Source organism: Glycine soja, chromosome 3, assembly GCF_004193775.1.
Source record: "Glycine soja cultivar W05 chromosome 3, ASM419377v2, whole genome shotgun sequence".
In the NCBI taxonomy this organism is placed as follows: Eukaryota; Viridiplantae; Streptophyta; class Magnoliopsida; order Fabales; family Fabaceae; genus Glycine; species Glycine soja.
In genome coordinates, this window is record NC_041004.1 from 5,202,592 (window position 1) to 5,274,680 (window position 72,089).

Below are 72,089 nucleotides of genomic sequence, written 5' to 3' on the forward strand. Positions count from 1 at the left end.
TACGTCCTTTGCCTCTTACCTAGGCCCAAGACTCATTGTTAGCAATACGAGTATTGCTGATAACACCAACAACTCAGAAGCCCAGGAGAATTGTAGCAAAGTCAACAGTAGGCCCATCAGGATAAAAAGCAGACCCACTTACCTGACTGACTATGCATAGAAGGTCCTGGAACTCAACACGTGCGATAATTTCCCCTCTGCACAATAGGACAAAGTTTGTTAGGAGATATTTCTATTTTTGTTAATTGCATGGTGTAATTGGTTATCCAATTCTGTTATGACATTATATCAGATAACCTATAAATATCAAAGGAAATATATGAATAAAGCAGAGGAAAATTTTAGTCCATTTTATTATCTTAGGAGTTCTCCCTTGTTCTCGAATACAAGGATTCCCTGCTACCTAATTCGAACCATAACAGCTAGTCTGACCTACCATGGCTGAGCATGGTACTCGCAAGACCACCACCGATCGTTTAGAAGAAGCTTTAGCCTGCCTCACCCTCCACCACGAGTCCTTGGCTGCCCAGCACTCCGACCTTGCTTCCAAAGTCGCCATCTTCCTCGACAAATTCAGTCACCCATAACCCACCCCCGCGCTACCTCCACCTGCATCACCTAAACCACATATCAAATTAGAAGTACCCAGATTTGATGGTCGATACCCACTGGGATGGATCTTTAAGATCTCTCAGTTTTTTGATTATCAGTCAACCCCAGAAGAAGAGCGAATTACCTTGGCTTCGTTTTACCTCGATGGTCCAGCACTCAATTGGTTCCAGTGGTCTTACCGCAATGGCTTCATCACCTCTTGGTCTGCCTTTCTGCAGGCTCTCGAGACCATATTCGCTCCCACGCACTACGAGGATCCTAAGGGAGCCTTATTCAAGCTCACCCAGTGCGGCACCGTCAATGATTACTTGACGGAATTTGAGCGCCTTGCGAATCGCATCATCGGGTTGCCCCCTCCTTTTTTGCTCAGCTGTTTTAATTCCAGGTTATCGCCGGAAATCCGCCGAGAGGTACTCGCACTCCAACCTATCTCCCTCCCTCAGGCCACTACCCTGGCTAAGCTACAGGAGGACAAAATCCTCGACCGCCGCCGCCCTTACCGACCCAACCCACCCTCTCCCTCGATCACTCTTTCCCTTTCCCAACCCCCACAAACCCCTCCCCTTCCACCCCGTCAACCCTTAATCCATTGCTCTCCAGAAGACATGGCCCTCTGACGAGAGAAGGGTTTGTGCTATAACTGCGACGACAAGTGGAGCCCATCCAACAAGTGTCGCGGTCGAATCCTCCTTCTCATCGTGGAACCTGACGACCCACCCGACCTTACCCTACCCCCAACCCTCGACTCTCACTCTCTTACCACAGACACCCCTGAACCTCCCCCTGATGACCCCACCCCCCACATTAGCTTCAACGCCCTTTCTGGGTTGACAGCCCCGACGACATTCCACCTCTTTGGCTCCCTCAACCATGCTCGCGTCACTGTCCTCATCGACAGTGGCAGCACTCACAGTTTTATACAACCTCGGGTAGCAAAATTCCTTTCCCTCACTCCCCTCGACACCCCATTGTTATAGGTAATGGTCGGCAACAACACCATTTTAGAGTGCCGCCAGCAATGTGCCGCCACCCCTTTGATACTCTAAGGTCACAAGTTCCAGGTTAACCTCTACCTCTTACCTATAAGCGGAGCCGACATTGTATTGGGTATAGATTGGCTTAAGCAATTTGGGCTCGTCATTACTGACCACACCACCCTCCATATGAAGTTCACCTACAATGGCACACCCGTAGAATTAACTGTTGATGTTCCCTTTGGACCCTCTACTTCCTCTGCCAAACAGCTCCGCCGTATGATCCAAACCAATTCCACCTCTTCCTTCTTTCACATCTCACTCCACCCAACTTCTCAGCCTCTGGAACCCATCACCACCCACACCATTCTCGAAATTACACACATCCTCTCCAAATACCAAGCTATCTTCCTCAACACCTCTTCCCCCCCCCCCCTCCCGCGACATAGCCCACCATATCACTCTCTAACCTTCCACCGACCTAGTTAACGTCCGCCCATACCGCTACCCCTTCTTTCAAAAAGCTGAGATTGAGAAACAAGTTGCAGACCTTCTTTGTGATGGCTTGATAAGGGTCAGCCATAGCCCCTTTTCTTCCCCTGTTTTATTGGTCAAGAAAAAGGATGGCAGCTGGCGTATGTGCGTGGATTATTGCGCCTTAAATTCTGTCACCGTCCGTGACCGATTTCCTTTACTAACCATTGATGAACTCCTGGACGACCTCGGCAAAGCTTCATGGTTCAGTAAATTGGACCTTAAACAGGGCTTCCACCATATACTAATGGCAGAGGAAGATATCCCGAAAACTGCTTTCCGGACACATCACGACCACTATGAGTACCGTGTCATGCCTTTCGGGTTGTGCAATGCTCCCTCCACGTTCCAGTCTGCTATGAATTCGGTCTTACAACCATTCCTGCGCAAGTTTACGGCGGTCTTCTTCAACGATATCCTCATCTATAGCGATTCCCTGCAATCCCACCTCCTTCACCTGGAACAAGTTCTGGAAACTCTTCTTCATCATCAGTTCTTCCTCAAGCGCTCCAAGTGTTTCTTCGGTGAACGCCGCTTGGAGTATTTGGGTCATGTTATCTCCGGTGAAGGCATTGAACCAAAGCCTTCGAAGATTGTTGCCATGACACAGTGGCCCGTTCCTTCTTCCATGAAGGACCTTCGTGCATTTTTGGGACTCACTGGCTTCTACCGCCAATTCATCCACAATTATGCTGCTATTGCTTAACCGTTGACATCTCTCCTATGTCGCGACAACTTTGCCTGGTCTCCTTCTGCTCAATTTGCTTTTGATCATCTCAAACAGGCCATGACTTCTGCCCCCGTGATAACGCCTCCAGACTTCACCATTCTGTTTATCATTGAAATGGGCGCCGTACTAATGCAGAATAACAAGCCAATTGCTTACTTCAGTAAACAATTCACCCCAAGCTTCAACGAGCTTCAACTTACACTCGCGAGCTCCATGCCCTGATTGCCGCAGTTAGTAAATGGCACCAATATCTCCTTGGTCACAAATTTTTTATCCTTACCGACCACCAGAGTTTGTAGGATCTAATGACCCAAGTAATTCAGACCCCAGAACAACATTATTACTTGGCGAAGCTCTTGGGGTACGATTACCAGATCAAGTTCAAGCGCGGACATTCAAATGTTGTCGCTGATGCTCTTTCCCGTGTCCAACCACCCCTAGAGGCCACGTGTTTGATCCTCCACGTCCCTCAGCTCGATTTTAGGCACCAATTGCGCCAATCATTGAGGGCCAGCACAAAATTTCAGGAGAAGCTTCGTGCCATACAAACTAGCCCCACTGACTACCCTGATTTTCTTATCCATAATGAATTAATCTTCTATAAAGGGAGCATTTGGATTACTGATGACAACCCCTTTATACCCTCTCTGCTCAATGAATTCCCCTCAACCCCATTGGGTGGTCATTTTGGTGTTCTGAAAACCACCCACCGCTTACAAGCCAATTTCACTTGGCCCAACATCCGTCGTGATGTTCGTAACTACATCAAGCACTATCAGATTTGTCAACAAACCTAGCCCATCCCTGGCAAACCGGCCGGCTTATTACAACCATTACCGCTTCCCTCTGGCGTTTGGGAGGACCTTTTGATGGATTTCATCACCCATCTACCCAACACCCAGAATCACACAATAGTCATGGTGTTCGTAGACCGTTTCTCTAAGGGAGTCCACTTTGGCGCTTTACACTCTAACTTCACGGCTTACAAGGTAGCCAATCTCTTCCTCGACATCATCTGCAAACTTCATAGGTTCCCTAAAAGTATTGTTTCAGATTGCAATCCCATCTTCGTCAGCCAATTCTGGCGTGAATTATTTCGCTTAAGTGGCACCACTCTGCGCCTCAATACAGCATATCATCCTCAATCGGATGGTCAAACAAAAGTCATCAACAGAGTCATCGAGCAGTATCTTCGCGCATTCATCCACGATAGGCCTGCTGAATGGGTCAAGTACCTTCCTCTAGCTGAATGGTCATACAACACCTCCCTGCACTCCAGCACCGGGGTCACCCCATTTGAAGTTATATATGGCAAACCACCACCATCTATACCCGACTTCCTGCTACCCTCTTCCAACAACGAAGCTGCAAAGTCCCTTCTACGTGATCGTACTTCAGTGCACCAAAAGCTCCAAAATTGTTTACTCAAGGCGCAAAGTACTATGAAACACTTTGCTGACATGAAGTGCCGGCCAGAATCCTTCGACGTTGGCCATTGGGTCTATGTGAAACTTCGCCCGCATCGCCAGACTTCCCTTTCCGGCGGCTCGCAGTCCAAACTTACCAAGCGCTTCTTTGGACCATTCGAAATCACAGAGCGAATTGGTCCAGTTGCTTATCGTCTGAATTTACCAGCGACCTCAAAGATACACCCTGTCTTTCATTGTTTGTTACTCCGACGATACTATGGACCCATTCCCCCGGCCACTCATAACCTTCCCCCTGCAACTCATGGCAATCTACCCATCCTCGAACCACTGGCTATTTTGGCACATAAGGATGACAACACCACCTCCCCATCAACTCCTTTGGTTCTGGTGCAGTGGAAGGGTTTGCTACCAGAGGAGACATCATGGGAGCCATTGTCAGCTATCTCGGACAAGTTACACCTTGAGGACAATGTGCCTTTGCCAGCAGGAGGTATTGTTAGCAATACGAGTATTGCTGATATTGCTGATAACACCAACAACTCAGAAGTCCAGGAGAATTGTAGCAAAGTCAACAGCAGGCCCATCAGGATAAAGAGCAGACCCACTTACCTGACTGACTATGCATAGAAGGTTCAGGAACTCAACACGTGCGATAATTTCCCCTCTGCACAATAGGACAAAGTTTGTTTGGAGATATTTCTATTTTTGTTAAATTGCGTGGTGTAATTGGTTATCCAATTCTGTTATGACATTATATCAGATAACCTATAAATATCAAAGGAAATATATGAATAAAGCATAGGAAAATTTCAGTCCATTTTATTATCTTAGGAGTTCTTCCTTGTTCTCGAATACAAGGATTTCCTGCTACCCAATTCGAACCATAACACTCATCCTGAGGCATAAGCTGCTATTTTTTTTATTTTATTTTTATTGACGAATAAGCTAAACAAAAGAACCATTTCTCTTTAATCTTAATGCATATGGGGAAGTGGGGAACATCTTTTCTGTCATAATTTCAGTCAAGTGAGAATTTGAATTGGATTGTGCTTATTTAACATGCATTGTGGAATTGGGTCTTTTTCATGCATGCATGAAACATATCACGGCCAATATTATAAAGGATCCATTAGCATATATAGTCATGCCTTTTATTTGTCTGAGATTTATGCTTATCATTTTTTTAATGAGTTTTACACAGCTAAATGTTGCGAAACGTGTTGCATATTGTTCTGTAATTCTGTTGCCTCCTTTTCCAACTAATTCTCCTAATGTAATTTTTAAACAAAAATAAATTAAGATGTGTGCAATTATGTTAGTTGTAAATTAAGAAAAATTACTATATAGCAGTCCAATCAGACAAAATGAATATTAATCTCAATAGTGTAAAATTTGAAACTCTATCTCGTGACTGCTCTTTTCTCCCAATTATTCATTTTTTATTTATTTTATTTTATTATTTCCCTAGAACAGCTCTAACGTAATGCATTTTGGTACTTAACCTCAAGAGAATGCGGTATGCTACCCAAATACAACAGTTTCTTTTTATCCATTCCATTCTATTAGTGATTGCGACCTGCATGAACTATTCAATATAATGGATATCTTTGCAAAGTGTTTGAGCCTTTGAGGACTTTAAATAGGTTCTTGCATTCATTAAAGAGTGAGGAGCTTAGAAAAGATAATATTACCTTGGTACTTGTAACATACGTAGGATTGAGCTCATACAAACAAGAGTAAAAGTTATAATTTTTAGTTAGGTCAAATCTTTTTCTTGAGTCAATAAAAAAAAGACTATGATTTCAACTTGACTCCGAGACAACAAAAAAATTTCCTCCTTGCTCAGACCTGTAAGAGTTCCGCGTCTTTTTGGAAATGGAACACTTGGCTCTAATACAACTAAATCCACACTCACCCTACATTTGTTTAGATGAAAAGAAAATAGTTAAGTAAAAGAGAGAAAAAATTGAATTCAACAAAAAAAAACGAAAGAGAGAAAATATTGAAATTTTGTTTCTTATGTTAATTAATTTTCTCTTCAATTAAATAAAAGAAAATGTGTTTTTTTTTTTTTTTACTTTCTCTCTTTTTCTCTTTAACTATAGACATTTGAGTTTGGGTATATGTATTAGTTGCCACGTTATTTTATGAAATGAACTGAATAGATGAGCATGATATTTTCTCACAAGCTACGTTTTTTGTGAAAATTAATTACGAGTTTGGGAATTAACTTGTGTGTTTGACTGTGTTTATGGGATTATATTTAAGCTCAACGGGTAATTGTGTTAAATTACAGCAAATAGGTGGAAATAGCTGTACATAGGGATAAAATTACAACAAGTAATTGACATTCTGCCTTTTAAATTATATTTTTGTTAAAATCATTATTTGTGACATAATTTTCACATTTAGGACCCTTTTGTTTTAAGTTAGATAGATTTAAAAATACTTAATTTACGTATACCCCAAACTAATCTCATCTCAACCATGTGTGTGTGTGTGTATATATATATATATATATATATATATATATTCTGCTGGACAGTGTGTCATGCTGAAAAAAATTATTGGAGACTTTTGTCAATCAGGCATTTGGCTGTTGATCGGGCATAGGGCCATAACTTTTTCTACGTAATATCAAGCATTTATTAGTTTGATTTAACTCAGCTTGTGCCTTGATAAATTGGTAACAACCAAGATTACTTGCCAATAAGTACGGATAAGTTTTATATGCAGAATCATTATATTCTTCAGTGGCTATATTCTGTCTGGGAGTAATTAGATCTCTTCAAAATTCTCTGCACGTGTCTCATAAATTACTACCGTACATTATCACCAATTTTGTGGTTGAACTCAAATTCTCCTTAGGGTAATTTTTATTGTTAACACAATTATTTTTTACTCACCAAAAAAATTATGCTTATGCAGTTGTTAATTAATTTGGAAATAAAAGAGTTAGTCATAATTATATGTTACGTACTTGATTCGACCTGACCACTCTAGCATTTCTCTTAATCATCTACAAGCTAGGCTCTTAGCCTAAATTGAGGTGCTAAAAACTGGCCTTAATTTAGCTTGTGAATTTTCAAAAATAATAATAATAACAATAAATAAGATTTTTCTCGGATAAGTTAGTGCTATAGCTACTGGACAAGACAAAACCCAACATATAAATCTTCTTTATAGGCAGAGTATATATGAAGAGCCATATAGAATTTGTAGAGAGAAGATTGAGAAGCCTTAACAGACAATGTCTACGCAAGCTCGTGAGAGAGAGAATTTCAGAAACTGAGAAACATCTAGCTAGGTGGGTACAAACAGTGTCTGGGGAGAATTTTGTCTATATTTGTGCACTAACTTAGGCATACCATCACATTTAACAACTTATACCTTACTAGTTATTTCTGTCATATATATAATTATTTCGTATCAATTGGCTTAATACCTAGTTGCTTGCAAGTTCTATTTGCATAAAGTGAACACTGTTTGATTGAACATGTTTTAAGTGTTTTTGGCTGCCATCCGTTTTAAGTTAGTATTTCGATCTTGGTGTGTTTTGTTAATGTATATATTGATCATAGGTGACTGTTGGAAAGCTGACTTAATTATGGTCACCACTCTTGTTGTGCATTAATTGTTATATCTTTAAATTGATTTAGTTGCAGCCTCCAACACTTTGTTAGGGGTATTATTTAGTCTCTTATCGATTAATTGTTTCCAATTGGGTGTCGTGATGTATTTATTGTTTTCAGTTTTTTTTAGGATTATTAATTGATTTATGTGCAGGTATGTAATTAAAAATTATTTTGAAGTTAAACAATGTTAGTCATGTGCAAACTTGCACATAAGTAAATCAATTAGTAATAGTAATAAAAACAAAAAAATACATCACAACATTCAACACGGAAACAAACCTAACCATTTGGTGTTGTGTTGTACCAAATTCAATCTCTAATTCCTTTTTCATCTTAGGTAAGACACTAGCTTCCCAAGCAGCTTATGCGTGTGGCTTCGACATTCCTCCACAACATTAGCTTAAGGAAGTGTTTTGTAAAGTTATTGCACAAGTGTCTAGACCAAAAAAAAAAAACCAATGACAGTCGAATGTCCTCAATTATATTTCTTAGATTTTGACATAATATATAACTGTTAGGATCAAAATAAAATCATTTAAAAAAATTTAAATATCAAAATGAAATTATTTGAAAAACAGAAATAACCAAACTAGAATTATTAAAATGATATAATTTCAATAATATATCACACATCATATCAATCAGCGTCAATGAGAGACGTCACATTTTTCTATTAACATATTTAATATTTTGATTAAAATGGACTAAAATAAGATCTTTCAAAGACATAAAAGATCAAAATAAAACTTCTAAAACTTAATGAATCAAAATAAAAGAAATACTAAAATATAAAAGACTAAAAGTGAAATTTAATTTAACCTTTAGATAAATGTTTACTCTTAAGATATTAATTAAAGAAGTTATAGTATAATTTTTATTGACATACACAAAATTATATTATCCTTAATATTTTTTTACGTTCTCTTGTAATTTTTATAATAAATATTTTTCATTTTAGTTCTTTTTAAGTAGTGATCTAATGACACCAATTAGCAAGATCTTATAATGTATATTTATAATAAAGGAATAGCTAGGTATATATCTTCCTGTAATGATGGCCAGACTGTTAGAAGTCATTAGCTAGTTTAAATTAGCCAATTCTAGCGGCCTAATATTGACCAGGTTATTGGCCTATAAGAAAATTGAAATATGTCAGAGAAACTATGAATAATAAACTTATTAAGGGATTTGGTTTCAACTTAGAATATGACTTAGCATGAGGCTCACGTTAGGAGCATGCCATACAGAACCAAAGGAACACATCAGACTCAGGAGATACGATATATATATATAACCTACCAGAATATGCGTATAAAATACACACATGGCATGAACGAGGCTTGCATGCACAAACATGCTTACGCTGCTAGCTACCTAGCTAGCATCTGAAAATCAGGTTTTAATGTCTCGAATATAATTAAAGTCAGCCCTACAAAATGAAATGCTACGATAATTTATATATATATATATATATATATATAGTCTTATTAACGAGTGTTCTAAAAGATATTGATTAAAAAATTAAAATTATTTATCATGTAAATAATAAGAAAGGATAAAAAATCATTAATAACATAATTTGTCACCTTTTAATAAAGATATTTTTATTTTAAGTTTCTTATATTCTTAGAACACCGATTAATATATATATATATATATATATATATATATATATATATTTCTTTCTAACAAGAAGCTAAATTCTCTAGCCATGATTATTATTTTGATACCATAAAATAATATATTATTCGGGGGAAGAAGAATCCTATATTGTGCACGATGTGTTGGGGCCTCTAAGTGGGGCCTGTTTGTGCATATTGACAAGTGATGTTCAAGAAGAGAGTCCAAAAAGGACATGCCACGCCCTCCTTAATCTGTTACTTGACATGAGAGTTGCGAGTGACATTCAGGTTCACGGGCTAGGTTTGTTCCAGTTACGAAACAGAACAAGTAGTGCATTGTAAACTTATTTTGGTGGAAAGAAAATCTGATGGGAAAAAATTCCATGAGCATATCGTACAAAGCGGGTTTGTCTCTTTTCCTCACATGATGGATTTAGCCAGCAATATATGTGCACATAGAAACAAACCAACCAAACTGCATCACAGATGAGAAACAATAAGATCATTTGCACATAGACAACATTTTTTTTTTTTTATTGATACAACATTATGTTTTCCGAGTAAATTGGACTCTGGTTTCTTTCTTAAGTAAACTCTTGAATATCATGGAAGAAAAATATGTGATTGAAACTAAAGGTGGCTGAGATCAGATTCTTCAGCAAACATTAATCATTACCATATAACATCGTTAAAAACAGATAGAAAAAATTGGGTCACGTGAGATTAGTTAATATGAGTGGCAACACCCCCCACAAAATAAGAGCCTCAATATTGGTTGCAAAACAATGAGGCTAGGAAGTTTAATCAGTGTGACAGTGGCGGGTGAATGAAACGATTGGTCACCCACTAAAAAATTGGCTGCATTTCTAAACTTTTCTAGAAAAGCTTTGTTTCTGTTTTTTTCCTGATGGTAACAAGAAGGGTGACTAAGCATATTGTAATTAATGGCTTTGGAAAATAATGATGAAGTTATTGACTAGGATTGAGTAAGTAGATGCATTTCCCCATGAAAGTTGGAGATGAATTATTCTTTAACCATGGTTCATTAGGAATAATATATCAGTTTGGTAGTCATTTTCACAATAAGAAGCCTTTAAGAGCTGACAAATAATTACGTGGACTTTGTTAATTCACTATATAATGTTACATTTTTTTATATTTTTAATGTAAATAAAGTAAATGTGTTGAAATGTATATGTATGTATCCTTTTTGTTGCTCTTTCATTTTATGTACAAAGTGTATAAGTAAAGAAAAGTTAAATATATCATTTTGAATATTTTTAATTATAGTAAAAAAGTAAATATTAAATTGCATGTTTTTGAATTTCTAATATGTAGTAGTTTCTTTTAATAATATCTTTTATTTTTACTTTTTTTTTTCCTAATACGTACTGTTATTGGATATGATAGAAAATCGTTTTTGTTGTTTTGTTATTTTAAAATAATGCAATGAAGATAATATATAAATACAATTGTTGTAATTACATTAGGCCAGGTCGGTTTGACATAAAGCACATTCTGCATGCTGTCTGTCAGAAATAGTTGAGGGTGGGGAAGAGTTGAACATTGATTACTTACATGTTTTTTGGAATTTATTGCACAATCTGGTGGATGGCATTTTCGAATAAACAGTCGTTTTATCAAGTACAGTACCCGTTTACTCCACCACATGTATTTTAATTATAACTTTTTATTATTATTAATATTCTCTATAACTATTTTAATGATTAAGAAAAAAAATTAAAAAGTGGAATAAAATAAATAATGTAATGGATACCGATAAAGATTCACATTAGATAAATAATGTAATTAATATGATGTTTGGATAGTATGTACAAACAAATTTAATTAAAAGTGTGTTTATTGTGTTAAATAGAAATTATTAAAATAGTCGCAAACATGTTATAGAAAATCTATACTTAAAAAAAATGTTAGAACAACAATAACCAAAATTATTCAACCTTTTTTGAACCCTAAGTATGAATATATACATTTTACTTTTTTATAGTTTGTCGAAAGAGATATGAAACTCTTTGGGGGTGACAACTCTACACGAGACTCTTCTTTTCTTCTTCATCCCTTTGTGGGATTCTGAGTTTAAATGTTCTTTTTTTTCTTTGACTTTCTCCATCTCCATGACTATATGCTTGAGTAATCAATCTTGTTTAAAGGATTGGGCCATATAGTCCTTTGATAGTTGTAATGGATATATATTTGTGAACTTTATTTCTATATGTGCAAAGTGTATTTTTCTATCTTTGATTCTTTTCTTATTGTGCTTAATTATGCAAATTGTTTGATCACTTCTTTGCATAACCTTAAGTGTTCTAAAGAAGGATAAAAGATTAACCTAATATTGGAACCATAAAAAAAGAAGAAAGTAGGCTTTAAATCATTAAAGTATGTTTATATTTTTTAAGAACCAAATGAATTAAGAAATAACACAATGAGTCTAACTGAACATATAACTATCACGAAAATAAGGTGACATCTTGTGTATAGTCAACAAGAAGCATCACCATGGTATACTTTTTCTCTAAAATGGGTATTTAGAATCGGTATAAGGGTGGTTACACATAGGGTGTCACTTCTTGTATGAAAAACATGAGATGTTATTCAAAGTGGCATCTCCTAAATTCTAGTTGACAAAAATTATTGCTACATATAAATAGTCTTCTAAAACATCTATATTGATAAATAGTTTTGCAAAATTACTCTTAAAAAAAATCAGACTATAAATAACAAAAGAGTGTTTTGGGGAGAAAAATGATAAATGAGGTGTATTATTAAAATAGAGGGCTATAAATAACAAATAGTCCAATAAAATAAAGCAATGGCCCAAATTGATTCAGAATGGACATAGCCTAGTTTAAGTGGCTAGACCGAAACATCTTAATAGTCAGAGGAAAAGAAAGCAAAAGCCTTGTGGGAATTGCTAGGGGCACCCAGCAACATTGCTGGTGCACCCAACAATTTTTCAAAAATCCCAAAATACCCTTGAACGTTTTTCTTTTATAAAAAGCTACTTTTTATTTTTTTTTCATCGTTGCTTTCTTTGTTGCTCCGTGGTGCTTGTGCTGTGCGATATTTCTCCGTGCTGGTTGTGCTTGTGCTCTGCTTTGGTGTGATATTTGTCAACTAAGGTACATAGCTTTTCTATGTATCATTGTTTATTTTGGTTAGTGGAATGGTGTAAGTGTCTGATTTGAAGCAAATGAAGAACATTTTCCATGAGATTCCACGGAAGAAGTTTTCTTCCACTGTTGACATTACAACTGCGAAAGAAAAAAACTTCTTTCGTGGAAGCTCACAGAAGATGTCTTCCGCGAGATTCCACGGAAGAAGTTGTCTTCCGCAGTTTTAATGTCCACAGCGAAAGACAGCTTCTTTCGTGGATTAATTTGTTTTATGATTTTTAGTTTTAAGATTATTTTGAATGTTATTTTGGTTAATTCTATTTGTAATTTATGTGAAACATAAAAATATATTTCTTGGTTGAAGTGTTGATTTTTTTGCCTAGGTTGAAGTATTTTTTGGTTAAATGAACTTTGTAGGTTATAATTTTGAAATTATGTAATTAAAAGTTGAATTTGGTTGTTGTTAAAATATTGATGTATATGTAGATTAAATATTTGTGTGAGGTTGTCAAATGTTGAATTAGTTCGATATTTATAGTTTGTAAAATTTTTTGGGTTGCTGTATTGTTCAAATTATTTAGTTGAATGTTGAATTAGGTGATAGTTATAGTTTGAATTAAGATGGACGAAGATCAATGGACATATTACAGTACGATGTCCAAAGAAGTTGATATGGATTTTCAAGATGAACAAGATTGTGGGGTGAATGAAGGACATGTTGATTGTTCAGACGCTTTTAATACTTCTCAGGTAATCATGTCGATCAGTTTGAGTTGTTTGGTCTAATGTATGATTTGTGTAAAAATTAATATGTCGTGGTTGTGTCCTAGGTCTTTGCAACCCGAGAAGATGTTTTGCAGTGGGCTTAAACGATTGCCGATGAAAATGGCTTTGTTGCAGTAATTATGAGGTCTGATACATATACTGGTAGCAGAGGAAGAACTTCATTTGTGTTAATTGGGTGTGAAAGGAGCGGTAAGTACAAGTGTAGGAAGAAAGAATTTGTTAAAAGAGACACAGGCACTAGAAAATGTGGTTGTCCCTTTAAGATTCGTGAAAAACCAGTGCATGGAGGTGAAGGTTGGACGGTGAAGCTGATATGTGGGATTCACAACCATGAATTGGAGAAGACCTTAGTTGGACATCCATATGCTGGGAGATTGACAGATGATGAGAAGAATATAATTGCTGATATGACAAAGTCGAATGTGAAACCAAGAAACATTCTGCTAATGTTGAAGGAGCACAACGCCAACAGTTGCACCACAATCAAACAAATCTACAATGCAAGAAGTGCATATCGTTCTTCAATCAGAGGAGATGACACTGAAATGCAACACCTAATGAGGCTCCTTGAACGTGACCAATACATTCATTGGCATAGATTGAAGGATCAAGATGTGGTGCGTGATTTGTTTTGGTGTCACCCAGATGCAGTTAAGTTATGTAACACATGTCATCTTGTTTTTTTGATAGACAGTACTTACAAAACAAATAGGTACATGCTCCCATTGCTTGACTTTGTGGGGGTGACACCAACCGAGATGACTTTCTCTGTTGGGTTTGCATATCTGGAGGGTGAGCGCGTGAACAATCTTGTATGGGCATTGGAACGGTTTCGAGACCTTTTTTAAGAAACGATCGCCTTCTTGTTGTTATTGTCACAAACAAAGACCTAGCCCTGATGAATGCTGTGAAAGTTGTATTTCCGAAGTGTACGAATTTGTTGTGCAGGTTTCACATAGACAATAATGTGAAGGCAAAGTGCAAATCGCTAATTGGTCAAAAGAATGCTTGGGACTACGTAATGGATAGCTGGGGTAATCTGGTAGATTGTCCTTCGGAACAGGAGTTTCCTGAGCACCTTCAAAGGTTTCAAGTAGCGTGTTCCCTGTGGCCAATGTTCATTGACTACGTATGTGAGACATGGATTGTCCCACACAAGGAGAAGTATATCACAGCCTGGACGAATAAGGTGATGCACCTAGGCAAGACAACAACAAATAGGTATTTACATGTTTTATTATTTTTGTCAAGTTTGTTTAAATGATTGTTTTAGTATAAATGATTGTTATTAATTTGTGTTGTTTGTTGTGTATTTTAAATGTAGGGTTGAATCTAGTCATTGATCTCTGAAAAGGGTATTACAGAATAGCGTTGGAGACCTTTGTAGTGTTTGGGATGCAATGAATAACATGATGACACTGTAGCACACTAAAATTAGAGCATCATTCGAAACAAGTACGCATGTCGTTGGTCATGTTTTTAAGAAAACCTTATACAAGAGGCTTCTGGGAATGGTGTCAAGGTACGCTTTAAATGAAATTTCGGTTGAGTTTGAGCGCATACGTCATTTCAAAGACAATCCTTCTTCTTGTGGTTGTGTCTTGAGAACCATGCTAGGTCTTCCTTGTGCATGCGAGCTACAAAGGTATGATGGTGGCAGCATCCCACTGGATGCAGTCCATATGTACTGGAGGAGACTTAGTTTTTTAGACCAGGGGCTATGTGAGGCCGAAGTGAACATCAAGGAAGAGATGGATAGAATATATAAAAGATTCGAGGAACTTGATATTTGCGGGAAAGTTACTTTCAAGAGTAAACTCCGAGAATTCACGTTTCCCGATGAGACCTCTATGTGTCCTCCTCCAACAAAGGTTAAGACGAAAGGTGCCCCAAAGAAAGTAATGAAAAGAAGTGAAAGATCGACAAAGCATGATCCATTTTATTGGGAGTATGTTGATGCTTATCATTCGGTTCAAAACAGCAACACCTCAGTCAGACCCAGTGCATCATCTTTTGAACCACCGAAGCCAGCAAGGATGATCCCGATGTTGGATCAATTTGCGCCATTTATGCATGGTTTCATTGAGGACATTGTTGATGTGAAAGCGGATGATAATTGTGGATATCGGTCAGTTTCCGCTTTGTTAGGTATGGGAGAAGAGTGTTGGGTCGTGATGCGTAATGAATTGATTAAAGAACTTGGCAAATGGTCGCAAGACTACATAAAAATCTTTGGTGGCGCGGAGAGATATGAACAGCTGAGGTTGTCCCTACACGTGGATGGGTTATCCAAGGTATGTGTTTTATGCTTTTTATTTATATAAATAATGTTTACATGAGTGACACGTGTATTTTTTTTGTGATTTAGGTTAGTATGGACAAATGGATGGATATAACGGATATGGGATATGTAATTTCGTCAAGATATAATATAATCCTTGTATCGTTGTCACGACAACAGAGCTTCACATTTTTCCCTCTCAGAAGTCGACCACCAGCCGATTCTTCTACGCACCGCATGATATGCGTCGGTCATATGTTTGACAGTCATTTTGTTCGGGTACATTGAAAATTCGTTTACTCAAATAATTTCAATTATTGAATGAGTTGGTTTGTTCGTTTAAGTTATTATTGTAATTTCACTTAAAACAGGTTTATCTGAAAGATCGTTGTCCCTTACCGCCTATGGCGTTGTTGTGGTCAAGCAATTCATATCTGGAGGCAAAATAGTGGCCAACTGCATATGTAGGTAGAATGCAGCACTACTTAAGCCTAATGACAATTAATACAACGCACGTAGACCTAAGCAGGCACTGAACTTGTAATATTTATGTATCTATATTTACGATTGGATTTTTGTTCATGTAATTAATCAGTATTGAAATACTAATGAATTTTTGCGTGAACAAATTGACTAGCTTGTCCATTTAAAAGCAATTACGTGACAGAACAATTACTAGCGTGAGTCGACATTGATTGACGTGACACGATAATGCTTTACTTGTAAACTTAAAAATGAAAAATGGTCACGGGTCTGTTAAAAGTGAAGCCACGCACCTGCCTGGGCCATGTATATAAATGAGACATGGGCATGTCCATGGTACTCAACAGCAAGTGGTATTCACAGTCTGTCAAAAGAAATTTCGATAAACAATGGCATTCTTAGGAGAAACTTCGTCTCAGACGATGGTCAACTCAAGGTTGGCATTCATTTTTCCAAATGGAGTCGTCATTCACAATGAGTGTGGGGTTTATTTTCAAAGTTCTACTGCAGTGCCCAAGAGAGTACCAAACTTGTGCGATTTTTCAACTCTTAAAAGCATAATATGTAACACCCTTCAGCTAAACAACAATCAAGTTGTGGTTGAAATTCATTACCGACGACCGCTCGAAGATACAGGTAACAACATTCACTTCCAATGTATGCAATTGAAACATGACATGGTGTAATTATCAATTTTCATGTGTTGGACCGATTGAGTTGTTATGCACCGTTGGTAGAACACCAGATGCAATTTTAAACTTACTTGAACGCCCCAACATCCCTACTCATGATGCGGTTCTGTATTACAACGGAAGGTGGAACATGTCACGCCAAAACAACTTTGTGGGTTACGCGTTCACAGGAATAAATCCCCAAAAATTTGATATTCCAAAAGGATGTACCATATATGAACTGAAGGATTTGATCAAGCAAGTAGCACCTAAAGGGAATCCTCCTCATGGGATTCATGAATCCCAACTTGTAAGGCGTTTGTTTTATCGACAACCTGCTCATTTGGAGTATTCTAACAAAGTTTTAAAATTTGAAATTATTGAGCTGAAATCTGACGATGACGTGCTGAAGGTGTTGGTAGAGTCCAATTACTGGAAACAATTTGTGCCAATAGAAATTTTGGCTCTGTTTAGTAAAGTGGTTTTGGAAAATGATGACGAGGTGGTTACGTCCTTGCATGTTTGAATGCTAGTTATATGTTATGGTGTTTCGTGCAAATTATATTTGTGTCCATCATGTTCAACTGAATGTAATGTGTTAGTGTGTCAAATTGTTATGTTTGTGACCCATTTGTTATGTGTATTATGTATGAAACAGGGGTACTTAGGCATGTTTCTAAAAGACCCAAAACCAACTTTTTTTATTTTTGGTGTCTCAATTTGAGGTGTGATTCGATGGAACGGGGCGCTGCTTTTATTTTCTTTGGGTTCCTTGACGTGCAAACATGACAAATAGGAGCCCTCGACAATCTCAAGCGGCTCCCACATAATTTTTTTAAAAAAGTCCGAACAGGGGTACTTAGACATGTTTCTAACAGGCCCAAAACCAACTTTTTTTATTTTTGGTGTCTCGGTTTGAGGTGCGATTCGATGGAACAGGGAACTGCTTTTATTTTTTTTGGGTTCCTTGACGTGCAAACATGACGAATAGGGGCCCTCAACAGTCTCAAGCGGCTCCCAAATAATTTTAAAAAAAGCCCGAACAGGGGTATTTAGACATGTTTCTAACAGGTCCAAAATCAACTTTTTTTTATTTTTGGTGCCTCAGTTTGAGGTGCGATTCGATGGAACGGGGCGCTGCTTTTATTTTTTTTGAGTTCCATGACGTGAAAACATGACAAATAGAAGCCCTCGATAGTCTCAAGCGGCTCCCACATAATTTAAAAAAAAGCCCGAACAGGGGTACTTAGGCATGTTTCTAACAGGTCCAACTTTTAAATTTCTTTATTGTACGTATATATATTTAAATTATATAATTTCAGAATAATTATAAATTTTAACATTTAAATTAAAAATTAAATTTTAATAACAAAGCAAATTTGACCAAAATTAGGATAAATTAATTTTACCTCACTTTTAAAATGGTATTACATCAATTTTTCTTCTAAAAAAAACTAGATGTACTGAAAACAAAAAATAGAGATGTTTTGATTTTTTTTTTTTTAAGTTTTTTAGTCACCATAACATTGTATTAGTTTAAAATATAAATCAATTTTATCAGTGACTAATTTTTTTATAAAGGCTTGTATTTATTACTATTAAAAAAGTAATTTATATTGATATAACTTAGTTTTATTTATTAAATACTATTTTAATTCTAATATTATAAAAAACAATATCTGTATAATAATATTAAAATAATTATAATATTATAAAAAAATAACTTTTAATTCTAATACTACATATCTTTTCCTAAAATAAATACTATAAATAATAAGTTTGTTTTATATATTTTTTTCTTTAATAAAATTGCGATGTCATCATTTTTATTTTTTCTTTCCATATTTGAATGAATGGAATAACATACTATTTTCAATATGAATTTTTTTTTATTTTCCTAAAACAAATAATATTTATATATTTATATTAAATTACAAAGCAGGAGAAAATCTCCTTGTTAAATTATTTTATCTGCTTTATTTTATATATTCAAATACCATTATAAATGTGACTCATGTGTGTGGTTTATATTTAAATTTCAAAGCATATATTTATAGAGAGACAAACATAAATCATAAATGATGTAAGTAAATGTGTTTTATCACATACATAAACAAATACTAAAATTAATAATTTAAATACAAAAAATATAAATCCTAATCTATGCGGCGTCCCTGTCGCGGCTTAAGACTTTCATCTGCGGCATCACCTCTAGCTCTCCTCAGACAACGAGTCATGATGTCATATAAGTCAGTGCCTTCAGTGACCATCGTGAGGTTGATGACCCACTCCAAATCCTCAGCAATCGCTCCTAAATCCTCAGTCATCCCTTGACATCCTTCGCAGTCAACCTATCACAGTCAAAATAACAAAGTCAGTATCACATTTTTAAAAAATTTAAATTATGAAAAACTACACAAGTTATGCTTACCACTGAATGTGTAGGGAGATCAGACGCGACTGAAACCTCGGGGATTGGTGGCTCGACGAACTCCTCATCATAAGGGGGAGGCGGATGTCTCGGCTCAGCAGTCTCCTCGGTCCGCGTGACGAACGGGTGCGAAATCCCAAAAAACCACTCCATGTATTCTGGCGCCACCTACCCAGGAACTACACAGAGCTCCCCTGTAGGCACCAAATGGTCTGAAAAATGCAGCCACCGGTCATCTATATCATCACCCGTCAAAGAATCACAAACCGGCGGCGAAGGGACTGTCTGAATGCAGCCAAACTGTCGAAGAATCCGCTCAGGTTGAACATACACGACAATTTGACCCCATCTGTGATGGTCGGTGTACAACGATATCAAGTCAAAGCCCCTAACTCCCCGGTGCTCAGCATAGGGCATCCAGCACACGTTAGTCACAGTTAAGGCATCCATACGTCTATGATACGGGGCTCCCTTGATCCCCGTCATATGAGCCTTACCCGTAAGCCACCTGTAGGCCCGTGGGCTCCCCTCATCATAAGCACCATGAACGATGCATGTATGCACTGTAGGAAAGTGCTCGTATATCCAGCACTACAAACACATAGTGAACATCAATAAAAAAAAAGGGATTCGATGCTACTTCAATTTAAATTATCAGTAATAATACGTACCTGAAGAAGTGTAATGTAACCGCCTAGCTGTCGTGTAGAGGCCTGCGATGCGTCGTTCAAATGCTCATACATGTGGACCAATGCAATCGCTCCCTAGGCGAATCCCCCTGCCTGAGCCAGGTCCCTGAAAGCCTCCAGGTGCACGACATGTACATGGGTTGAACTCTTGTTGGCGAAAAGAGTACAACCCACAAAGTGGAGCAGATACGTGCGGGCTACTACAACCCATCATCTAGCCCTGCACTGGCTCTCATACACGTCCCGAAGCCACCCCAACCGGACATGAGGCCCACCATCCTGTCGAGTCTCAGCTGTAGCCTCCTCATGACTCACCTCAAGAAGCTCTGTCAGTAGACCAATTGCGTCTGAAGTAACCAGCGACTCGAACTTATGCAGCGCGCCAGTGATAGGAACGTGTAGGAGTGACGCCACGTCATCTAGCGTGATCGTCAACTCGCCAACTGGCAGGTGGAACGTGCTAGTCTCGCGATGCCACCTCTCGATGAAGGCGGATATGAGTCCAGGATCAGTGGTGATAACAGAACACCTGATCAGTGGACTCAATCCGGTGACAGCAATCATGCCTTCGATCTCAGGTGCTGGTCTCCCAATTTTATCTACTTTTCTACCATGGGAGACCAACTTCAGATCAGGTCGTTCCTAAATTGAATAACAATTTATAATAATGTGTATATAAAAAACAATCCAACTACAAATAATTTTTATGTAATTACTCAACATTAAAAAGTATGTACCTGTCCACTCCAGATGCTGTGTGCGACATGCTCAGCAAAACCGGTCAAAACCGATGGGTCACGTGGCCCACCGGGGAATCCCTCATCTGCAGCAGGTGACCCCAAGCTCCCATCAGTAGCCACTCCCTCTGTGTGAACAGCATCGACGGCGCCTGTCATCTCTGGGGTAGCATCAGACACATGAGGAACATCCTCATGCAACTGAGGCACATCCTCAGGTCTCTCTGTAACGTCCTCACGCACACGAACTCGTTGCCTACGTGCTAAAGCAGTAGGCCTGCGACGCCGAGGAACATCAGCCTGAAGCGCAACCTCACTAATGTCTCTACCTCTACCAGTTCCTAACGCACGACCTAAACCTCGTGTTCTAACCATGATCTGAAATCATGAAGAACATTTACTTTTTTCGGTCAAATTAATTGGTAACAAAGCTTTGTCATTACTAATTTGTTCAAACACATGTTTTGTATGTTTCTCACTAATGTACACACAAGAATTTGCTAGAGTTGGGAGATTCATTTATTTGTAGCTTATTCCAACATATACACTGAATGTTTTTCTTTTTTGGTCACTAAGGGTGCATGAAAGCTATCTTTCATCACCACCTAGGGTGCAACACAAACAACCACCAAGGGTGCATCAAAAGCAACAACCAAGGGTGCATGAAAAACAAAATCACCACATACATATACAAACCTTAAAGCCTCAAACAACCACATAATACATATAAGTCACAGCTTAGGTTCATTAATCAAAAATTCGCCTTATACAATATTTGCATCTAATTCATATATCAAAGGCAACAATTTCTCATTTCTCATATACATATACACTTTGTATTAGCAAATAAATAAAAAAAACTAACTAATAATATCAATAAATTGGTGGTTCAGACATAATTTTCAAGAAAAAAAACCAATATACAACAAAACATGGTCCGCGGAAGAAGGCTCTGCAGGTTCTTCCTCGAGAAGGACAGGTAGCCTGCGGAAGAAGCCTCCTCAGGTTCTTCCACGAGAAGGAGAGGTAGCCTACGGAAGAAGGTTTCGCAGGTTCTTCCGCGAGAAGGCGCGGACATCCGCGGAAGAACCTGCAGAACCTTCTTCCGCTGGATCTCGCGGAAGAACCTTTTCACCTTCTTCCGCTGACTACCGCGGAAGAACCTTTTCACCTTTTTCCGCTGACTCCTGCAGAAGAACACCTTCTTCCGCTCGAATACCAACAGTCCACTTTCACACGCGCAGAAGAAGGTTCTTCTCCGCGGAAGAACCTTCGTCTTCAACCTTAAGCACCACACGTCACTAATGTCGTCTATCCTACGGCCATTTATGCGATTCAAAGAGATACGAGGTTAGAACACTAACCTGGATGGCGGAAGGAAACGAACAAAGAAAGCCAATGGAGGAAGAACCCAATGGAGGATGCCAATGAAAGGGAAGCCGGGGAGAATGAAAGCCAGTTACATGGAGGAGGAGAAGCCAGACGAGAAGAAATGAAGGGCGCGGAGGAAGAAGAAGGAAAGCAAATTTGAAATGGAAAAAGAAAAGCTTGCTGAGAGATTGCTGGGTGCACGAGCAACGGACGAAGAAGAAACCAGGCGTGGAAGAAGAAAAGCTTTTTTTTAAAATATATTGTCTTTTATTTTTTAAATGAAGGGTAATATTGGTACTTCATTGAATTGTTGGGTGCACCAGCAATTTTGTTGGGTGCACCTAGCAACGCCCAAGCCTTGTTGGTAGGCGAGCTAAATGGGACGGTGTACTTAGTAAAATTGAGAATGTAAATAGAAAAAGTCCTTTTATTAATCTAGTTGGTGCTTGACGGGCCGCTCTAGCAGTTGAGCCCGTTAACTTAGAAATTACACGGCAATTGATTTCTATATTTCTCGAATTACTTCCTACACTCCTCAAATTGCTTCCAAAATGCTCTCTGAAAATAATATGGAAAAGTGCAGAAAAAACGCAACAAGTTACACATAAAAAGTTACTGGAAAACTAGTACTATGCCCAGCCCAAAAGAGGACACAATTTTTTTTTTTTTAAGTTTAAACAAATTCATCCCATATCACAAGAATTGTGTTATGTTGAATTAGTATTTTTGGGGTATATTGCTTGGCATAGAAAATTTTGAAAAAGGAAAATAAAATTTGAAAGGTATTTAGGAAACTTTAGTGAAAAAAGAGAAGGAGAAGCATATTTAATAATAACGAGAGGTATGTGTATCAATAGTCAAACTCTAAACATAATAAAAGAAGATTATAAATTGGAGTGGAGATTCATTCGTTTTAAATGGGCTCAAACAACCAAGTTTGTTCTAATTGCACTCCATTTCATGGGCTCAGAAGCCTTTTTTTTTCGCCTTCACTTTAAAATTCTTATTTTGACTTATCGTTCAATTGGCTCAATTTTAAAATGAAAAAGGAGTAAGAGAATAAAAATAGTTATTACTTATATATAGTTTAATATACTATTAAGCTATTGGTTACCTTTTTTAGAGACCACCTGTAAGCTAAGTATATAACTTATGCAGTTGCATGTTCAATATTTAAATTTAAGGATTTTTTTATTAAAAGAGATTTTTTTTTCAAAATTAGCAAATGGGGATATTTTTAAAAAATATTTGTTTGAGTCATGAGACTCACCACCACTTTGGATCCACAAGTCATAAACCTTTAATTGAATTTTACATTTATTTGTTTTTTTAATTATTTGGGATGAAGTCCAATAAAAAAAATGCGAAATTCAATTAAAGGTTTATGACTTTTGGGTCTCGACTTACCCCAAACAGGTATTTTTTTTTCAAAAATTATTCTCATTGTTAATTCTGAAAAAAAAAACATTATGCTCTTTTGGTTAAAAAACGTGAATTTCATATATATCACTTAATTATTGGATTAAGGCTGCTAATTCATTCACACACTTAGTTGTAATTGTTGGTTAATTTAATAAAATATCAATAGGAGTTATAAGGTTGATATGGTGATTAAAAAAAATTATGCGTTCAAATATTTTCTACTAATATTCTAATAAAATTAACAATTAACATTTGACATAAAAAAAACTTGAATAACATATTGATCAATTTTATTAAATTTATTAATTTTTTAATATATTTACTATATAACATAAGAAAACATAAAAAAATATTAATATAATCAATTAGATTTTATAGAATTTTAGATTTTGTCAAATAATTTTAATATAACCAAGTAGACTTTTTAATTAATAATAAGAATAAATTTTACACATACTACAAAATTAATGGTTGAAAATTGTAATAAAATTCAATATATAGGAGTATATAATATGTAAATAATATATGAAAAATAAAAATCTAAAACTAATTATAATACTATATTTTATTATAATTAATAGTTACTGTATAAAAAATATATTTTATCTTTTAAATTTCGGTCTAACTTAGAGACAAAAAATTAACAAATAAAACCAGCTTTTTTAAATCTCTCATTTTTAATTTTGAAAGGCGTTTTCAGGTTTGAAGGGAGTGTGGAAGCAGAATCGGCGTTGCATATTATTTTACGACCGCCACCGAAACAAAGTTCATATTCATTTGTGGCTTCAGTCACAGCCACGACTTTCTCTAACTTAGTTCCATGCAGTGACACATGGTACTGATACTATAACTATTATGATAAAATTCATTAAATGCGTATATAACAAACCTTATCTTTTCCCAATAGTCGATATTTGACCATCTCAATTAGTAATCAATCATTGGGTTTATCGAAGTACATTTAACGTAACATCTTCTAGGAAGTAGGAATCAAATCCAATATCCCACATATATCACAGTACCATTTGACTTCTTTCAGTCCCTCTTCCAATTGTCCCTATGTTGTCTTTTTAAAAATTGTTTTTATGATTTTTAAAATTAAATCACAACTTTTCAACTTAATTTAATCTCAATCATTGAGGATATATATCTCATTTATTATCTTTATATTTTAGCCGTAAAATCTATAACTTGCACGCAACTTGACAGCCTGAAATCCACTTCTCTCTTCACAAATAGTTATTCCCGCCTCGATCTGGCTTCCCGCCTAAATCAAAGCATCAAAGCAGATTATCTGAAACAATGGGAGAAACTACAAAGCCATTGTTTATGCAAGGTCCATCAAAGCAAGGGTGGGAGAACCTACAGGTCCATCAAAGCAAGCGTCTTCTTCCACAAGCTAAATGAAGTGTTTATGTAAGGGTGGATTCAATTGAAATCAAAGGAAAACTTATTAAAACTTTTCATCTTTGTCCACACAAGGTAATTCTCTCCAATAGTGGCTTTGTAGGTTCTTTTCAAAACCTTGTTTTTTCATTGTCATTCTAATTCTAGAAATGTAGATTTTGGGATTATTGTTTTACTTTGGATAACATTAATTTTTGTCATTTCTTTTGCTTTGGGATCATTGTTTTTTCATTGTCATTCTAAACCTTGTTTAGATAAATTTTAAATGTAGTCTTTGATTTAGGATTTTTCTTTTGCTTATTATTGTTTTACGTTAATTTTTGTCATTTCTTTTGTTATCTCTTCAGCTTGTAAATTTTTGTAATAAGCTTACTCAAAATTTATCTAAACAGGGTTAGGACTTTGGAGTTCCTAGAGCACAATCGCAGTGGTTCCCATAAATTATATATATGTTTTCTAATTATATGATACTTAATTATTTTTTTACAGGAGTTAATTGATGGACCCAAAGGAATTGACTATCAAACTTGGTCTTGAATTCAATAGTTTGGAAGAGGCATATCTATTTTAGACGGATTATGGAGGCATGAAAGGCTTTGGAGTTAAAAAAAAGAATTCAAGCAAGAGTAAGAAAGATGGTTTCGTTACTCATTATAAATATGTTTGTTGTAAGGAGGGCGTACATCAATCTGATAAAAGAGATCCTAAAACGACCAATCCAAAAGTTGAGACAAGAATAGGGTATATGGCAAGTATGAAAGTTAAACGACTCAATGAGAAATATAAAGTGATTGAATTTTTTGATGATCATAATCACCCACTCCATCCACCAGAAACTGTGCATATGTTAGCTTGTCAACGAAGAAAAACTGAAAATCAAGCATATGAACTTGAAGTGGCAGAAGATGCAGAGATTCAACAAAAAGCCTCATTTGATTTGATGAGTAAATATGTAGGAGGTAGAGAGAATCTAGGGTATACCAGGCAAGATGCAAAGCATTATTTGAATTCTAAGAGGCGACGAGATATGGCTTATGGTGAAGCTGGGTGTTTGCTACAATATTTCCAACAACAACTCATAGATGATTCCTCATTTTTCCATGCATACCAAATTGATTCAGAAGAGCAAATAACAAATGTCTTTTGGACCGATGCAAGAATGTTATTTGACTATCAATGCTTTGGTGATGTGATTTCTTTGGATACCACTTATTGTGCAAATGGAGATCATCGTCCCCTTGCAATTTTCTCGGGCTTTAACCATTACAGAGGAGGGGTGATATTTGGTGCTGCATTATTGTATGATGAGACAATTGACTCCTTTAAATGGCTTCTTGAAACATTTTTGCAGGCACATAGCAAGAAAAGAACACAAACTGTTTTCATTGATCAAGACCAAGCCATGGCAAGAGCATTGCGGGAGGTTATACCAGAGACAAAGCATGGTTTGTGCACGTGGCATATAATGAAAAATGGAATCAAACATCTTGGCAATTTAATGAAAGATGGATCAAATTTCTTATCTGATTTCAAGAAGTGTATGTATGATAATGAGGAAGAAACTAATTTTGAAGCCTCAAGGAGAACCTTATTATTGAAATACAATGTAGAAGAAAACATGTGGTTGAACTCCGCCTACCAAATCAAAGAGAAATGGGCAGTGTGTTATATGAAGTATGCTTTTACGCTTGGTATGTCTAGTACACAACTAAGTGAAAGCTTTAATTCAGATATAAAGAGTTACACAAGGCCTAATTTAAACATCAACCAATTCTTCAAGCAATTTGAAAGGATTGTCAAGGAAAAATGGTATAGTGAGTTAAAGCAAGATTATGAGATGCGTCAGAAGTTGCCAAGAATGATCATACAAAGTTCACCTATGATTCGACAACTTTCTCAAGAGTAGACTCCTCCCATGTTCAATTTGTTTCAAAGGGAGTGGGATCTAATAGCTGCCACAAATATCTACAAAAAAAAAAAATGGAAGCTCATGGTGAATATGTGATAACAATGGTGGATGAAAATGGAGAGTGGAGAGTTAGTTATGAATCCCAAATTGAGAATGGACAATTGGCAATCACTTGTAGTTGTAGGAAGTTTGAACAATGGGGAATATTATGTTGTCACTCATTGAGAATATTATTCCATAAGGATGTCAAGCTTCTTCCAAACAAATATATATTGAAGCGGTGGACACGACAAGCAAGATGTGATACGTACAATGATAATAGTGGGAGGCAAATTAATGTTGATCCTAGGTTGGAGAGTTCAAATCGATATAAGAAATTATGTCCAATGCTTATGAGATTGGCTAATGAGGCATCTGACTATCCGGAAGCATGTTCTTTAGTTTATCAAGGGGTGTTAGAGCTTAGCAAGAAAGTGGTTGAAATTCGATTGAACCAACCACCACATGGTCCTCGTGACTCCATGTGTGAAGCCACAAGGTATGCTATGGAGCAATTTGGCTTCTCTGCTGTTTCGGCATCCAAAGGAATTGGATTTAAGAAGAGAGATGGTAAAAGGATGAAAAAAAATAACCCCCTCAGAAGTTGGACTGATAATCTAAGGCGAAAAAGAAGAAAAGTGAAATCCATGCAACCATCAATTCATAAGGTTTATTTTAAGCATTTCTTTATTTCTTTTGTTGATCAAGTTTAATAGTATGTTTGTAGTGTGGTGTGTTAATTCAAAATCTTTGATATATCAACAAAGTCAAGTCCTATTGGAAGCATCAAATTCAGACTCGTTGATAGGATGTGCTCATTTAAATGAACTATCATTACAAGAATCAACTTCTATTATTTCGAAAGCATATACTCATTTAGTGTCTTTTCCACCTCAACCAAGTCAAATGAGTTTTACTAGAATGCTTGTGGTATGTATATCAATTTTAGATTATTGCAGTTAAATATCAATTTTAAATTTTACTCACTTTTATTCTATTCAATTTAGGCTCAAGATGAAGACAACATTCCATCACTTGAAGAATTGGACTCTAGTCAGACAATCTATAATGATAGAATTTGTCGAAGCCAGATTCGAATTTATCATGGTCAATGAAGCTTTACCATATATTACCTTAGTTCATGGTCAATGCATTTCTCATTTTGTATGTTAGAAGTAAGCAAGTATTTTGGAGATGTATGTATATGGTGAAAAACATTTTTGTGTGTGTTAGAAGTAAGCAAGTTAGTATTTTGGAGATGTGTAGATCGAAATTGGCTTCTCTATTTTAAAGTTTATATTTATCATAATTTTTATTATCCATATTGTAAAATTTTTACTGATGTTGTATAAAATTTAAAAATTCAATATATTTATTTTTATTATTTTTCCTGAAAGTTGTTGTTTCAATGATCGTAAAATAATAGTGTAAATTTTTTTACTGATGTTGTATAAAATTTAAACATTCAATATATTTATTTTTATTATTTTTCCTAGAAGTTGTTGTTTCAATAATGGTAAAATAATATTGTAAAATTTTTACTGATGTTGTATAAAATTTAAACATTCAATATATTTATTTTTATTATTTTTCCTGGAAGTTGTTGTTTTAATGATCTTAAAATAATATTGTAAATTTCTTATTAATGTTGTATAAAATTTAAACATTCAATATATTTATTTTTATTATTTTTCCTGGATGTTGTTGTTTCAATGATCGTAAAATAATATTGTAAAATTTGTACTGATCTTGTATAAAATTTAAACATTCAATATATTTATTTTTGTTATTTTTCCTGGAAGTTGTTATTTCAATGATCGAAAAATAATATTGTAAATTTTTTACTGATGTTGTATAAAATTTAAACATTTAATATATTTATTTTTATTATTTTTTCCTGAAAGTTGTTGTTTCAATGATCATAAAATAATATTGTAAAACTTTTATTGATGTTATATAAAATTTAAACATTCAATATATTTATTTTTATTATTTTTTTCTGAAAGTTGTTGTTTCAATGATCGTAAAATAAGATTTAAAAAAATTAAAAGAGATGTACATACATGGTAAAAAATTTGTCTAAATCTAAGAATAAACAAGTTACAGATTCAACTATTGAGATGTAAAGAAAATAGATAATATACATATCCTTAACGATTAAGATTAAATCAAGTTGAAAGATTATAATTTAATTTTAAAAATCATAAAAACTGTCATCAAAGCAACAGAGGCAAAAAAGGTAAATCCATCATAGTACTGTAATAAGACTTGTTCTTCTAATTAGCAACGATGCTTCCTTCTCGCAGTACTATTCCTCTTACGTTGTTGTTTCATCCTCGTTTGACACCGATTTGCCGCCATATTTTCCTCCAATTCCAAATCTCTTCTAGGTTTACGACACTGAACAAAATGGGCAAAATTGTCAATTCAAGCACCGAGTCTTCACTTGCAGAATCATCTTCATCTGTTGCAGACTCTGCTGTTCGCCAAGACCCTGTAAGACTCAACTCCCTTTTTCTCTTTAATAATCATTTGCGTTACTGTATTAGAGTTAAATTTTCTTTTTGATGCCATTTTGTTTTCTTAGGCTAGTTAATTTTCACGCATTATCTTTTCTTATTCTTCTACTAGTAAGTTATAAGTTCCTTTAAAACTAAGGAGGTGTGATTTGTATTTTCATGTTTTTAATTTTTAAAAATTATTTTCATTTTTAGAAGATTAGAATTCTAAAAATATGTATGATTTGACTTTTTGTTTCCTGCTTTCAACAAATAAAAATACTAAAAATGCGTTCTCAAAAGGAAATATATTTTTAAATTTGTTTAAAATTATATTCTTTGTCATTTCATTTTCATTTTATCCCACTTGAATTTATTGTTTTCAGTTTTTGGTTTGTTTAAAAAAATATTTTTACTAAAAATATTTTCAAAAATTCAACCAAACATATTTTCATTATCATTTTTTATTTTCAGTAAAAATAAAAATAAAAAACAGCCAAATCAAACATCTTCTAAGATTTTCAATTTGTTTTTATCAGATTTAATTTTTCAGTTTAAAAGACATGACATGAAATAGAAGAAAGAGAAAGGGAGACAAGGGAGAGTTTGTGGAAAAGACTTGAGTTCTATCTTTGTACTTGGTAACAAATTTTTGAAATGGGATAAATAACTTTTTAGATGTGAATAAGTAGGGACTCAGGATTAATTTTATACTTGATCCAAAAGATCAAGGTTAGTAAGAATAATGTGACGGGTGGTTACCAAAGAAAAAGGAAGATTATAAACTAAGTTTGCTTTTGAAATGGCAATCCCAATGATTTAGTACCGATATCCACTCTGTTGTTGTTGCCAAGCTCCTCCCATACCCCAACTATGGCGATGGCCCAAACGTCTACTTGAACAACGAGATCTCTCAACATCATCTATACTCTGATCCAACAAACGTTGTCATTTTCTTATCCAATTGGGGCAAATGATGACAAGCTCAAGTTGTGTTCTCTGTGTTAAGAATTTTCCTCCTCATTTGATGTGGCAAAATTTTATTAGGTTCTCTCAGTCAATTACAATGACAAGGAGAAGAATGTGGTAAAAGATGATTGGAGTTGACGAGAAAAAAAAAATTCAAATTGAAAATGTTTGCTTTTGGTCTCTGTACGTGAATTTTTAGTATGTATTTAGTTTTTATAAAATTGAAATATGTTGCTTGAAGTTAGGCTCAATTAACCTAAACCAAGCTTTAGGCTAAATGGTAGTATATTTCAATTTTACAAAATAAAATCATACAAAATTTTTGTAGAAACCAAAAACAAATATTTTTAATTTTATATGAATAAAAAAATATATTTTAATCTATTTTTTTCATCCTTAAAATATTTATTAAATTTTTTTTTACCCTTTTTATATATGATGAGATTTTATTACCATACTAATCAACATAATTAAAGTGTAATACCTACTTAAGTGCATGCTAATTTAATTTTATTTTAAACTTGATTGAGAATATTATAAGATATAATATAAGATTAATAGTAAAATTAGTACACAGTATAAAAATATAATAATTGAAACTAATATGAGCTTAAAATTAATTAAAAAATCTCATTATAATGATTTTAAAATTAATAAAATTTATATGAAAATAACATTTAAACATATCCAATGAGAATCATCATGCATGCTAAGTTAGTTAAGTTTTAATATAAGTATCTTAAAAGTCATATTAAGGGATCAATCTTGATGTTGCACATATTAGTTTAGGGTAAATAATTATTATGGTCTCTCAATATCACTTAAGTTCTTGTATTAAAATTTCAAAAAGATTTCTAAAAGTGTAATTTGTATGTTACTTTAATGTTGTCGTTAAAATTAACACTTTTATTGCCTACTTTGTTAAAATTAACACCTTTATTGCCTACGTAATAACACACTATTTTCCTACATGATAATTTATGATAGACACATGATAATTTAGTACATAGGTAACAGCTAACAACATATATACGTAGATGACAAGTGATAATATTCAATTACTGTCACTTTGGGTCTTAACTGAACTATTATGTGTATATCGTTAACTATCACATAAGCATCAAATTATCACGTGTCATTTACGTGTCCAACACTAACCATCATGTAAGCACAATCGTTAGCTTTTACGTTATGTCACTCAATGCTTGTTAATCTTATGTGAACCATGATAAATTCATATGATACGTATCATTGCAAATGCCTTTATTGATCATACACGTTGAACTATATATAAAACGTAAAAGTTTCTTTATTAGCTAGGGAAGCACCAAAAAATTTCATGATTTACATAAGGAAATGAGACAAGCTAATAAAAAGGGGATCCCATTGGTGTTGGCAAGATAAGATTCTCTACTCTTGATTGAGATTGAGTATTTCATTGCTCTTGTTCAACGGGGTTCATCAATCAACTACAACTTCCCTTTCAAAAGAATTGATTTTTGAAGTTATTTACATAAATTAAAAACAAAATTAATAAGTATAAAAATTATTATATTTAATCTAAAATATTTTTATTCAATAAAAAAAGTGAGTGTAGTTTACTTGTATTTTTCATTGAAATACTTTTTGAATTGAATTTAATAAGTATAGTACTAATTATTTAAAACAATTTTAAATAAGAGTATATATAAAAAAAATTAATAAAATATTAAATTTATAAAACCCCAATAATTCTAACATAAAAAAATCTTCCATAAAAAAATCTAAATCATCAATATTTTCGTGATGAGAAAAATGATGATAGGTCTAATAAATACATGTGCCAACATGATGAGTTAGATGCGATGAGATCTGGTTGAGGCCGATTTCAAGGTCGGAACATGCATCGTGGTTATGGTGGTGCGACAATGGCAACGTGTTGAGGTTGTGGCCGCCATCAATGGGATCGAAGAGTTTCATGATAATCACAGAGTTGGTGTTGAGTGACACAACAAGTTTGGACTTTAAGTTTGAACCATTGTGTGTTGGATTTTGTCGAGATTTTTGTTGCAAAGAGACCAAATTAAGGTTGAAGGCAAACAAGAGAGAGAAGAGTGAAATATGAGAAAAAGAAAAGAAAAAAATAAGGATGAGATTGTATTTGTATTGCGACATAAACTCAAATCTTTTTCTCAAGTTTGTACCTTTTTTTCCTTCACCTCAACTCCAAAATTGAGAAAATAAAGTGGAGAATAGAAAGTGAGAAATAGATTTACCTTTTTATAGGGTCTCATCCTTGTTTTTTCCTTTTCTTTTTCTTATATTTTTCTTTCTCTTTCTCTATTTTATTTGTTCGCTTCAATCTCAATTTGATCTCTTCGCAACAACAATCTGTGTAAAATCACACGCACAATGATTCAAACTTAAAGTCTTAACTCATCGTTATGTCTCACAATGTCAACTTTTTGAAGATCACAAAACTCTCTCTGATTCCACCGACGACAACCACAACCTTAATGTGGCACAACCACCGTCATCGCACCACCACTACAACCAACTTCTTCCTCTTTGTTGGAATCGGCAAAAAATTTACTTGATTTTTTATTATAAAAAATTATTATATTAAAATTGTTTACTAGTTATGGTACAATGAATCGGATGCATAGCTTTATTCTTTGATCTTTTATTCCAAAAATTTATCATTAAATAAAGACTGAAATCCTTTAATTTTAGCCATCAATTTATTTTGCACCTTTATTGCTATCCCGGCCCGATCCATCTACTTCTTGTTCCCATACGTCCCTCGTTCAAGATCATCCATTTTTTTTTTCGACAACGAAGATCATCCATTTTATCTCTAACATTCCATATGAAAGTTGTTGGCATATATATCTTAATGGCCTATTGCTTTCGTATTTGGGGATGTTTTGTCCTTTTTGAGAAAATGCTGTCTTCATGATGGGTTCAGTTCAGTGTCTATTATCTCAAATTTAAAACGACAACCAATAGCCAAATATATATAAACACGTACACATCAATGATGATGGGAAATTTGTTGTGGAAATCCTACTCCACAAACAAAAAGAAAAGTGCCATTAGAATGTTGAAAGCCTACACATTATTTGGCTCTCTGATGTGGAAAACCTACAATGTTGAAACTGAGCCTTTTCTTCTCGTATATATTTTTCTCTATAAACAAAGTTTATGAATTCATCATGATATGGATACATTTAGTTTAATAATATAATATTCGTTATTACCTTGCTCAGTATAGATTTTTTTTAAAAAAAATCAGGCTCAGTATAGATTTAGTATATTTTTTAATTTATAGAAATTGAATATAATATCAAAAAATTTATAATATTTACACAGTCTATTCAATCAAATAAATTAGACTCCCTTCATGTATATATTTAATATATATGCCAACAACTTTTAATTTGCTTTTTATAATGGGAAAAGATAATTTAATTAACTTAAAAGTTACCTCTTTTATGAATAGATGTCTTAAATTTTAATTTTTTTCCTAATTCATCCTTAAAATTTATCTTCTTTATAAATTAATACCTTAAACTTTAATTTTACCTAATTGATACTTAAATTTAATCTCTTTTTGCACGTATATACACCTTGATTTCAATTTCATCTCAATTGATCCTTATAATTTATTCTTTTTTTTTACAAATAAATAAATTTCTTTAAAAAATCCCTCATATAAAAATTGGGGTTAAACTATTAACAAAAATAAATATCAATTATTTATATATTTATTTTAAATCCCAGTCTTTTTTACTTTACTTTTATAAATTAATTTTTCAAACATTAAAAATAATAAAAATGAGAATTATAAATCAAATAAAGACTTTTTTATTATTACTTATTATTTTTTCCTACATTCATAATTTTTTGTCATATTTGAATAAATGGAAAAAAAATTGTAACAAAACAAATAAAAAAATAGTGAATAGTTTAATTTAAGATAAATCATTTAACTCTAACTTGACAGGAATGCCTATTTCTAAAAAAATTAAATTGTTAGGATTAATTAAAATAAAATTAAAGTTATGAGTGTCTATTTAGAAAAATGATAAAGTTCAAGGATTACTTGGAATAAAATTAAAGTTTTTAGTATCTATTTATAAACAAGATAAAATTAAACTTTAGAGCGGCTATTTATAAAAAAGAAGTAAAGTTTAAGAAAATTTAAATACTCTTTTTCCTTTTATAAACCAAGGATTATTTACAATGGAAATAAATAATCTGTTATAGGTACGAGCATGCCCCTAATTTTAGAAGCAACACCAAATTTTTTACCTATCCCCTTTTTTTTCTCTTTTAAATTTGAATGGAAGATACAACAATTGCATAAATAAAAAAGAATTTACACCATTGCCTAACACTTTTAATATAATAAATTTTAAAAAATTACTAGTTCAAAATTTTTATCAAATGAAAAAGTGTAAAAGTAATATGATATTTTTAAAATAAATTGAACCCTTAAAATAAAACAGTCAATTTAGTTACTTTTTTTTTAAAAAAAGAGAGATCATAGCATTTTTTTCACCAAAAACAATTATACTTAAACTGGATATATATATATATATATATATATATATATATATATATATATATATATATATATATATTATATGATTATTATGGTGACAAAATTATTGCACTTATGGACCTAAGACACAAATTAGAGACTTCTAACTAAACAATTCTATATCATTTAATAAATATATTTTATATTTTGTATATTTAATACAATTTAATGATTTTGGTTTTATTTCCAGGTGGTGATACAAATTTTTAGACTCATATTAGTTAATGTATATTCTCCACTAAGGATGTGCAATGGGTCGGATCAGGAAATCACCTCTAACCTAACCCTATGGGTTAATATTTGGGCTCCAAACCCGTCCAAATTACACTCTCGGTTTGAATGGGTTTCGGGTTGGGCCAATGTCAGGTTCTCGGATCAGTTTGAGCGAAAACCCGTAACTCATCAGATCTGGTTATCCACAATGGTAGATTGCATTCGCACTGGTTTCTGCACTACTCCTTTTGCGATGGTTCTTCTCAATGGTAGATTGAGTTTTGACGTTGGTTCTTCACAATGGTAGATCATGATTTGTGTTGGTTCTACACGGCAACAGATCGCATTTTGTGCAATGAAATCTATGGTTTGTTCCTCTTTTGGATCTAGACAACAACATGAAGTGAGATTAGGTGAAGGAAGCGAAGGAGAAAGGAGTGCGACAACGCAGTTTGGTTGGTCGAGAAAGGGAAAACGAAACCAAAGAGGCAGAAAGACAAAAGAGTGGCGCTAGCAAGGAGAGGCAAATAAGTGACACTAAGCAAAAGCCATTGATGGATGACTATGCGAGAGCGGCGCTAGGGTTACTAAACACTATAAAACTTGTTGGATCGAGTGACTTCAGAATAATTAAGAAGGGGGGTTGAATTAATTATTCCTAAACCTTTACTAATTAAAAAATTACTCTTCTAAGACTTTTACTTATGTTGTTAAGAGAATATGGAGTATAAGAGAAACTTAACAGAAAGTAAAAGCGGAAATTAAATGCACAGTGGAAAGTAAAAGAGTAGGGAAGAAGGAAACAAACACACAAGAGTTTTTATACTGGTTCGGCAACAACCTGTGCCTACATCCAGTCCCCAAGCGACCTGCGATCCTTGAGATTTCTTTCAACCTTGTAAAAATCCTTTTACAAGCAAAGATCCACAAGGGATATACCCTCCCTTGTTCTCTTTGAAACCCTAGTGGATGTACCCTCCACTAGAATTGATCCACAAGAGATTTACCATCTCTTGCTCTTGTTCTCAGTCAAACCCAAGTAGCTGTACCCTCTACTTGTACCACAAAGGATGTACCCTTCAATGTGTTGAGACAAAGATCTTAGGCTGTTAAACCTTTGATACTTTGTGAATGGGGATACAAAAGAATTCTCAGACGGTTAGTCCTTTGAACACTTTTTTATTAGGGAATGGGAAGAATCAAAAAAATTCTCAGACTGTGTCGTTTTGAATTATTTGACAAGGGAGAAGGGAGACACAAAAGAATTCAAGCGGTTAGTCCTTTGTTTTTTTTTGGAAAAGGGAGAAGAGAGACACAAAAAGAATTCAGGCGGTTAGTCCTTGGCGAATTCTTTTTGGCAAAGGGAGAAGAGAATGAAGAGGATGAATAACACAAGTTTTCAAGGTTTAGAAAACCAGAAAACTTCAGAAATCTTTTGGTACAAAGAAGAAGAAGAAGTTCAAAGAGATTCAAGACTTGTAAAGGATTGATTGAATAAGTGTAAAAGTGTATTGAAAAGCAAATCAAAGTCTTGCTTTTATAGACTCTTCATGTCTGGCCAAGAGGACCATTTAGAAGAGTTATAACTTTTAGAAAAATTTAAAACCAATTTGAAAAAGTCAAAAACCTTTTGAAGAGTTACATCTTTTGATTTATTCAGAAACAAACACTGGTAATCGATTACCAAATTAGTGTAATCGATTACACAAAGCTTTTGTGTGAAAGGATGTGACTCTTCACATTTGAATTTGAATTTCAACGTTCAAAGGCACTGGTAATCGATTACCAAAACATTGTAATCGATTATAGCTTTTTGAAATTAATAGGAATGTTGTAAATTCAATTTAAAAACTTTTTCAAATCCATTTTGCTACTGGTAATCAATTACAACAATATGGTAATTGATTACCAGAGAGTAAAAACTCTTTGGTAAACATGTTTTGAGAAAAACCATGTGCTATTCAATTTTTGAGAAAAACCTTTTCATACTTATCTTGATTAAGCCTTCTCTTAATTCTTGAATCTTGATCTTGATTCTTGAGATCTTGAACCTTGAATCTTGATTCTAAACTTTCTTCTTGAGTCTTGAATTCTTCTTGATTATTATCTTGAACTCTTGAATTGTTCTTGATTCACTTGAGTTGTTCTTTGATTGATCTTTGAGCTTTTTGTCATCACCTTTGTCATCATCTTTTGTTATCATCATTGTTATCATCAAAACACCTTTGAATCACCTTTGATTCTCCATGAAGCTTTGCTTCTACAAAACTAATTACATAACCTTATTTAGGGAATTTCCATTTTGCTGGTACACCCAACACAACATATGTAATTCTCATATTACCCTTCCATAATTGATTTACAGATTCACAATTCGTAAGTCAATTACGGATCAACAATCCATATGTCATATACGGATCAACAATCCGTATGTTATATACGGATTATCGATTCATAATTGACTTACGGATTGACTTTCGCGTTATTAGTATTACGTTCTAACCAATGAAATTAATAAGCTAATTATATTATAAAATAATTAATATCATTATATATAACACTAAAACTTTTAATGTATATTTAATGTACATGTAAATTTACACAATAAATTTTGTGACAAAAGAATTGTTTATATAGATAGATAGATAGATATTAGAGAGAGAGAGAAAGACAAAGATGTTTATATATTAAATTAATAATAATTCATTTTTTGTCATATATACAGATTGATATGAAAATTTATATTTTTGATAAAATTTTATCTATTCTAAATGAATCTGTTTTATTTGATAATATAAATTAATATTATTAATTGATAAATGTAGTAAATGTTACTATATAAATAATTTCTATAGTAAAATATGTTTTAAAACTTTTTTTTAAATGATATTTTTAAAAAAATTATGTATCTTTAGGTATTAATTTTTTTCATGTTTACTTTCCATTTACTAATACATTTTTAATATATAAATTAATGTATGTTTTAAATTTATTAAATACTATATATTCATATAATATAATAACTTTTCAGTATATATTTCATAATATAATATTTAATGATATTATATTATGAAATATAATATCATTAAATATTTAATGATATTATAATAACTTAAAGTAAGTTATTTAATGGTAATTCTTTTTATAATATATTTTTTTATTTTATAAAAATATTTTAAAATCATATTTAAGACAATTTCTAGCTAGTTAACTAACACTAAAAAAAGTCTTTACACTAGTATGTTAAAACTAAACTCCACAAATTAACTAGTACTATTGTTTAAAATTGTCTTCATTAGACTTTCTTGTTTAAGAAAATGACGCCACTTTTTTTTTCCTGGAGATAAAAGATGTCACTAAATATAGTGCTAAAAACGGGGATTGTCTAAGGTAGAAAAAAATGGAACGATTAATATTCAAATTCAAAGTAATTTATATTTTATATCAATACATATTTCCAAAAAAATCCTCCCCATTGTTTACGCATGTGATTTTTTAGTAAATCAACTAGAAAGAAAATTGTGTCCTTTCAAAAAAAGAAAAGAAAGAAAATTGTGAAACTGGCACATTCCCCGTTCCTGCTATTATCCTTTTTTTAGCAAAAGTCCAACCTTGCAAGGTAAATTATAGTCGGGTACGGAAAGGAGTTTAATATTAGTATAATATTATCATCTAATAATAAATTATGATTTGAATTATTTTATAATAATTATTTTAAAAATTAATTAATTTATTATGATTGAATGCTTGAATAAAATTTTTTACACTTTTATACTTTCAGTACATAATATTTTTTCTATAAAAAAATATGTTTCAGTTCAGCAAAATAAGGGCAAAACCTTACTAGTATTTTATAATTTTAAGATAGTAAACTCCTTTGCTAAAAAAAAAAAAAAACATAATTTTAAGACAGTAAATTCCAAAACCGTAATTTTCACCAACTTCAAGGGTCATTCCAAGTCCCACATCCATCAAATCTCTCCTCATCATCACCCTCTCACCATTCATCTCCATATATAAGACTTTCCCATTTCTCCTTCTTCGTCATTCTCCATTTACATACTCTCTCATCCGATTCGGGTCGGGTTTGCATTATCGGAATACTTCGCCGGAAAATTCTTAGTCGACGTAGCGAAAATGGCGGTATCCCTAGCGACGAGGCTCGTGCGGCAGCGATCGCCGTCGCTTCTCTGGCGGCGCAGCTTTTCTATGTCGGCAGTGGATGCCGAAAAGGAAGCCGTGGTCGTGCCGGAGCTTCCGCCGTTCGATTACTCCCCGCCGCCGTATGCGGGCCCCACCGCTGAGGAGATTTTGGCGAAGCGCAGGGAGTATATGAGTCCTTCCATCTTGCATTCATACAAGAACCCCATGAGTCCGTGCTGCACACGATTATTTCCCGACAAATAATTATGAGTTTAACGTTGATCCACTTGAGTAGTGTATAAGTAACTCATCATTTAAAAGTTTTTACCATGTGAACCAGTTAATCTTATAATTTTTTATTTAATTTTTGTAATACAAAATTGTTGTATGTTGGTTGATTAACAACCATTAGTTAATTCTTTTACTCTTAACCAACTTAGTATTTTTCTATTTTCTGTTATAGCATGTAAGAGTTAATTAGTTTTAAGTTGGTTGCGTTAGTTGGGCTAGAAATAGTACTTTTATTTCTTCTTCTTGCATAGCCTAATTTTGTAGAGAGCTTTGTACATAGAAAATTCTGCAGAGATTGAATAAAAGTGGCTACTGAGTTCTGTGCAGTTTTTTTGGTTCATTTTTTTTTTTTTTTTTTGCATTTTGCTTATTCTTGTTCATACAAGAAACTCATTCTTTTGTGAAGAAAAATCTGATCTTGGCACAACAAATTGGTGCGATGAGCGTGGAGTGATTTTGAGTTTGATTCAAGAAATGAGCTCGACCAAGTATGAGGTTGAAAAATTCACAGGGCAAAATGATTTTGGGCTATGACGATTGAAGATGAGAGCTCTTCTTGTTCAGCAGGACCTGGTGGAAGCACTTGATGGAGAAGCCAAACTTGAAAAGATGATGGCTGATGGGGATAAGAAAGCACTACTGCATAAGGCACACAGTGCAATTATCCTCAGTCTCGGAGACAAAGTGCTGAGGCAAGTCTCTAAGGAAACAACTGCTGCTGGGGTTTGGTCAAAACTTAAAGGTTTGTACATGACCAAATCTTTAGTTAATCGTCTTTACCTAAAGCAGTCTTTGTATTCATTTAAAATGCATGAAGATAGATCAGTGGGAGAACAATTGGATTTGTTTAATAAATTGATTCTAGATCTTGAAAATATTGATGTCACTATTGATGATGAGGATCAAGCTTTGTTATTGTTGTGCTCTTTGCCTAAGAGTTACTCTCATTTCAAAGAGACTTTATTGTTTGGAAGAGATTTTGTTTCTCTTGATGAAGTGCAGACTGCTTTGAATTCAAAGGAATTGAATGAAAGAAAGGAAAAGAAGTCATCTACAAGTGGTGAAGGGCTGACAGCAAGAGGCAAGACCTTCAAGAAAGATAGTAAATTTGATAAGAAGAAGCAAAAGCCAGAAAATCAGAAGAATGGTGAAGGAAACATCTTCAAAATCAAATGTTATCATTGTAAAAAGGAGGGTCATACAAGGAAAGTTTGTACTGAAAGGCAGAAAAATGGTGGCAGTAACAATAGGAAGAAGGACTCAAGAAATGCTGCAATTGTTCAAGATGATGGCTTTGAATCTGCAGAGGCACTGATGGTGTCTGAAAAGAATCCAGAAACTAAATGGATAATGGATTCAGGGTGTTCATGGCATATGACACCAAATAGATCATGGTTTGAACAATTTTCTGATCAAGCAGATGGGTTAGTACTCCTTGGAGATAACAACCCTTGCAAAATTGAAGGAATTGGATCTATAAGATTCAAGTTTCATGATGGGGCTGAAAGAATTCTCACAGAGGTCAGATATGTACCTGAGTTGAAGAGAAATTTAATCTCTCTTGGTGAATTTGATTGAACTAGCAAAACAAGAGCTGCTATGTGGGGATATAATGGAAAGATTAAAGTTCTGTGAACATTGTGTCTATGGCAAAGCCTGCAGAGCCAAATTCAATGCAGGACAACAAAGAACAAAAGGTACCCTTGATTATGTTCATGCTGATCTTTGGGGTCCAACCAAGACTCCCTCTCATTCTGGAGCAAGGTATTTCTTGAGCATTGTGGATGACTACTCAAGGAAGTTGTGGATCTACATTCAGAAAACAAAAAATGAGGCTTTTGATAACTTCAAAAGCTGGAAAACACTTGTGGAAAACCAAACAGGCAGGAAGATCAAGAGACTCCGTACTGATAATGGTCTTGAGTCCTGTTCTGAACCTTTCAATGATTTCTATAAAGAGAATGACATTGCAAGGAACATGACAGTTGCAAGCACCCCTCAACAAAATGGTTTAGCTGAAAGATTCAACAAGACCATTTTGGAGATAGTGAGATGTATGTTGTTGAGTGCAGGATTACCCAAGATTTTTTGGGCTGAAGAAACAATGACTGTTGTATATCTCATCAACAAGTGTCCTTCAACAGCTCTGAATTTCAAAACCACTAAGGAGATTTGGTCTGGTCGTCCACCGAGTCTAAAACAACTAAAGGTATTTGGCTGTGTTGCCTATCCTCACATCAAGCAAGACAAATTGGAACCTAGGGCTGTCAAGTGTATTTTTCTAGGATATCCTGAAGGAGTGAAAGGGTATAAGTTGTGGTGTTTGGAGGCTGGTTTTAAGAGGTGTTTAGTGAGTTGTGATGTTGTCTTCAATGAAGCTGAGATGGCCTACAAGACCAAGCCCAACATGGTTCAGTCCAGCACTGATCAGAGTAAGGAAATTGATTCTGAAAAATTAAATGTTGAGGTGGAGACTAAGGATAAACATGCTGAAACACAAGCTGTTAATTGGCCTCTTGATGAAGAAAAATCTGAAGAAGAGGAACAAGAAGAAGCTGACTATGTGCTGGCTCGAGATAAAATTAGAAGGGAAATCAAACAACCTAAGAGGTATGGATATGCTGATCTAATAGCATTTGCTCTGGTAGCTGCTAGTGAAGTTTTGGAGGAAGATCCAAAAACTGTTAAAACTGTCTTAGCTAGTAAGGAGAAAGAAAAATGGCTAAGTGCCATGAATGAAGAGATTAAGTCTCTCCATGACAACCATACATGGGAATTGATTAAAAAACCACCTGGTTCTAGAGTGGCCAGCTGCAAATGGATCTTCAAGAAGAAAGAAGGCATCCAAGGAGTTGAACCAGGCAGATTTAAAGCTAGACTTGTTGCTCGAAGATTCACTCAAAAGGAGGGAATTGATTTCAATGAAGTTTTCTCTCCTGTAGTGAAACACAGGTCAATCAGAATTCTTATGGCTATGGTGGCAAATTTTGATCTTGTGTTAGAACAAATGGATGTGAAGACAACATTTTTGTATGGGAAGCTTGATGAGGTGATATTGATGAAACAACCCGAGGGGTTTGAAGTCAAAGGTAAAGAGGATTATGTTTGCAAATTAAACAAATCCCTGTATGGTCTAAAACAGTCCTCAAGACAATGGAATAGGAGATTTGATGAATTTATGGCTGACATACAGTTTCATAGAAGTCACTATGATAACTGTGTTTACTTCAAATTTCCTTCAAAAGTTGAATTTGTGGTATTGCTATTATATGTTGATGATATTTTGATAACAAGTAACAACAAGAGTGAGGTTGAAAAATTGAAATCTGAGTTGAGTAGGGAATTTGAAATGAAGGATTTGGGAGCAGCCAAGAGAATATTGGGAATAGAAATCAAACGGGACAGAAAAAGGAAATTGTTGTATTTGTCCCAAGAGTTATATCTCAGAAAAGTTCTTGAAAGGTTTGGAATGTCAAATTCCAAACCTGTAACTACTCCTATGTCACAGCAGTTTAAGCTCAGTACAAGTCAAGCACCTAAGACACATGATGATATAATTTACATGAAAGGTATTCCATATGCTAATGCTATAGGGTCATTGATGTATGCTATGGTATGTACTCGCCCTGACATAGCTAATACAGTGAGCTTAGTAAGTAGGTTCATGGCAAATCCAGGCAAAGCACATTGGCAAGCCCTGGAATGGATACTCAGATATATCAGAGGATCACTTGGAAGAGTTCTGGTTTATGGTGGAGCTAGGAATAGCAGAAGAACAGTTGCTATTGAAGGTTTTGTAGATTCTGATTATGCTGGCTATTTAGATTCAAGGAAATCTCTCACAGGATTTGTGTTCACTGCTTTTGGCACTAGAATTAGTTGGAAAGCTAGCCTTCAAAAGGTAGTGGGTTTATCAACCACTGAAGCTGAGTATATTGCTCTTACAGAAGCTGTGAAAGAATCTACGTGGCTTGAAGGCATTGCAAAGGAGCTAAAGATACAAAATGAAGTGATCACAGTACACTGTGACAACCAAAGTGCCATTGATTTATCCAGAAATTCTGTGCATCATGAGAGGACAAAGCACATTGATATTAAACTGTATTTTATCAGAGAAGTTATTGATCAAGGATCAGTTATAGTCAAGAAGATTTCAACTGATCACAATCCTTCTGATATGATCACAAAGGCTTTTCCAAGTAGCAAGTTTTTCCATTGTTTGGACCTAATTCAGCTGAAGGGTGATTAACTCTTGTTTCTGAAGCAACCACTGGTTTTGTTAATGTTTTGTTATTGAACCAAGGTGGAGAATTGTTGTATGTTGGTTCATTAACAACCATTAGTTAGTTCTTTTACTCTTTACCAACTTAGTATTTTTCTATTTTCTGTTATAGCATGTAAGAGTTAATTAGTTTTAAGTTGGTTGCGTTAGTTGGGCTAGAAATAGTACTTCTATTTCTTCTTCTTGCATAGCCTAATTTTGTAGAGAGCTCTGTACATAGAAAATTCTGCAGAGATTGAATAAAAGTGACTACTGAGTTATGTGCAGTTTTTTTGGTTCATTTTTTTTTTTTTGCATTTTGCTTATTCTTGTTCATACAAGAAACTCATTCTTTTGTGAAGAAAAATCTGATCTTGGCTCAACATGAAATTTTAAGATTTAATAAATATTTAAATTGTTTTTTAAGAAAAAAATATTTACATTGTATTTTTACTGCAAATATTTACACTATTAGTATTTAGGACAAGTATTATTTACTTTATTTATTAATATAAATATACTTATTATTTGTTGACAAGTTGATATTTTATGTGTCAATGGTACATATTAATTTTTAATTAAATTGTTATAAATTGAAAGTTTTAGCAATTATTTATTTAGTAGACAGCAAGTGAGTAATTAAAAATCTTTGTGTACAAGTTATTGACAATATTGATTGCACAACACTCTAAAAAAATGAATTTAATTGTTATGAATTCATGTTATTTGTGATTAAACTGCGTGCTGCATTAAAACAAATCCACCAAAAATATTCAATACACGCAATATTGGTTACATTCAACCCTTGTTTTCAGAAAACATCTTCCTTGCTTTTACGGTGAAAGTGAATTGGACTTCATGTCAGCGCAGCATTTGAAACAACAAAACAAACACGATGATGTACCATTCGATAAATGTTTTTGTAGTTAATTAAACAAATTCAGTTACAAAGTCTCGTAATTTACGTTTACAAAATTTAAAAGTGTACGTAATGAATAAGTTATATAATTACTAAAAACCAATACACATTTAATCTTGATGAATGAGAAAGAATTAAAAGAAATGGTTGTGTGGGGGTGGTGGTGCAGGTGAACATAGTGGAGGGTAAGAAGCAGTACCTGTTCGACGAGAAGGGGAGAAGGTACGTGGATGCATTCGGAGGGATTGCTACGGTGTGCTGCGGGCACTGTCACCATGATGTGGTGGAGGCCATAGTCAACCAAACCAAGAAGTTGCAGCACTCCACTGTTCTCTACCTTAACCACGCCATCACCGATTTCGCTCAAGCTTTGGCCTCCAAACTTTCCGGTGATCTCAAGGTTTGCCCCCTTTTCCCACACTCTTCTCGTTACATATCCTTAATTATTTTATTTGGTTTAATTACTCGTTTGATTATACATATTAACTTTTAAACATGTTTTATTTTTAATTCACATGTAATTTTTTTTATTCTGGTCTCTATACATGTTTTAGTTTGATGCAAAAATTAGTATTCTTTGCATTAGATGGACGTGTGTCACTCTCCTTTAACGTTTAAGCAAACAAATATATTTTTAATTACTCGTTTGATTCATGTACATGTAACGTGTAACGTGTGAACTCTTTAACATGTTGGAGTCCGGCACAAGTGTATCAATTATTTAGTTTAGTCTCTGTCTATATTTAATTTTAGTTATTTGAAAGAAAAAATATTTTTAACTATAAATTTATTATTGTTAAATATGAAAACTGGATTTTTTTAGAGTTTTTTAAATATTAAAACTGGATTTTTAAAATATTTTTTGTTTTAAAACTTGCATAATTGTCATAATTTTTATGTTAAAAAATTGTAATGATTTAAATGAAGACAAAAGTGAATGAGAAACGTTACTTTCAACGTTAACAATAATTGTTTCTTCATTCTCATTTGCAAATATAAAATTATATCATTAGCTGGATTTCCAAACCAATAGGGATTCTGGATACATGAGATTTTGTTTTTATTAAGCAGTGGCGGAACTTGAATTCATTGTATGAGGGGAAAAAATTATATTTTTATTTTAAGATCAAAGATGGTATGAATTATTCATTGTGAATCATTAGAGGCTGAGAGTCTATAAAAAAGTGTTTTAATCTTATAAGGTATTTGACTACTACTTAAACAATAATAGTTGTAACTACTTAAACAATAATTCGTGTTAACATGTACCTTTTGACTGAACTACTTTTTTTGAGAAGGTGTAACTAAAATGAATTTTGTTAATTTGGTACGGGCTCCAATAGACAAAGAAATCACCCAGACAAATAATAGTTGTTCTTACTCCAAAATTGGAGGATCCTTAGCTCCAATAACCATTAGATGTTAGATATGAAATTCAAAATTTTGGGAGCAGGTGCCACGTAAGCCACTGTCCCAAGAGATGGGCATGTTTTAATGATAGAGGTAGAGTTTGTTATTTTATTTTTAAAATATTGCTTTCTGTGTCCATATATATATATATATATATATATGTTAATGGGGTTCATGGGACTGAGATGCCACTGGTTGCGTGGCATGGTATGATGCTAGCACATGGTTTTGTACCAAACAATAAATAATATGCATATCATTGACATTTGATGGATATATGAACGATCCCTGTTAAGTTTATATCAACAGGATGGACTTTTATTGATGAAAAAATATATAGTACTAAAAAAAACTATATTGCAAATTATGAAATATCAGTTCGGGCTAATAATATAAATATGTGAACTAGATTAGGTTATCTCATTCTTATATATTCAAGTTTAATTTTGTTAGTTTATTAAAGGTTCAACTGCAATGCTTTACTTTTCATAATCTTAAATTTTAATGTGAATAGTTTACTTTCGACTTGATTGATATAGTAAATTAATTGAGATGTGCGTAAATTTTTTTCCCACCATGACATAAAAAACAAATCTTACACACATCTCGATTATTTAAGCATAATCTAATTGTAATATCACTCAACAACTAATAAATATATATGATTAAATTTTTTTTATATGAATAATATTTGGCAACTTATTATATTTGCTTAACTGTATATTTCTTAATTTAATTTTAATTAGAGAATCACGTTTGAAATTACTAGTACAATAGATTTACTAGATACTGTTTCAATGTTAGATATATTTTTTTAGTAACCTTTCAATTTGATGATAATGAGTGAAAGTGGCTCGTGAAAATAGAATTAGTAAAGATATCTATATTTATGTGATGATTATTTGAAATAATAAACCTTTTGTCTTTGTTTGTTATATATTTCACCAGGTGGTGTTTTTCACAAACTCTGGAAAAGAAGCAAACGAATTGGCCATGTTGATAGCAAGGTTGTACACCGGGTGCCATGACATAATATCTCTCCTCATCATCACCCTCTCACCATTCATTTCCCTATATAAGACTTTCCTATTCCTCCTTCTTCCTCATTCTCCATTTCCACACTCTCTCATCCGATTCGGGTCGGGTTTGTGTTATCGGAACCTTCACCGGAAAATTCTCAGTCGACGTAGCGAAAATGGCGGTATCCCTAACGACGAGGCTCGTGCGGCGGCGATCGCCACCGCTTCTCTGGCGGCGCAGCTTTTCTATGTCGGCAGTGGACGCCGAAAAGGAAGTCGTGGTCGTGCCGGAGCTTCCACCGTTCGATTACTCCCCGCCGCCATATGCGGGCCCCACCGCTGAGGAGATTCTGGCGAAGCGCAGGGAGTATCTTAGTCCTTCCATCTTGCATTCATACAAGAACCCTGTGAGTCCGCGCTGCACACGATTATTTTCCGACAAATAATTATGAGAGTTTAACGTTGATCCACTTGAGTAGTGTATAAGTAACTCATCATTTAAAAGTTTTTACCATGTGAACCAGTTAATCTTAGAATTTTTTATTTAATTTTGTAATACAAAATTTTAAGATTTAATAAATTTTAAACTGTTTTTCAAGAAAAAAAAATATTTACATTGTATTTTTACTGCAAATATTTACACTGTTAGTATTTAGGACAAGTATATATTATTTACTTTATTTATTAATATAAATATACTTCTTATTTGTTGACAAGTTGGTATTTTATGTGTCAATGCTACATATTAATTTTTAATTAAATTGTTATAATTTGAAAGTTTTAGCAATTATTTATTTATTTATTTAGTAGACAGCAAGTGAAAGTAATTGAAATGAATTTAATTGTTATGAATTCATGTTATTTGTGATTAAACTGCGTGCTGCATTAAAACAAATCCACCAAAAATAATTCATACACGCAATATTGGTTACATTCAACCCTTGTTTTCAGAAAACATCTTCCTTGCTTTTATGGTGAAAGTGGATTGGACTTCATGTCATCACAGCATTTGAAACAACAAAACAAACACGATGATATACCATTTGATAAATGTTTTCGTAGTTAATTAAACAAATTCAGTTACAAAGTCTCGTAATTTAGATTTACAAAATTTAAAAGTGTAAGTAATGAATAAGTTATATAATTACTAAAAACCAATACACATTTAATCTTGATGAATGAGAAAGAATTAAAAGAAATGGTTGTGTGGGGGTGGTGGTGCAGGTGAACATAGTGGAGGGTAAGAAACAGTACCTGTTCGACGAGAAGGGGAGAAGGTACGTGGATGCATTCGGAGGGATTGCTACGGTGTGCTGCGGGCACTGTCACCATGATGTGGTGGAGGCCATAGTCAACCAAACCAAGAAGTTGCAGCACTCCACTGTTCTCTACCTTAACCACGCCATCACCGATTTCGCTCAAGCTTTGGCCTCAAAACTTCCCAGTGATCTCAAGGTTTGCCTCCTTTTCCCACACTCTTCTCGTTACATATCCTTAATTATTTTATTTGGTTTAATTACTCATTTGATTATTATAAATATTAGCTTTTAAACATGTTTTATTCTTAATTCACATGTAATTTTTTTTATTCTGGTCTCTATACATGTTTTAGTTTGATGCAAAAATTAGTATTCTTTGCATTAGATGGATGTGTGTCACTCTCCTCTAACGTTTAAGCAAACAAATATATTTTTAATTACTCGTTTGATTCATGTACATGTAACGTGTAACGTGTGAACTCTTTAACATGTTGGAGTCCTGCACAAGTGTATCAATTATTTAGTTTAGTCTCTGTCTATATTTAATTTTAGTTATTTGAAAGATAAAATATTTTTAACTATAAATTTATTATTGTTAAATATGAAAACTGGATTTTTTTAGAGTTTTTTTTTTGTTTTTTTAAATATTAAAACTGGATTTTTAATTTTTTTTTTGTTTTAAAACTTGCATAATTGTCATAATTTTTATGTTAAAAAATTGTAATGATTTAAATGAAGACAAAAGTGAATGGGAAACGTTACTTTCAACGTTAACAATAATTGTTTCTTTATTCTCATTTGCAAATATAAAATTATATCATTAGTTGGATTTCCAAACCAATAGGGATTCTGGATATTAAGCAGTGGCGGAACTTGAATTCATTGTATGAGGGGAAAAAAGTTAAATTTTTATTTTAAGATCAAAGATGGTATGAATTATTCATTGTGAATCATTAGAGGCTGAGAGTCAATAAAAAAGTGTTTTAAAAAACATGTTTATTTACTGCTCTGTTTAGAAAGAAAAAATAAAATAAAGCGAACCAAAACTAAGGAGTTTTGTACAAAGTTACTTTTGCTCGGATTTAAAATTTTAATAATTCCTTGATTATCGAGGAAAATTTAATCTTATAAGGTATTTGACTACTACTTAAACAATAATAGTTGTAACTACTTAAACAATTATTCGTGTTAACATGTACCTTTTACTGAACTACTTTTTTTGAGAAGGTGTAACTAAAATGAGTTTTGTTAATTTGGTATGGGCTCCAATAGACAAAGAAATCACCCAGACAAATAATAGCTGTTCGTACTCCAAAATTTGAGGATCCTTAGCTCCAATAACCATTAGATGTTAGATACGAAATTCAAAATTTTGGGAGCAGGTGCCACGTAAGAGATGGGCATGTTTTAATGATAGAGGTAGAATTTGTTATTTTATTTTTAAAATATTGTTTTCTTTGTCCATATATATATATATATATATATATATATATATATATATATATATGTTAATGGGGTTCATGGGACTGAGATGCCACTGGTTGCGTGGCATGGTATGATGCCAGCACATGGTTTTGTACCAAACAATAAATAATATGCATATCATTGTCATTTGATGGATATATGAACGATCCCTGTTAAGTTTATATCAACAGGATGGACTTTTATTGATGAAAAAATATATAGTACTAAAAAAAATTATATTGCAAATTATGAAATATCAGTTCGGGCTAATAATATAAATATGTGAACTAGATTAGGGTATCTCATTCTTATATATTCAAGTTTAATTTTGTTAGTTTATCAAAGGTTCAACTGCAATGCTTTACTTTTCATAATCTTAAATTTTAATTGAATAGTTTACTTTCGACTTGATTGATATAGTAAATTAATTGAGATGTGCGTAAATTTTTTTTCCCACCATGACATAAAAAAATAAATCTTACACACATCTCGATTATTTAAGCATAATCTAATTGTAATATCACATAACAGCTAATAAATATATATGATTAAATTTTTTTATATGAATAATATTTGGCAACTTATTATATTTGCTTAACTGTATATTTCTTAATTTAACTTTAATTAGAGAATCACGTTTGAAATTACTAGTACAATAAATTTACTAGATAGTGTTTCAATATTAGATATATTTTTTAGTAACCTTTCAATCTGATAATGAGTGAAAGTGGTTCGTGAAAATAGAATTAGTAAAGATATCTATATTTATTTGATGATGATTTGAAATAATAAATCTTTTGTCTTTGTTTATTATATATTTCACCAGGTGGTGTTTTTCACAAACTCTGGAACAGAAGCAAACGAATTGGCCATGTTGATAGCAAGGTTGTACACCGGGTGCCATGACATAATATCTCTAAGGAATGCTTACCATGGTAATGCAACTGGGACAATGGCAGCCACTGCTCAAAGCATCTGGAAATTTAATGTAGTGCAGGTATAAGCTAAGTATTTATTAGTTTCATTTTTAAATTTTATATATGATTCTTCTTTTCTATTCTATAAATTCTATATAGGAATTGGTACTACTTACATGAAATCCTGTACAGAAATTAACCACAAAACAAACGAAAAGTAATTATACAAGTAGTGTTAAAAAAATGTTAAGAAAAATAAAACAACTATTTTCTTTAATTCTTTGAAAAAAAATAATTTAAAGATCAACCAGGCCCCAAGTGCACCTAATTGATGACATAGCTGAGTGGATTGTCACATCTTGGTTGCTAACTCATTTTTTAACTGAACTTTCCACAATCAACATCACTGTTTAGCTACAATAGTGGACTGGTGTCACGGGTCACAGGTAGCTACACATCAGCCACGAGAGGGATGTTAATATTTAAAATGGACTTTAGTACGTAATTTATATTGGGTTGGAAATTTTATATTGACTAGTTATATAGTAAAACATAGTGTATAATTTAGTAATTGTTGTTGGGTTAATTTATTGGATGATTTATTATCAGACTACTCATAAATGTCTAATCTATGAACAAAATCTATAATGTAAGAACTAAAACTAAAATTGTTTAAAAGCAACAACTACAAACTCAATTAACTTTATTAAGCCAGCATGTTATGTATCATTTGTTGGTTTTGCTTTTTCTGTCTGTTGTAATCCTCAACCCATTTGGCTATGAATCTGAATTTCAAATGTAATTAAGTAATACACTGTTTATCTAATATGTTCTTGTGCTGGTATTGTCAAAAGAGTGGCGTTCATCATGCAGTAAATCCAGACCCTTATAGAGGCATTTTCGGTTCTGATGGAGAGAAGTATGCAAGAGATGTCCAAGATATCCTTAACTTTGGAACTTCTGGAAATGTTGCAGCCTTCATATCTGAAGCCATACAGGTATCAAGCCAAAATGCATATTATAGACAGATCCAACTTTCTTCTTCTTTTTTGCTTTTTCTTTTCTTTTTTTAATTGTAGCATGTCCTGAGTAAGTAACAAGATGTAATAAATTAATTTATGATTAAAGGAATAAATGAAAAACAATAACACACCTTGATACTGTTTTTTGTTTGTGATAGGGAGTGGGGGGTATCATTGAATTGGCTCCTGGTTACTTGCCAGTTGTGTACAATACCATTAAAAAAGCAGGAGGACTTTTTATTGCTGATGAGGTTCAGGCTGGCTTTGGTCGCACTGGTAGCCATTTCTGGGGATTTGAGGCCCACAATGTTGTTCCTGACATAGTCACAATAGCTAAGGTAACTTTTCTGTTGGTGTCGGAGGTATGAGACTGGTTAACAAAGTTTTAAATTGCGGTTGCAATCACAGTTGTGATCCTTGATATCGCGCGAAATTGCAGACTGATGTAGCTACAATTGCAGTCACAGTGTGGTTGTGGAGAATCCAAAATCCTTCATGTTGTGGCTGAAATTGTAATCACGGACTGTTTTTTAGTAACCTTGTTGGTTAAGTTGATTACTAATACTTTCTACAACCATACAACATGCACCAAAAAATGCTTATTTATTTGATCATGAAATGATCACATGGCATAAACTTTTGTGATTGCATGAATGTCTAATTTGTTTGCTTTCTTTCTTTATTCTAATTTGGAAGGGCATTGGAAATGGCATTCCCCTTGGTGCTGTTGTAACTACTCCAGAGATTGCAGAGGTCTTAACCCGCCGGAGTTACTTTAACACCTTTGGTGGCAACCCTGTTTGCACTGCTGCAGGGTTGGCTGTTTTGAAAGTAATAGAGAAAGAGCAGCTTCAACAGAACGCGTTTGTGGTTGGATCCCATTTGAAAGAAAGGCTCACTGCCCTCAAGGACAAATATGAATGTAAAATTTTCACCCTTTCTTATGAGTCATTAGAGACACAAAACAATCATGACTTCATTTTTTTCATACCAATTTTATAACCAAACTAGGTTTCTTCTGCAGTAATTGGTGACGTCAGAGGAAGAGGCCTAATGCTAGGAGTTGAACTTGTCACTGATCGTGAACTTAAAACTCCAGCAAAAAATGAAACATTGCATGTAATGGACCAAATGAAAGGTAAAATCCATATCCCTCTAGTCTAGACATATATTTTGGTTCTAGCTATAGTTTTCTTCTATATTATTAATAACCGGTCATTCTGAATTACCACAGAACTAGGAGTACTTATTGGTAAGGGTGGTTACTATGGAAATGTCTTCAGAATTACACCTCCCTTGTGTTTCACCAAAGAAGATGCAGGTTAGACTCGGTCTCAATGTCTCTATTTGTTTAACACTATACATCATGCACTTGTTTCTGTTACTTAGAACTTGTGCATTATTCTGTTGGTTGCAGACTTTGTAGCAGACGCAATGGACTTGACCTTGTCTAGAATGTGAAGCTTATAGCCAAGATCCTGGCTTTAATAAAAGTTTATTATATCATAAGAGAAATTGTATTATGTCATGTTCATAACTGGTAAAATTTACATAGATGCAGACTTTTATAGCTAAACACGAATCTACTATGATCGTGGGATATGCATGAGCCAACAAGTCGTTGTCTCTTGTTTTGTTGTTTATCTCTTTTCATGGCATTTTATTTGCTTAATATCGTTTTCACTCGTGCCTATCATTTCCCATGACCCCATCTCTCTTTACTTATTATTTATGAAGCACTGACACCCACACGGACACTAGACACGACACGGATACGTGAACACCTGTAATGTCTAAAATATAGAACGTAGTATGGGCGTTGTGTCGGTGTGGGACACTGACACAGACACGTGTCGAACACCGAACTATGCAAGGGATTGGAGTGTCCGTACTTCATAGCTTATTATTGTTGACAGATCATTATATTATGCCAGGACTGGTAATTTGGCAATTGGAAGTTTCTAGCAAATAACACAGCACTATTTTTTAGAAAAAAAGAAAATTATTTCGTTTTCTCTATTCAGCTTCTATTATAAAGTATGTCCCAGCCCCACGACATATGGGTATGGAACAAAGCTTCACCATAAAATGTTTGTTTACCTTATCTATTTGAGTTGTGACACAGTTCTATTGGTAGCTCATGGGACCAAATTCCGTTTTACATCATTGTTTATCTCTGTGTTGAGTTACGCCTGCCCACCTTAATTTGTTTTATTAATTAATTAAGGTTAAATTAATTTTTTGTCATCTAATTTATTATTTAAGTAATTTGGTTCTTTAATTTTATTCGGATTCAATTTAGTCCTTTAATTTTTAAAATTGATTCATACTAATTCAATTGAATCTAAAAATAAATTGCAAAATCAAAAAACTAATTTAAGCATTGATTAATCAATCAATTTCTCAAAATCTGATAGTTTAAATAGATAAAGAAAGGATGATATAAAATAAGTCTAGATATGATATGCTTTCAGTAAATTTGAAGCACCACATTTGTGGGCTACCTTTCAGTAGCAAAATTTCACGGTCTGGATCTTTCTACCAAAGATGAGTTTTTGTTTTTGTGACATGTTTTCTATGAGTAATTATTGAATTAAACCTTACGGAGAATGGATCTTCAGTGATGCTTCTGTGCAAACGGTATAAACGTGAACAAACTGATCATATCTTAGCATAAAGCTTATACACCAAGCTTAATCCTTGTTAATTTGAGTCTGCAACTATCACAAGCTGGTAAAGGTTTAAAGTGAAGATCGAATTTTAACTCTTTACAAAAAAAAAAAAATCAATAATAGTAAGGCTGGATTAATCATTGAATAGTAGAAACAGCATATAATTGTGTTTCAGGCTTCCAGGAGTTGATGCTCCATGTTGTATTTTTTTTTTATCGTTCTATATTGTATTGTTTTATAATATGTAGGAATTTTAAATATAATATTAAAGGATTTAATACACCTATAAATTCTGCTTAATCAAATAAGTTAGACCCTATTAGTTATGTATTGTTTTAATATGGCCACATTATTTCTTCTTCGGTTTAACTTATGGATAATTTCGGTTGCAGATTACAGGGGTGGGAATTAAACCGAGCCTCAAGTTACGACTAAATTATCTAAAACGCTAAATTAGCTTTAGGTACACAGATTGAAACGGAATCCAACATAGTATGCGACTTCAGTTCTTATGTTTAGTATACTTTGGAAAGAGAACAAAACACACAACATGAGGTTAAAAAATATACTAATATTAGTAAAAATACCCAATATTATACTAGTTAAGGATGTTAGTTAAGTTCATTTATTTTTTTTATATTTCATATATAAAAAAGAATTATATTTCCTAAACTACCCTCAATTATATTTATTGGAGATGATGTTCATATTTGAATTAACATAAGGGTATTATCATAACAATGACATTAAATAAGATTAAATTAATTAAAATTTACTTATATTACCATCTACCAAACATAGACTTTTTTATACTTGTATTTGAGTCTGAATGAGTAAGTTAAAGAGTGACATTAGAAAGAAAACAACATAATATGATTTTTTTTAGTTTTTTTTCGATCAACCGAGCTAAGTTAGACGTGCTTTTTTCACTTGCATTACATCTAGAATATTCTAATAGATTCACCCATTTTTTAGTTGAAGTACATTAATATATTATAACAGAAGATTATCTTAAAATAAACTGATGATGTAGCTTGTTTTCACATGTATTGCATTTAAATTCTAGTGCACTTACTCATTTTATAGTTGAAGTACGTCAATAAGTTATAACCGAATTATCTTAAAATAAATCGATGGTATAGCTTGGTAGCATATGTCAATTAAAAATGTACATTAGCAAATGTTTTTGAAATTTGTTAATTAATACACATACATTTATTTTTTAGTTTGAGTATGTTAATAAGTTACAACTAAAGACCCTAAATTAAAATACTCGGGTTGTTAACATATTTTAACTAAAAATAAGCATGTGCATATTAAAAAAAAAGGAGTCATAACTATTTTCTTGTAAGTGAACTACTATCATGCTAGACTTGTTTAATTTGATAGTAGATTCGACTCTTCCCATCCATAAATGTTGGCATGTTTTAAATCTCCAGCAATTATTTATGGTGCTTTAGAGCTAATTTTTCAAGTGTTTATATTTAAGAAATAATACTCTTTTTGACACTCTCTTTCAGATATTAGTTATAAATTATTGAAAATTACTAATTTTGGTAGATTTTGTTTTCTTAGGTAATATTTTTCTTTCCTTATTTATATTAAATAAGAAATAAAATTTATCAAAATTAATAATTTTTAATAAATTTTAACCTAACACAGAAGAGTATCACTATCATTCCTTCTTATATTTATATACCTAAGCATGTGAAGGGATATATGGTATATATCCTCAATAAGATTAAAGGCTATATAAGTATATATAGTTTTCCCCAACAAAAACTGAACAAAAGTATATATCCACAACAGCCTCTTATTGAGATAACCTAACAAATATTCACAAAAGCTTAATTTCACTTAAGGGGAAACGTACTGTGTTGAGATCCACATTTAAGGAGAGAATGGAGGAAGTTCAATTGTGACTTATGAGTTATGAGAGTTGTGGTGGAGTCTCAAAGTAATTAATGGGAGGAAATTAAGTGAAAACTGTATGAATTAATGAGATCACACTATAAACTGCCACAAGTTTTTGTTTGTGAATCCTCATTTAGCTCATTCTATATACAATTTCCATGGCTGCCCTAGATATTTCACACAACTTCAATTATGATCTAAATATATTTATAACTTTTACTATCTCTTTCATGTATTTTCTCATTAATCTCTCTTTATTTTCCATTATCAGTGTGCTTGGGCACACATTAATTACATATGAATATGTTTTCCCCATTTTCATCATGTCTCATTACTTTCTCTTACTTTGTTTTTGGATTTGATAGTTTCAGACTTGCCATCTTTTAGAGCACATCTGATACATGCGACGGACTGCAAAATGCAAATCCTACATGACATAATTTTGGGGAAAGATTTTTTATACACCTCTAGGCTCTCACTAAAACATTTCAGACATGACTCCCACACAACATGAAGCTTCAAATTAAATTCTAGCTCTTTATACTAAGAAATTTTGAAAATTTCTATTATGTCTTACATTTGATATATAAACGGAACTTACACACAGACATATGAAAGTCTATATATCGAAATCACCTGAGTCTGTTTATGCAAAAGCAACCGTTAAATGGTACTATTTGGCAAGTTTAATTTATTGCAAATACTTAAAGGATCGTTGCACCATACAATTAACATATACTATAGCAAAAGAGGATATGGACTAAATAATTAAGACAGTTAAGAACAAGGAGATTAAAACAATAATTAAACTTTTAATCAAAATTATAAGTGTCACAAAATTCACCATCAATTTTAATTATCCTATGGGAAAAATTAAATAGAGCAATCAAAACATAGTGCATGTATATATGATCTATATGACTATATGCGATCGGGCCTACCCATCATTGATGTCATCATGGGAGTAAGAATCCTGCCGGAAACTGCTTCGGTTGGCCGGAAACGCCGCGAGCCGGAAAATCTCACCGACGACATCAAAACGAAAGCCATGTCCATCAACATAGGTGCATATTCATTGTACATGTGAATACACTTCCTTAGAAGAACAATGCTCAACATAGATATGAACGCCGTGAATCTAGCCATTTTGCACTTTTCTGTTTCTTGATGTTCTCGCCTCTTGACAACAACAACCTCGTCTTGATTTGTTCTTCTATCAATATCCTACAAAGAATGTTGCTTTTTACTAAGGTACCCTTGATTCAGTTTTGTACTTGGCAGGATCATTAAATATACTATTAGTTTACAGTTCATTCATATGGTAGTAATAAATATTTATGACGGTTATAAGAAAAAAAATATTTAATGTCATACTGATTAAAAATGTTTGTAAAGTTAATTTAATTTTAAGTAGTTGGAGACGGCTTTTCTTAATTTATCGCAAAAAAAATATATATGTTTCTCACATTATCATTTTTATATTTATTGGAGACGATGCTCAAATTTAAATTTAAGGATATTTTTGAAAAAAATGACATTAAATAAAATAAAATAAATTAATTTTTTAAAATTTTATTTATTGTTTAGTCTATCAAATTTGAGTATGTTTTACTTATATTTAAGTCGGGAAGAAACACTGAAATGCATACATGTTTTAATATTATTATTATTATTATTATTATTATTATTCCATTTCAATAATAATAATTAGTAGAAAAAGGCACCTATCAATATTTTTTTATTTTTTAAAGTTAGATTTAATTATATATTTAGATTATTTTTTAATTAAAAAATGGTTGAGATGTAAATTATCGCCATGATTAAGGAGTTATTTTTTATAATAAGTACTGTGATTTTTAGAATTGATTGAAGGACGAAACGGTCTAAAAATGTGTACACTAAATATGAATTTCCTTATTAATTATTAGAATAGATTAATCAGATGAACTAATTTCACTATAGAAAAAAATAACTATTTTCCCTTTTTAGTCAACTTAATAAAATACCCATTTTAAATTTGTAAATCGCAATACTTATCTATGTGATATCTAAGCTTGCATGATGTCTCACTTCCCTTTTAAGTCAAATATGATAGTAAAGTTTTTGTTTTAATTACTCACAAAATTTTAAGCAGAAATACTGATTAATTAAAATCCTCTTTAATTATATAATTCTTGACTAGAAATAATGATTTATGTATTAGTATCTCTCATGAATGAAATTATACACTACCGACTACTTGAGTTACAATATTATTAACAAGGTTATTAAAAAATAGTTTAAAATAAAAATAGGAAATTTCCACTAAAAAATAAAAATGACCACTCAAACTTGTTAGCGAAAATCAAAAGAAAATACTCATATCCGTTGAAAGTGTACCTGTGTTACTACCCTGTATGTGTAATCTTGTACATTGAGTCATTGACATACATTTAGTTTTATAAATTTTTATTTTAAATAAAATATAAATAGTTTAAATTTAGGAAAATAGTATTAAATTCTAAGAAAATAATTTTGAACTATAAAAAACTAAAGAAAAAAATATGTAAATTTAATTTATAAATAATTAAAATTAAGATTTAAAATCATAATGGGCAAAACGGTAATTGTGCTGAAAAGAATGGTCAGAGGCATGTATAAAAAAATGAGTGCTAGAGAAAGGAAATGAGATCTAATGAGCACATCATGGAGACATTGATGCAATAGAAGGAAACTGATGTCCTAAAATTGTAACCTTTGGCGTTGCCTTCTTTGGGTGTCATGTGATGAAAGTGGCGACATTGTTTATTATGGAAAAACATGCCTACCTCGCAATGAATAAATTATTAAATTAACGTTAGCAGCTTCACTAGTCAAAAAGTTTTCTTTACAAATTTTAAAACTTTAAAATAATATGAAAAAAAAAAATAAGGATCCCGATCTTCTGCAGTAAAAACCAAAAAACAGCAGAAGAATCCTGTACCTTCAATCATTTTTATACATAGTTATAATTTTAAAATAAAAGCTATAATATAATATGATGAACTCACTGCATTGCCCATTGTTTCTTTGCAGTCGTGGATTATCTGTATTTAATAAGGTTCAAGGATATGATTTACAGTAGATCACCTTGCTTGAATGATATATTATACTAGGTTTTTTATGTTAGATGTAATTTCGTATTTATTATTTAATTTTCAATTTTCACATTTTATCTTTTTATTTGTCTATTTTAAGATTATAATTTAAGGTAAAGTTTTGTAACTTGTATAAAATAAACCCCATGTTATTCAACTATCATTGTATACAAAGACGATTGTAAAGGATATTCAAAGACGATTTTGATCGATCTTTGAAGATAACGTCATTAAATGTCAAACTTTTGATAATAATTTCATAAAAATTCGTCTTAGAAAATGATATCTATCTAAAAAGGTTTGTAGCTAAAAATTATCTTAGAAATAATATTTTTTAAGATGGTTCTTCAGATTGTCTTAGAAAGGTACCCTTCCAAGACAATTCTTAACTAAAAATAATCTTAAAAGAGTACCTTTATAAAATAATTTTTGTAAAAATCATATTATAATGTTACATTTTTAAGATGATTTTTCAGATAACAGTCTTAAAAATATACTCTTTTAAGATGGTTTGTCAAAGAATCATCTTAAATAAATCTTTTTTTAAGAAAAATAAAATAATGAAAATATTATTATTAAAAAATTATATATATATATATATATATATATATATATATATATATATATTATTTCCTTTATATTTTTTAAACCAAGAAATTTCATATTTCATGCACAGCAAGTATAAAATTTCATATTATTTTTAAATAAAAAATTTATACAAAACTGCAAAGTAAGGAAAACAAGAAAGAATTTGTACATTTAATAATCAGCACAAGCACATGAGAGGTATATAAATAATTCACTAAAACAAAAATATTATTATTGTAGAGAAACAAAAAACAACTAACATTGAAATAATAATTAATAAAAAAAGTATTAGAATATATTTAATAGATAATAAATGTAAACAATCTCCTGTACGAAGAGGGAATAATAAAGACAATAACAATAATGATCATATGAAAGTTGAAAATTAAGTAAAGCAATCAGTATCAAGAGACTTGATCTATGGAAATCAATCAAAATTAATGCGATCTAATTTGTGCAATTAATAATAGGATTTGATGTAATTAGAATCTATTGTATTTCCTTCTTTTGATTTTTTGGCTATGGCATTTACAGGAATAATTATTTCCCTGATTTTTAGGCCTATATTAGTTTACGGAATTAATCTCCTATTTGTAGCTCCTGATTGTATCAACTTCATATCAGTGAAATATATCCGCTTTTCCAAAGAAACCTTAGAATTATCCAATGAAAAACTATTGTTCTAGGAAAAGGGGGTTGATGAATATGTCCCTGTTATATCTAATAAAAATTCATTTTGTGGTGATATGACTACAGACTTAACTTTTCCTAATCCATACTCCATATGTCATCTAAACATAGAAACATCATATCAAAAAAATCTTCACCAAGACACTTTTTCAAACATCTAAACAAGAGCATTTTTTCAAATATCAAGGACAACGAACAAGCATATGACAATCAAATGCAATAATTTACTAGTTGCCAAACTAGGATTTGATCACTTGATGGCATCATATGGATATCAATTAAACTCAATTCATAAACCCTTGAAGCAATTTGCTAATTGTGTTTATGCCTAATCCATAATCTTACATCCTAAATATTTATCCAATTCACCACTCAAAGACAGGAACTTGCAGAAACACAAAGCAACAGAAGGGCAAGCGAAATATTTGCTATCAGAAATTCAAAATAAATAGACAATGCCATGAACATGATAAATGTTAAAAGGTTCAATGCAAAGCCTAAAAAATAACACTAATGTTATTGTTGATAATCAAACTGATATTTGGCTAAAAGAAGTTTATATAACATAACATAAAAAAAAAACACAATAAATGTCTACAAGTAGTTTTTGAACAAAAAACTAAGGTAAATGCATGGCTACAAATGTAAGATACAAACACAATCATGAAAATCTTCAAATTAACAACACTAGCAATAACAAAGGATTACAAAGTATTTAGCCTACCTCAACTCAACTCCAAGCAAACCGTGATTTTGTGTAAAATCTAAGTCCCAAAACAGCTAAAACACAATAAGCAATAAGTATATCCATCTCTACCAAAAATATAATAACGGCTGCACATAAGCTTTTACATTTAAGTGTGTCGATAGATATTGGTGAAGTACAAAGAAATGAAAGCAAAAATTGCGAAGGCATTGAATATCATATTGCATTAAGAAAGATCTTAAAGTCAAGAAGGTAGTTGCAAAGATAAAGTTAAATGGGTATCATCTTGTGTTGAATTTGAGGTTTACGATAAGTTCAAAAAAATCGTATTTCCTATCCAATTTGGAAATCAACATGCTTCAGCAACCTCTATAAATTGTGCATAATTATGCAGAATTTTCACTTTAACTTCACCATTTTACTAGTTTAAACTCATAGCATGGAATTGAGCACTAGGTTGATCCACATCTACCAAAAATTGAGATCACCAAGGGCATGGGCCATAAAGCATCAATAGGAATCCTACAGGTTCTTATTAGCTATGCTAATGCTAGTCTTTTTTCAAGCTTAGTTACGACACTTAGTTTTTAGAGCTTACCAGATTCTTAATTTTTGGGTTCACTGTTTATCTTCAAAATTTGGTGTAGGATCAGCAGATCACTCACTACTTTGAGCGTATAAACCATGGTAGTTAATAATTATCCTTATAACTACATGTTTTGTATAAACCATGGTAGTTAAAAAAAGTTGTAAGATTGATCCAGTTAACTAATTAGTAATTATAAGTTCATAAGAATTAATTTTACACATGCAAATAGATAAATTATGTGTAGCTGTAACTTACTTAACCTCGTATTCTGCAGTGTTGTCTCTCGGAGTTGCTTCAATTGCTCATACTCTTTGGGATAACCACTCATTTCAAAGATGTACTAGTTTAAAACATGCAAAAAGATAAAGTTAATGTGTATTTTGTATGTTGTAGGGAAGCACAAAGTATCTTGATTGAATTAGGAAGATTACACGAGCCGTATGCATCAGAATAAATGGTTTGTGGGAGGTTAGATTTTCTGAACGAAGATGAAGATATGCAAATTCTTTTCAAATTAATTTTGGGCAAATGATGAAGCTAGACTGATAATTGATTAATTTTGGGCAAATAATATTATATTACATGTATGAGATTGATTTTAAGTGTATATGCATACATGAAGCAATAGACTTAATTTAATTACCTTAAGGAGTGCTGGACTTTTGAGGATGCCCTTTTGTGCTGATGAGCCCTCCATGGTTGACATACAAAGCAAATTGCAGGGTGTCTTTAGCTGAGGTTTTTACTGCTTCGAAGTGGCAATTGAATCAGCTCCGTTGGACAGTGACATGGTGATGGTGGTGATAATTAATTCGGCTTAAGGGTAAGTACAACTTCTTAGCTCTGTAAGCAAAGGATGCCTTGTGGAGTTGGTTCATCTAATCCACGTATATATATGGCTGAACGAGGGAACAAGAGTTTTCAATCAATGATTACAATTCCACACTCTCGCCTCTAAAGTGCATCCCTCACATTGAAGCATCCTCCAAATCCCAAAATATTATTATTACCACTTAAAGCTACTACAAATCAGAAAACACTCCAGATTGGAATTTGTTCTTGACCATATTCTACACCACCAAAATCCTTCACAAAGTTTGACTACAATATATAATTAAGATTGCAAAAAATTTACCTTGGCCAGACTCATCAAGCTTTTTACTTCGATACATTTGAATTCAAAAAATACAATTAAGGCGTTACACACACGTATAAATAATAAATTATTTTTTGCAAAAATACCTATTTCTAGCTGGATTACAATCAAGAAAACAATTAAACCCAGTAATTTGTATATTTGAACTTGTATATATATAATGACTATACCTATAAATGGCTCTTTACATGTGCAATGCTGAGTCCTCTCACATTCATCAACTGGAGAACCAACTTGGGCGTTGCTCTTGTACCAAATTAAATATTATCAATGAAACGTAATTAAGGCTCCAAAGAAAAATGATTTGTGAATACCTAACCTTACTATTCCCATGTTGCACAATTCATAACATCAATTATTGTTCCCATGTTGTCCATATGGTCACCTAACCTTACTGTTTGAGGCACATTGTCTTCTTTGTTGGATCAAGTGGCCTCAAAATAATTAAGAAGGGGGGTTGAATTAATTATTCCTAAATCTTTACTAATTAAAAAATTACTCTTCTAAGGATTTTACTTATGTTATTAAGAGAATAAGGAGTAGAAGATAAACTTAATCAAAAGTAAAAGCAGAAATTAAAATGCACAGCGGAAAGTAAAAGAGTAGGGAAGAAGGAGACAAACACACAAGAGTTTTTATACTGGTTCGGCAACAACCCGTGCCTACATCCAGTCCCCAAGCGACCTGCGGTCCTTGAGATTTCTTTCGACCTTGTAAAAATCTTTTTACAAGCAAAGATTCACAAGGGATGTACCCTCCCTTGTTCTCTTTGAACCTAGTGGATGTACCCTCCACTAGAACTGATCCACAAGAGATGTAGCCTCTCTTGTTCTCAGTCAAACCCAAGTAGATGTACCCTCTACTTGTACCACAAAGAATGTACCCTCCAATGTGTTAAGACAAAGATCTCAGGCAGTTAAACCTTTCATACTTTGTGAATGGGGATACAAAAGAATTTTCAGGCGGTTAGTCCTTTGAATACTTTTGTATAAGGGAAAGGGAAGAATAAAAATAATTCTCAAACTGTGTCGTTTTGAATTCTTTGACAATGGAGAAGGGAGACACAAAAGAATTCAGGCAGTTAGTCTTTCGTTCTTTTGGAAAAGGGAGAAGAAAGACACAAAAAGAATTCAGGCGGTTAGTCCTTGGCGAATTCTTTTTGGCAAAGGGAGAAGAGATGAAAAGAATGAATAGCACAAGTTTTCAAGGTTCAGAAAACCAGAAAACTTTGGAAAGCTTTTGGCACAAAGAAAAAGAAGAAGTTCAAAGAGATTCAAGGCTTGTAAAGGATTGTATAAAATTGATTGGAAAAGTATATATTGAAAAGCAAATCAAAGTCTTGCTTTTATAGACTCTTCATGTCTGGCCAAGATGACCATTTAGAAGAGTTATAACTTTTAGAAAAAAACTTAAAAACAATTTGAAAAATTCAAAAACCTTTTGAAGAGTTACATCTTTTGATTTATTCAGAAACAATCACTGGTAATCGATTACCAAATCAGTGTAATCGATTACACAAGGCTTTTATGTGAAAGGATGTGACTCTTCACATTTGAATTTGAATTTCAACGTTCAAAGGCACTGGTAATCGATTACCAAAACATTATAATCGATTACAGCTTTTTGAAATTAATTAGAACGTTGTAAATTCAGTTTGAAAACTTTTTCAAATCCATTTTGCTACTGGTAATCGATTACAGCAATCTGGTAATCGATTACCAGAGAATAAAAACTCTTTGGTAAACATGTTTTGAGAAAAACCATGTGCTACTCAATTTTTGAGAAAACCTTTTCATACTTATCTTGATTAAGCCTTCTCTTGATTCTTGAATCTTGAGTCTTGAATCTTGATCTCTTGAATCTTGATTCTTCATTCTTGAATTCAACTTTCCTCTTGATTCTTGAAGTGTTCTTGATTCTATCTTGAATATCTTGAACTCATTCTTTGATTGACCTTTGAGCTTTTTGTCATCACATTTGTCATCATCCTTTGTTATCATCTTTGTTATCATCAAAACATCTTTGAATCACTCTTGATTCACCATGAAGCTTTGCTTCTACATTCTTTTCCACACCAACCAACCCACTAACTTTGTTGTCAAGACTCATTGTCATTGTTCGCTCACCAAACCACTTTTGAACATAAGCACCATAGAACCCCAAAAGTTGTGTGGTTCAACTTAACAACACTGAGTGTAGAAAAAGTTATATTTGACACCGAAAGAAATGACAGTTGTATGTATAACATTTTATTTTGACAATGGAGCCAAGCAAAGAGTTTTAAAGTTTATCACAAATGGCCAAGGGTGATCAAGACTTCAAAGTTCAAGCTAACCTTTTGGTAAAAAAATCCAAGGCAACATTCAATTAAAGAATAGGTTTCACTATTTCAAATTCTGTATGCTATGCAATTTGTTGAAGAACAGTGCAACTTAAAACAAATTAATAAGAGTTAGAAATGATAGCAGTGAGAATGAGTCCATGAAAAGAAAAGGGAAAAAGATAAGCACTTATATTTGTTTCCTAGCTACATTCTACTGAATTATTCTTACACAAGTTTTGTAGATAAATGCATGCACTATAATTTGTCAACCTGAAATTGTTTGTGTAAATTCCAGGATTAAAGGTATAATAATAATTACCAGCTGATACTACCAAATGATATTTATGAGTAAAATCACATTGATAACCCGTAGAATAATGTTATTTACTTGATTAGATACTTCAAAGTTAATTAGGAAGTTAAAAGTTCATACTTCATTTGCTTACAATCAGCTCAGACTTACACACAAAAAAAATTCAAAATTATCAATGCTAACAACCAAACTTTGCTTACATTAAATATATTTTAGCCATAGCTCTATTAACACGAAAATGACATGTCCTCCTTGAGAGGTAAACCACCCGTCTAGTTTTCTATAAAAGCATCTAAACCACATGTTGCAAAAGTGAACTGTACCTAAACTTCCATAAAAAAGTTTTATTACATGGATTATGCACGTGATTGTTACGCATTTTCGCATTCCATTTTTTGCACATATGCAAATTTATCACTAAATTAGTCTTCCACCCCTCAATTGACAGATCGACTTTTCCTCTTAATATACTATCCTCTTGATTGCGAGTTTGAGTGTTGTAACGACCCGCCTCGTCGCTATGATATCATCACTCTAATAACTGGAAAATTTAATTCTTTTTCTTTCTTTTATGAAAACTCCATTATTTTGCTTTTGAAAATCATAGTAAATTTGAATTTCACAAATATATATATATATATATGTTCCCAAACACGCACCAATGTTTAACCGAATACGTGAATATTAATATAGTAGTTTAGTACACATCATACACATAATGAAGATTAAATCAGTTCGTAGATATAATTAAATCTGTGATTTACATCCCAACGTCATCACGTCGGCTTGGCGGCTCCCCAACAGAATCTCATCCCTGCACCCTACTGCTGTCATTTTGCTTCCACGAACAAGATTCGCGATCATCACAGGTATCAACCACACAATACAAAATTGCAAGGGTGAGTTCATTATAAATAGAACCAATGTTAAATCCAAATAATCACAATTAGCAAGAAAACATAAGCAACCATCATGAGCTTACACAACATTCATTATTCAACACCCATATTCAACAATTATTCATCATACGCATTCAACAATTATTCATCATCCATCCATGGATCCAATCAAGATTGCTCAGAATGATGCATGCACTTGACCTCAACTCTTAGATGCAATGCGGTACGTACTGTATCCAATACCAAGGAAATAGCCCTAAGCGTGTCTACACGATACCTCACTTAGGAAACCATGCAGTATTTGTCGAGGCCACCCAGTCATACACCTTAACTCCCCCCTAGGTTATCAACCTGGGGCCACAAGGAGTTCCCTACCATGTGACACACCCCCTAGTACAAAGCACACACTGCCACAGTTTATACTATTTCCCGTGTCATATGAGGTATGAAACATGGGCACCACCAAGTACAATGACCATGGATGAATTAAAGCTCCTAAGCATCCCCTCATAAATGCTTAGATTCTTTAACCACTTTAGTTTCCCACACAAGGGACGTCCGACAAGGTCTATGCACCCCCCCATGGACATACACAACATACGACATATAAACGTGGGCACCATCAAGTACAGTGATCATGGATGAATTAAAGCTCCTAAGCATCCCCTCGGAAATGCTTAGATTCTTTAACCACTCTATTTTCCCACAAAAGGGACATTTGACAAGGCCAATGCACCCCCCCCCCCCACGAACATACACAACATGCACCTATCAACGCATTTCCAACATCATCAACATTCCATTTCTCAACATAAACATCATTCCATTTCAATGACATCACCAATAACCACAACAACCTCATTCCATATTGACATAACCATCAATAATAACATCAATTCATGTTGACATGATCACCATTAACAACGTCATCTCAAATTAATATCATCGTAAATATCAACATCACCACATATCAATTAAAGTCACCAATAGCAACATCAACAATAAGTCGCATTCCGCATATAAATATATTTTTCATGCATGAGGTTCACACTCCCTAGGTCTTCAAACAACACAAGTTTAATAAACAATAATGTTATTCATCAACAATAGATATATCACATCTCATTCGTTAAAAATATAGTTTTCTTGAAAACCAACATTCACATCAATACCAAATGTATCGCATCCCATTAGTTAAAAGCGTAGTTTTCTTGAAAGAAAATCAGCATGCAACAGGGACAGACAAATATTCTCATAGCTAGGTTCCCTGACCCTAACTATGGTGTCAAAACGGTAAATTTTATAATAACTCCCCTCACTTATTGTGAGCTCTCCGTCAGTTCCTTTTTGCGTTACTCAGAAGTTTCTCTCGTTCACGCTCGTTCTTCCAAACGCAAGTCTCTTAGAGAAATTATGAAATGGAGGATTGAAGGATTTTCTCCATCGAATCCTTGAGGAGGATTCTGAGGATTCCGCTCCGATTATAGTGTTCCTCTTGGTGTGGGGTTCAACGGCAAGTAACAACGGTTCACGGTGGCCATCGGTGGTCTTGGGTGGTGAAAAAAAATGAGGTTTTAGGGCTTAGGTGGCATTTTTGGAGAAGAGAAGAGTGAAAATCGTGTTTTTCACGCTGAAGACGTATTTATAACCTGCAAATTTCGCTTAGTGGGCTTGTCGCACTAAGCCGAAGTCACTTCTTGTGCTTAGCACAAGAATTTAGGCTTAGTGTAGCCCCCTTTACACTAGGGCTCGCTTAGCGCACCTTTGGGCCGCTCAGCGCAATTCCCTTTGGTTGGAATTGGGCTTAGCGTAGCTTCGGGCCGCTTAGCGCAATTCCCCTCGGTTGGAATTGCACTTAACGTGCCATTCTCGCTTAGCGGGAAACCAAAAGTTAATATTTTCAAAATCCCAACGGTCAGACTGTAGAACCATATCTTAGGGATATCCAGACAAAATGCGAAGACGATGCAACGGTTAACGAATTGGGTATCGCGATTTCATTGAACTAGGTTTTGGTAAAATCTAAAATCTCATACTTTCAACTTAGCTCAACAAAACTCCACATAATTCAACATCCATATCAAGAAATTCACACATGACTAGTTCAAGGCATACTTCAACTCATTCAAGTCTACCATATAGTCAAATAACACAATAAATACAATTAAACATTGATTTATAACTTATAATATCTCAGGGTGTTACAAGTGCTAGTAGTATCAAAGAAATACTTTCCCTAGGCCTAAACCTCCCAAAATATTGCACCACTGGCATTGCATGTCATAGTAACAAACATGTCATGTGCCAACCAGTTCTAGAGCACACCATGTTCCATAAACCAGTCTTCTCTTGGAACATCATAGTAAATTGTTGCCGACCAATTAAATCCACTCAGACTAGAACAACTCAACACATTGAATGGGACAACTATATAATATGCCTCATTTTATACAAACAAATTAAAGCAGACAATGAATACCTATGAACCACATTCATATTAGCTTACCTCTTCAGAAAACTACAAGAAATCCAAAATGCAAAGATACAGTTATCAAACCTTGATTTTAATACATGAAGAATGTGCAAAACCCCAAGCATAATTGCAATACAACATGTTTTAATAGGTTAGTGTAGTACATACTTTTAACATATTTTGAACCATGGTTTATCTAAAATGGAAATAGACAACAAAATCCTACTGAATTTTACCTACCTAGACAACAAATCCTTCTTGCCTACATCTCTCCGTGATAATTTTTACTATTAATGTCATTAGTTGACCTCTGTTATTGACAACTCCTATTTAGTTTTTATTTTATAAAAATATTATTAATTAGGTTGCAGCCATATGGTAACATATCAATTTTTTCAAGGCATATACTAACCAACATTTATAACTTTAAGCTTTTGTCTTCAAACATAAATCTCTTAAATTAATTTAAGAGATTTGTGTTTCTCTATGTTAATAGGGAAACCTAAGGATTCAATTCAATTGCTACTATTCTAGTGAAGTCAGTCACACCATTGTCTTGGTGACAAAGATTTCTTAATATTTATTCCAAAGACATTGATTATTTCCAGTTTAGAAAAAAAAATCATTCAACTCCTCTGTTAATTTCACTAGCGCCATCAAACATGGCCAGAGCAAATAACCTTAACAATTAAAGCATGAAATAATAGAGAAAAGAAGAAACCAAAACAATTAAAGCATGGAGAAATTGACAAAGCTCAGTAAAGAGAGATCATTGAATTGATTCAAATTTTAAAAATAATATAAGAAAAAGAAGAGAGAGTACAGATTGGGAATTAAAATCGAGGAGTGGATAACAAACCGCAATGAGTGAGGCACGATAAACCCTAGATCTGTGATGAGTAAGGCACGATGAACCCTAACCCTTGAATTTGTGATTCAATTTGGGAATGCAGAAAAAGAGTGTGAGAACCAAGTGAGAAAGTAGGAGAGAAAAAGCTAGAGTCAATAGGCACAAATGAAAAATTGAAAAGGTCACGACATACATTCAAAAACATAACACAACATCAATTTTTATATCAAATTTCAAAAAATAGGAAAGAAATCAAATTTCAAAAACCATAACAGATAAACCACAGAGAAATCAAATGCGAAAAACATGGAGAGTACATACCTCACTCAAAAATGCAAAAAACAGTGGTGACCTCGTTGGAAAATGGTGAGAGAAGTGAGACCGTCTCGGACCGTACCAGAAAAGGGAGAGCGAAGACTGTAAAGAGACCTTGCCGGAAAAGACCATATCAAAAAAAAGAGAGAGAAGGCTGAGGAGTGAGGGAAAGATTGCACCGAAAAAGATCATGTCCATAGCCCTCCGTTGTGCCTCCATATGAATAATGGAATTGTGAACAAGGGAGTTACAGTGAGTGTGGTGTTTGCATGAAAGAAATGATGGAGTGAGGGAGGCAGCACTTCCTGTGATCACTAGTCCTTTTTAACATATTTTTTTATTATCAAAGAGGTATAGGGCTTTTAATTTGTTTTCAGAATTAAGATGATTTTTTACTAAAACCCGTCATATATTTTATTAGACATAACATTCTAAGGCGGTTTTAAATAAACGTCTTAGAATGTGCGTCGTAAAAGACATTTTTTTGTAATATTTACAAAAATGTCACCGTCTCATTTTCTAAGGCGGTTCCACAGAGAACCGTCTCAATTTCTATTGATAAAAAAACATTTAAACTTGTTTTTAATCTCTTCCATTCTTTCCCAAACACAACTAACAAAAAGAATAATCACACGAACCAAAATTATTAAATATGAATAAAAAATATCAAGAATTTCTAAAATTAAAAAAAAAATAAAAACAATAGTTTGACTAGAACATCTCCACCAACATTGTGCCCCACTAGGAACGATACCTCCAATTGTCATATGCAAATGAGATCTTCACCAGCATTATGTGTTGTCGTCCTTTATGGGCTCGCCAACATGAGTTTCACCTTCCACCTGACCTTATTGAATGATACATCTGCGATGGAGTTGTGTGTTTGTCCTGCACATGGCACCATTAAGGGTGATGTCATTACACAACTACTTGCGATGATGAAGAGTGACAAGGAGTGTGAAGACACCACCAAGGAATTTAGAGTAGAGAAAAGAACATTGCACTTGGAACCCCATTGGGTTTGCAGTATATTTGATTAGGGAAACATATGATTCATTTAATTTTGAAAAACTTGATTAAAAAAAATGTCCCAGAACTCGTAAAGCTCGAGTCTTCCCATTGGACTCAAGTTTTTTTTGTGTGTGTGTTTTTTATGTGCAAACTCGAGCCTGGATCGAGTTTTGGTTGTAGAACTCAAGTCTCCGTTTCTTAGACTCAAGTATTTTGACTCAAACTCTATAAAATAAAGGTTTTTTTCCTCCTAAGCCTCATTTGCTCAATTTGGATCTATTTCTTACTTAATTATTTACCCCTAGTCAATTTTATAGCCCTTAATGGATCATTATAGCCTATCTTGGTTAATGAATAAAGAGTTTACAAAATATACTCAAGTCCTTGGCTTGGGTCTTCAAATACTTGTATAATTCTTTATTCTTTTGTCTTTGTCTTCATTTTTTAGAGTGCTTGAAGGGTTGGCTTTTTCATCATCAAAACTTCTCATAAGTATTTTCATGTTTGAGAGACTTCAACTAGGGAGGTCATGATTTATATGTTTTGTTTCATTTTTAACTACTTTCGCAATTGATTCTTCTCAAATACCAACATATATGTTTTG

General features: G+C 33.3%; 4 protein-coding genes across 4 annotated transcripts; 3 read left to right on the forward strand and 1 right to left on the reverse strand.

Annotated features, from left to right (window-relative positions):
• The first annotated feature begins 14,971 nt into the window (after nt 1-14,971).
• LOC114404849 lies at nt 14,972-16,190 on the forward strand. The gene is made up of 3 exons (XM_028367597.1): nt 14,972-15,754; nt 15,829-16,020; nt 16,113-16,190. Exons 1-3 carry the CDS (start codon nt 14,972-14,974, stop codon nt 16,188-16,190), a joined length of 1,053 nt encoding a protein of 350 aa, XP_028223398.1.
• A 4,035-nt stretch (nt 16,191-20,225) lies between these two features.
• LOC114404850 (protein MAIN-LIKE 1-like) lies at nt 20,226-21,127 on the reverse strand. The gene is made up of 2 exons (XM_028367599.1): nt 20,753-21,127; nt 20,226-20,657 (listed from the first exon to the last, which is right to left on the reverse strand). Exons 1-2 carry the CDS (start codon nt 21,125-21,127, stop codon nt 20,226-20,228), a joined length of 807 nt encoding a protein of 268 aa, XP_028223400.1.
• A 4,570-nt stretch (nt 21,128-25,697) lies between these two features.
• On the forward strand, nt 25,698-26,858 carry LOC114404851 (protein FAR1-RELATED SEQUENCE 5-like). Its single transcript, XM_028367600.1, has one exon. The coding sequence runs from the start codon at nt 25,698-25,700 to the stop codon at nt 26,856-26,858; it is 1,161 nt and encodes a 386-aa protein (XP_028223401.1).
• Nucleotides 26,859-47,170: 20,312 nt separating this feature from the next.
• LOC114406010 (alanine--glyoxylate aminotransferase 2 homolog 3, mitochondrial-like) lies at nt 47,171-53,553 on the forward strand. The gene is made up of 9 exons (XM_028368545.1): nt 47,171-47,615; nt 48,433-48,663; nt 50,758-50,928; nt 51,703-51,846; nt 52,029-52,208; nt 52,567-52,792; nt 52,895-53,008; nt 53,105-53,191; nt 53,288-53,553. The coding sequence occupies exons 1-9, from the start codon at nt 47,385-47,387 to the stop codon at nt 53,329-53,331; spliced, it is 1,428 nt and encodes a 475-aa protein (XP_028224346.1). The 5' UTR covers nt 47,171-47,384; the 3' UTR covers nt 53,332-53,553.
• The last annotated feature ends 18,536 nt before the right edge of the window (nt 53,554-72,089 follow it).

Bases quoted from the DNA above. Each gene is read 5' to 3' on its own strand.
- LOC114404849 (XM_028367597.1), top strand. From the start codon at position 14,972: ATGGTGTCAAGGTACGCTTTAAATGAAATTTCGGTTGAGTTTGAGCGC. The intron at 15,755-15,828 runs GTATGTGTTTTA...TTTGTGATTTAG, and splicing joins ACGTGGATGGGTTATCCAAG to GTTAGTATGGACAAATGGAT. The intron at 16,021-16,112 runs GTACATTGAAAA...CACTTAAAACAG, and splicing joins TTGACAGTCATTTTGTTCGG to GTTTATCTGAAAGATCGTTG.
- LOC114404850 (XM_028367599.1), bottom strand. From the start codon at position 21,127: ATGGTTAGAACACGAGGTTTAGGTCGTGCGTTAGGAACTGGTAGAGGT. The intron at 20,658-20,752 runs GTACATACTTTT...TATTCAATTTAG, and splicing joins ACAGCATCTGGAGTGGACAG to GAACGACCTGATCTGAAGTT.
- LOC114404851 (XM_028367600.1), top strand. From the start codon at position 25,698: ATGGCAAGTATGAAAGTTAAACGACTCAATGAGAAATATAAAGTGATT.
- LOC114406010 (XM_028368545.1), top strand. From the start codon at position 47,385: ATGGCGGTATCCCTAACGACGAGGCTCGTGCGGCGGCGATCGCCACCG. The intron at 52,793-52,894 runs GTAAAATTTTCA...TTTCTTCTGCAG, and splicing joins CCTCAAGGACAAATATGAAT to TAATTGGTGACGTCAGAGGA. The intron at 53,192-53,287 runs GTTAGACTCGGT...TGTTGGTTGCAG, and splicing joins TTTCACCAAAGAAGATGCAG to ACTTTGTAGCAGACGCAATG.